The sequence below is a fragment of the Chenopodium album genome, chromosome 15 (assembly GCF_948465745.1).
Source record: "Chenopodium album chromosome 15, dcCheAlbu1.1, whole genome shotgun sequence".
In the NCBI taxonomy this organism is placed as follows: Eukaryota; Viridiplantae; Streptophyta; class Magnoliopsida; order Caryophyllales; family Amaranthaceae; genus Chenopodium; species Chenopodium album.
The window spans coordinates 46,186,934-46,259,022 of record NC_137848.1 but is presented as its reverse complement, the minus strand read 5'-3'; the positions used below and the strand labels follow the sequence as shown (position 1 = coordinate 46,259,022).

The 72,089-nt window shown below is 35.9% G+C and overlaps 4 protein-coding genes, 1 long non-coding RNA gene and 1 other non-coding gene across 9 annotated transcripts; 1 reads left to right on the top strand and 5 right to left on the bottom strand.

The window, feature by feature from the left end:
* Positions 1–7,030: 7,030 nt before the first annotated feature.
* LOC145583207 (uncharacterized) lies at positions 7,031–13,041 on the bottom strand. 4 transcript variants are annotated; one of them, XM_081640391.1, is made up of 9 exons: positions 12,311–12,552; positions 10,884–10,938; positions 9,759–10,514; positions 9,362–9,650; positions 8,996–9,205; positions 8,681–8,854; positions 8,017–8,208; positions 7,811–7,924; positions 7,031–7,586 (listed from the first exon to the last, which is right to left on the bottom strand). In XM_081640391.1, the coding sequence occupies exons 3-9, from the start codon at positions 10,472–10,474 to the stop codon at positions 7,248–7,250; spliced, it is 2,034 nt and encodes a 677-aa protein (XP_081496517.1). In that variant the 5' UTR covers positions 10,475–10,514; positions 10,884–10,938; positions 12,311–12,552; the 3' UTR covers positions 7,031–7,247. The 4 variants fall into 4 exon arrangements, with proteins under 4 accessions (XP_081496517.1, XP_081496516.1, XP_081496515.1 ...); XM_081640390.1 differs by lacking the exon at positions 12,311–12,552 and adding an exon at positions 12,616–13,041 and having other exon boundaries at positions 9,759–10,938; XM_081640389.1 differs by lacking the exon at positions 12,311–12,552 and adding an exon at positions 12,704–13,041 and having other exon boundaries at positions 9,759–10,938.
* A 26,061-nt stretch (positions 13,042–39,102) lies between these two features.
* LOC145581290 (uncharacterized) lies at positions 39,103–39,441 on the bottom strand. The gene has a single exon (XM_081638321.1). It carries the CDS (start codon positions 39,439–39,441, stop codon positions 39,103–39,105), a length of 339 nt encoding a protein of 112 aa, XP_081494447.1.
* Positions 39,442–39,838: 397 nt separating this feature from the next.
* Positions 39,839–46,856, bottom strand: LOC145583206 (putative pentatricopeptide repeat-containing protein At3g13770, mitochondrial). Its single transcript, XM_081640387.1, has 5 exons — positions 46,242–46,856; positions 44,392–44,723; positions 43,776–44,261; positions 42,550–42,984; positions 39,839–41,839 (listed from the first exon to the last, which is right to left on the bottom strand). The coding sequence occupies exons 1-5, from the start codon at positions 46,832–46,834 to the stop codon at positions 40,395–40,397; spliced, it is 3,291 nt and encodes a 1,096-aa protein (XP_081496513.1). The 5' UTR covers positions 46,835–46,856; the 3' UTR covers positions 39,839–40,394.
* An 11,186-nt stretch (positions 46,857–58,042) lies between these two features.
* On the bottom strand, positions 58,043–59,240 carry LOC145581289 (uncharacterized). Its single transcript, XM_081638320.1, has 2 exons — positions 58,295–59,240; positions 58,043–58,212 (listed from the first exon to the last, which is right to left on the bottom strand). The coding sequence occupies exons 1-2, from the start codon at positions 59,238–59,240 to the stop codon at positions 58,043–58,045; spliced, it is 1,116 nt and encodes a 371-aa protein (XP_081494446.1).
* Positions 59,241–66,456: 7,216 nt separating this feature from the next.
* Positions 66,457–66,528, top strand: TRNAD-GUC (transfer RNA aspartic acid (anticodon GUC)). Its single transcript has one exon. It is a non-coding gene; the product is annotated as a tRNA-Asp (tRNA).
* Positions 66,529–68,461: 1,933 nt separating this feature from the next.
* LOC145582353 (uncharacterized) lies at positions 68,462–69,679 on the bottom strand. The gene is made up of 2 exons (XR_014099862.1): positions 69,354–69,679; positions 68,462–68,979 (listed from the first exon to the last, which is right to left on the bottom strand). It is a non-coding gene; the product is annotated as an uncharacterized LOC145582353 (long non-coding RNA).
* Between the last annotated feature and the right edge of the window lie 2,410 nt (positions 69,680–72,089).

Below are 72,089 nucleotides of genomic sequence, written 5' to 3'. Positions count from 1 at the left end.
ATGCAATCATCAAGAATCACAAACATGTAATTGTATTTGGTCCAAGTGGGAGATTGTAAGAAATTTATGGACCTAAATACAATAATAATGTATGTGGACTATACGGTGATGATTGTTTTTATACGTTGTCATGTAGTTTAGCCCAAATTCAAGTGATCCATTTAAGTAATTATTATTATTGGGCTTGTTACGTCTTTTATAGAGTATGGGTTTAGCTTTATGTGTAGAGATTGTTTGACCTTTTCTAATGCATGATGTGCGGATTAGGGAAAGGGGGTCTATATATAAATAGACATATAGGGTTATGGTCCCTAGTAGTACATACAATAGACTCTCAGTTATATCCCATCAATAAAGAGAAACCCTGGAGTGTGTATTTACTAGAAGACGCATAATCAAGAAGGGGTTCGATCAATTGACATGAAATCAGGTACGCTTCCGCAATTATGTTTTACCGATTAATTTGATATGAAGATCAAGTATATTGTAGGAATTAATCCTAATATTCGTCTCTTCCCTCCTCAAATCATAGCAACTAATTTCTTAATCACCGCATTTCACCGGAAAATTATAGCAGCTTAATTATATCCACCTTTATCAACTACAGCAAAATCCATATTCGGCGATCACCATCACCATCACCATCACCATGGATTGTTTGAAGGAAGCACATCGGCTTGAGCTGATTTGTGATCGTAGTGGGGCTCGAAAATCAAACTGGGGAAATTATTGGCAAACTTTTATACTCCGTAATTAAACATATACTATCTTCTACATGAACATGTTTTTTTCAAATGATTGTAAATGAACATTAATTATTTTATAATTGAACATTTATTTATGGAGCATTAACATTCACCTATATGTGGTTAACATGTCATTTGCAAATTAATTAATTGGTTGATAAAACAAACAACCTTCAAAAGATATTATTGTAAAAATAAATACTCTATATCTAAAAGTTACATAAAAAATAATAAAATATGTTATAGAATATTCAATAATAGTATTATAAGTATGAATATTTATGGTTTAAGAAAAAAAAGTATGAATATTTTGTTGTCTATTTTTATATGTGTAAATTTTTATTATTACATAATAGAATAAATTTTAATAAAAAAACAATACAAAATATAATAGAAGTATCAATATGAACCTTGATGTATGTGTATTTTTTCATTTAATTATCTGGAAATGATCATTTTAAATAATGTCCAATAGTTATAACACAAAATGTACTCCCAACTTCTACATATCAATATTTATGCTTATACTCTGAAATTTTTAGGACTAATTAAAAGCATACAACCTTTCCCCACAAAAAATGTAAAATATTATTAGTTACTACATATCTTACCCTACCCATTGAATATATATTTAATTTGTAACATTGATCATAATGATGACTAAGTTTTGTAATAGAGCCAAATAGAGGTCAATCAATAATATACATATCATACACGCAAACTTAATCACCTATTAATATGATGAGAGTGGAATTTTAAATTAGAAATAAGCATAAAATTAGCTTCAAAAATGTACATTTATGTCTTTTAAAATGAACATCCTCGTACATTTAAAATGTACATATTTAGAATCGACAATTGTTCCAAGGAAAAAAGTACTTATTAATTACTAAATTTTTTTATAATGATTATTGTTCTTATATTTGATTGTTATTTCGTTTTATTGATCTTATTTTATACTTTTGGTCCTAATTTTATTATTTTATTTTATTTTGTTTTCTTGTTATTGATCTTGTCCAGTTTCTATTTTAATTTCTATTTTTAAAATTCCTGTTATGTGCATTACATGAACATTGATAGTTTCTTAATTTTTGTTATTAGATTGTTTTATCATTTTTCTGTGCTGTACATGTATTGGTACAATTATAATTATAATGTTGTACACTTTTGTAATAGTAAATGATCATTTATGTTATATATTTATGTTCTGTAATCAATTTTATGTTAACTTTGTTGTATTTTAAATGTATGTGTGTATATGTCTATTTTAATGATAATCATTAGTTTATATTTGTTCATATGCCTTTTAAATAGTGAACAAATTTTATTATATGTTAATATGTAGAGTTATAAAGTTGTTCAGTTATGTAATGATAAATGATCATTTATGTAGATATATATGTTTTTGAATATAATAATAATGTATTGTAACTTTCATCTAATTGATCAAATGTTTTTATATAATTGAACATTATTGATATTAGATTTGTTTATTTATTATATATTTAATTATTGCAGCTGGTATAAGAAATGTTCAAGCTGCTCTTATTATTTCAAGAAATGTTCAAGCAGCTTCTAGTGCTTCAACAAATGTTCAAGCTGGTACAAGTGTGTTAAGAACCATTGAAGCTACAAGTGTTCGAGGTGGTTTATGACAGACTTCTATTAAGTATAATAGGTTCTTAGCCTTTTTTGGTACAAATGTAGCTAAGAAGTTCACTAGTAATGGTAAATGAGGGAGTACATTAGGAAACCATAGCTTGAAAATTACTACTTTCAAGAGATTGAATTTTATATTTTTATCATATAATGGATCTACGGTTGTGTTTCTATTTAGCAATGTTGTTTTTCAACCTTAATATTGTTAGTCATGTAAATTATTTGCAAATGAACATTTCATAGATACAAAACATCGAGTTGTCATATGTTAAAAAAGAAATACTATTTAACGTACAATATTAAAAAAAAATTATCAAATTCTATTAAAATAAAACAGAAATACCAAATAAAGATTCATAAGCGAGTAAAATCTATAAGTTCTATTAACCATATATAAGAACATATATCTTTGTATAAATGAACATATATTAATTTATAAATGAACATGTAATACTACTCTTTTGTAAATTTTCTTGATAATCTTATGTTGATCCTACATAAAGTGTTTTCTTCAAAAGCATTAGTTGAGTTGTGTATTGCATCCTCAGCTTCCTGATTTGGTCTACATATTGATAAAAATGATTAATAATGTTAATTATTATTTAATAATATATAAATGAACGATATATTTTAAGTAAATGAAAATTTAATGGACTTACATTGTTTGGGTTTAAGTCACAAACCCATTTTTCATTTTGATCACCAGTGAATGTTTCATGTGTTTCATAATGTAAACTTCACAATTTGTGTGATCCGCATTGCTACGCCACTTTAAATGACGCATCACTACAATAAAGATTGTTCTTTTACATGAAAAAAATGAAATGTTCAGTATGTATTTCATATATGTATGTACAAATGAACATTTTTTTTTTAATATAATGACATATTTTTACAGGTAGATGCTCATTTATGAACTATAAAATATGAATAGCATATCCATCTCTAAATTCCATCAAGTGTTTCACTTAAAATGGTATAAAACTATAATCTAGCTTTGTTTATTATGCATTTATAAATGTTCATATATGTATGTAGAAATGCTCGTAATATTTTTTAAAAAATGAACATATTAATAAAAGTAAATGCACATATATATAAACTATTAAACAAACATTTAAATGTATGGTATTTCGGGCATGTTCGGCAAAATATAGCTATAAAGGTAGTTGTAACTGTACAGGTAGCTGTGAGCTGTGTATGTAGTTTTTAGTTGTCAACAAGCTGTTAGCTATGAAGATAAATAATTTAGATATGAGTGTTTGGTAAAGTAGCGGTTGACTAGCTGTTACATATAAAAATCAACATTTTATTTTTAAAACTATAGATTAAATTTTCAACAGCTACCTCCAATTTTAAAAGCTAATCTTTCTAATTTTTCATAAAAGCTACCTCCACCACTAAAAGCTACCATAACCACTACTTTGCCAAACACTCACATTTTTTGTCAAGTTGTAATTTGACTTGGTCAAACCACTAAAAGCTACTCAAAAGCTAGCGTCGAACACGCCTTTCAAGTTTTGTATGCATGCGTTCATAATGTTTTATACAAATCATTAATACATATTTTTAAAAAAAAATCAAATCTAAATATGTTAATAAACACATATTAACATGTAATTATAGGTAAACATGTAAATAATTTCATAATATGAAAATGAACACATAGTGCTTTGTAATTGTTCATTTTACCTATGCATCCGAGATATTATTTTTACATCTGCAACACTTAACGCTTGTATATCTTTGAAAGTGCTGGATCTACGCATATAATAGGAGATTATTGTTCGTCGATTTTTTGTATTTTTTTCCAATTTTTTTGTAGAGGTTTTTCACCATCATCTCAATTTTTACATTATAAATGTTTTAGTAATAAATTTTTTGAATAAATTCTTGTAAATTAAATTTAAGAAGTGTGAGTAATATACTTGCATTTTTGAAGAATCGTTGTTTTTGTTCTCTGAAATAGATTTCTCCAAACTGAAAAAATGAACATTTATACTTACTCTAGTCTTTTGATGTAGATGTTAATTGTACTATTTATTCGGAATAATCACTTAGAAATTGATGAATAATTAAAATAAATACTTACATTTATACATTTTTAGTGATTGAACTATCAATTTGTTTCCTGAAACACAATCACAAATAAATTCTCAAAACATTAGGGTGTTTATTTATTTATTTTTTGTTGTAAATATGAACATTTATACTTACTCTTTTGATTTCCGCTTATTTTTTTGGGTGAAATTCGCTTCGGTTGTTTGACTTTGTCTCTATTGTCCCATGGTTAAAGTTTTAGAGCTTTAGATGAGAGAGAAAATAAAGAGGGAAAATAAAGAGAGATTAAGATGAAAATGATGGTTTTGTTTTATTTTATTTTATTTTATTTTATTTATTTATTTATTTATTTATTTATTATTATTATTATTATTATTATTATTATTATTTTGTGTATATTTGTGGGGTAGGGGAAGTTACTGAAATTTCTTTAGAATTGTAGGGAGTAATAGTGCGATGCATTTTGTGGGGGTGCAGTACTGCAGAAACTATGAAAGTAGGTGTATGGGGGAAGGGGTGTTAAACGATGTGTTTAGGGAGGGGTGTAGGGGAAGATGCCTAGACTAGAGTCTAGCCATAAATAATTACTGGTGGCTTGTGTCGTGCCTTCATTTTGGCGGGCTGTACCGTGTCAGGCCACCATTTCGCACACCCCAGCCCACGGCACGACACGGCCCACGTGCTTAGCGTGCCGTGCCTAGCCGGTTATCGTGCCGCCCATTTTTTTTTTTTTAAAAAAAAATCAATATATTTTTTTAACAACTTTTAAAATGAATACACTATTTGAATAATTTTATTAATTTATGTGTATGTTATTTTATTATTGTATTATTATTATTGTTCTTTTTATTATTATAGTTCTTTATTATTTATGTTATTTTTATTATTAATTTATTTGAAGCAACGAATGATTAGTCATTTTGCACGGGCAGTGCCGTGCTTGGCGTGCCGTAATCCGTGCTTGGCCGTGCCATGTGTCGTGCTAGCTGGCCAAAGTACCGTGCCGCCCGCGAGTTCGTGTCGTGCCCGTGCCAAATTTTCAAAATCGTGTTCACGACATGGCCCACAGCCCACTCCTTCATCATCGTGCCGTGCCGCTGGCGTGCTCATGCCGTGCCGTGCCATTTTCGTGCCGCCCACGGGCCAACTCAGCCCATGCCCATCTCTAATTTACACTTCAATAGATAGTCACAAATCTTAAAAAGAAAATACTGTATTTTTCACAAAATAAAAATAGGGGAATATGGACTATGGAGTGATATTCAGTTTAAAGATTGTAAAAACAAATTGGAGATATTGTTACATACATCCGGGTGTACCGTACACCCATGAGCATTTTATTCTCATTTTGATGATTGTCTTTATTTAATCCTTAAATTAAGAGTAAAAACTAACAATGAATTAGTTGGGTGTACAGTACATCCAGGTGTATATAACAAATTCCAAACAAGTTGCTAGCTTGTTATAGTTTATTATCCTTTATCCTCATGCTTTATAATATTCGGAATGATAATCTATACATCTTTAATATGAATGGAGTAAATTAAATGAGATAAAAAAAATACTACAATTTTGAATCTAAAGTGAAATTTCAAGAAATGGATTATATGAAATTATCAACAATAATCAAGCCAATCTGTACTAATCTAGCGCGTAATGCGTTATATATCAGTTTGAATTTCTATATAAAAAATTCCACATAAATATTAAGTTTGAACGCATAAAATTGACAATTATTATCATAAAGACATAAACTAGTTTGTTACTCAGGCAATGCCCCGGTATTAAATTAACATTAAGTTTAAATAATATATTGAAAATATTACCTTAAGTCTAAAATAATTTTAAATAGAAATAAAAGAATATAAGAAAGAGGAATGCAATTGTATACTAATAAATATTACTATGCATAATTGCTTAATTGGTATTGAATATAGAAAAATAGCATCCAAGGAAATAACATTAGCATGTAAATGATTTCTTACAAATTAAATTGTAGTTTAATGTGCAATTATTTAAAAGTTACATTCTAACGGAAAATTAAATACGAATGTTACAAATATGACTAGTTTTGAGTAATAGATACATAGGGTGACATATAACGATGATGTGCCTACATTGAGGGAGCGGTGACACATGGGGATAGAATGTTGTCCCTTTGTGTTTTAATAATACTATAGATGAATTTTGTCACCATTCAATGATTTCGCTCCTCCTCCGGTTAAGTGTATCTAATGGCTTAGAAATTCATGCTTAGATCCACCTCCTAAAATACTGTCGCAGATTCTGGAACCTTAACTTGTCGGGCTGGGCAACTGATATTTAGGGCCTGTTCTCTTCCAGCTTATTTTCAGTTCAATTCGGTTCTTAATTTCCTTCTCTCATAAAATATTCAATTCAGCTCAGCTCAGTCAAACAGAACAAACCCTTACTCTGTCAATAGATATTGTGCCTCGTCTATTGATATTCTCTCAATAGATGAGGCACAACTGTGTTCAGAAACAAAATCTGCGTTGCGGCTTCTAATAATGATCAAAATACCAAGACGAGCTATGAAAAACTAATTGATTCCGATATAACTTCTCTTTACTGAATTTCCCAGGTAAATTTATTTTCTTTACAAGAAAGTAAAGCTAGAATGCTTCTAAACTTACATATAACATACATTATATGTTGCAGATTCAGAACTTTTTAGCTTCTACCATTTCAGATCATTACATTATGTATATAACTAAAAATGAAAAGAAAAAAGGAGGGGTGGACATAAAGCACCAACAGAATCTACAAAGACCAAACTTCGCGGAGAAGCTCATACCTTGAGTTCCCTCCGCAGCCTGTTGGTTCCATAGATTTCAGACTTGCATTCCCATTTTGCATTGTACAAGGTGATGATTGCTCGATGAAGGATGTTAGTGGGGAATCTAGATCGTCTAATTCTTCATCACTCATATAACCTTTCTTCTGTACCATAGATGCATTCCTTTCAATTTGAGGTTTCCCTCCTGCCTCGGCTACTTTCTCTGAGACTTCACTCGATGATGGAGGGAAATATGAAACAACAGGAGCTGCATATGGGAAGCTTCCAAAAGCATCTCCAGCTATTTTCCGCTCAACGAAACTCTGCACATGACAAATTGTAATAGGTGATTTAGATACTAAGTTGTTTTTCAATACAAAATCTTCAAACAGCACTCCATCCATTTTTAATGAAGAGGCTTAGCTTTCCCAGCATTTAAGAATACAATTATTATGGTAGTAAATAGTAGTCGTATTCTGACTCTATTGTATAAAATATCTCAGATCATCCAATGTGGTCTATTAGAAAGAAACGGAGGGAATTTTACCTCAGCGTTCAGTGCCTCCAAGACTTCTCCTGGAACTGGATCTGGACAAAACTCATCTGGAGTGAAGTAGCACAATATCCGTTTAATAACATCCAAATTAACTGAAGGGCATACCTGCAAATGTAAGATAAATCAGGTTTGATGAACAAATAATTATAGGTGGTATGAATGTTATGTAGTATGTCATAAGTGTACTGAAATTGTACCTCATTCCTTATTGAACGGTCCATAAGCATATCTTTCGGAAGCATCAAGAGGTCACTCAATTCATTAAGAAGGAAAAAACACTTAGTTTGTGTAGTTTGGGGATCATCATTGTAGGTTTCAGCATCATCATTTGGGACGGAGTCCGTCTCCATGCCAAGCTGATTAGAAAACCACCTAGACCAATTGCCAACCTGAAAAAATAATAAATTAGCCGAATATTTACCACAACTAGAGAATTTTCTCAAAAATAATTTTAAGTAGGTGCAAAATCTTTCTAGGATGAACAATTGACATTCTAGTAAGTTGTATTGAATTAATTTAATTGTTCAGAAAATAACAGAAACTAATGCTATCATCACTAAAGCCATAATACAATATCAAATACGAATTAATGCTCACTTTCGAAAATAAGTATACTGTTAGAATTTTAGGCCAAACTTGAGAAATATTATAAACAGACACATTAGTCTTTTTTTAAATAGATAAGTTCCATTGGAAGAAAATAAATTTTGGTGCTTAGAGATTATATTCAAGTATTAATCATTTAATCATGCACATTGTTAAAAAAAATACAAATAATAATTGTGAGCACAGAAATCAAACCCGAAACAACACTTTTTCCAACTGGCAGAAGTAAAAATAAGAGTTAAATGTGAAGCATACAGTATTCTTTAGTTGTGCACCAGCGCCAAAGCTGAAATCTCCTGCTGGAATTGGTAGAACTCTTGAGTCTACTATAGGATCTGAAACTGGATCAGTAGGAATCTGATGTGCAGATTCCCTTAATATGGCATTGAACATAGCCACATCTAATCTTCCAACACATTGTTCCATCACCTATTCAAGAATCCAAGAACAAAATCTTGCTTAGGAAACAAAAACAATTAAAGATAAGAACACAAGGATATATCTCATGAGATGCACTAAAGGAGAAGAAACAAAGCAACAAGCAAAAAAGATGCTGCATTAATCACATACCATCCTTGCCAATACTGGCAGACAACCACATTCATGCCCTGCAGCACGAACAGGACAAAGCCTCTCGAAAGCACCCTGGAATGCATTTCTCCACAGTTCAATGGAGAAAGTTCCTTGCTGCTGATCTCCCAAGGAGGGACCTAACAATTTTCCAATTTTCTTTTGGCTGATCAGGTCCTCAACAGGCGTTTGCATATTTGGCGTTAGTGCCTAAAGGAAAAAAGAAAATGAAATTCGGGTAAACATTAAATTACTGCAAACTGTCCCATAAGCTAGAAAAGAAAATATAATTCTGAAATTTATTGCACATGCGAAATATATTCGTGAATCCAGAAATTTAAAGAGCTAAGCCAATAGTTTAACTACCTGCCACCACACTGACTCGACAACCCTAGAGAAAATCCACGACTCTATTTTTCCTAAAGCAGAAGCGAAAGTACTAGTCTCTTCCCAATCTTCAAACAGCTGGGTAATCTTATTTACTTGATTCCCATTACAATGTCCTTTCAATTTCAAAGAGAAAGCATTTCCCTCGCTACCTTTTCTACTACCATTTGATGTACCAAACCTTGCTGGGCTTGTTTGGCTAGAGATGCCAAATACTTGTGAGATAATTTCCCTCAGAACAACAGTGTTTGAGAGCCAAAAGGTTAACCTTGAGCATCATAAATGAAATTTTTTATCAGAATACAAGTTAACACAATATATAAATGACAAACAAAATATTCTCAATCATGCACAGAATCCACATTTCAGCACTCACCTTGCAACATCATTTCCGCAAGTTCTGCTAACCAAAATAAGCCCTGAAACAGTATTTTTAGCAATTGTTGCTCTCTTACTTCTAGTCCAATGTTTGCATGCATGTATATAAAGCCTAGAAAGTCGTCGAGCAGGTGTATGTACTTTGTGAGCGGAGCTCCCATGCTCTGGTATCACAGAATAGAGCGATACTTCAAGAGCAGCAACCGCTCTAAGCTCATCCTCTAATTTCTCAATCCTATTTTCCATGACATCAGCTTTCTGTTTCAAGGCAGCTCTTTGCTGCTCTGAGTATGCATTACCTTCAGGCCCAACAGTATCATCATCACTTCTTAAACTTTTTATGTCACTTGAGGCCTCATCAAATATTTCTTGGTTTGTTTCCTCAATAGGCTTATCCTCAGTTCCTTCAGAACATTCAGATGATGAATCTTTTGGAGCTACTTTAGAACCACCGGATTTCATGGCCTCTTTTGATGAGGAACGAGCTTGTTTTATACCCGAGTTACTCTTTTCATGAGTAACCCGCACCTTTGATGTACCCTTGTTCGGAATTTTCTTGGAAACATTTGAAGCTCCTATTTTCACATCATCAGCAGCCTGGATATCATCCTGAGAAGATGTTGAGCCTTTTAAAGATTCATAATCAGAATCATCTCCCTTCTTACCCAACTCACTAGAACAATCCTCTAGATCGTCATCCTTGTCTCCAGTCATGGTATCCTGCCCTTTAGGACCTTGACCTGCATCCCCTGACCTGTATGCATCATCCACATAATGTATAACCACATTTTCATAAACTTCAGGGGCCTCTGCACCCACATTTGTATCACTTAAAGCACTATTAGACGCTGGCTTGGCACGTGAAGCCTTAGATTGAGATTCTTTTGCATTTGATGGTTTACGGACATTCTCTTGAACCGGTTTACTCTCTCTTCTAGGTGCTCTCACAGATGGTTTAGTTTGAACGTTTTTTTGAACCTTTTTCTTCTCTGCCTCCCTCATATTGTATCACCTTACCTCACTCGTTCAGTAGTATATACAGAAATATTGTGCAATCAAAATATGACTTATAAGATCCTTGGAAAAAGAAGGGTAATTCCAGACACAAAAGGAGGTTTTGCACCTTTAATGTAGATTATCAGGTAAGTCTTCCGGCACAAGTCAGGTTTATATTTAATCTGCAAAAGAGGAATAACTTATGATCAGCCAACAAATTCAGAAGGTTGAAAAAAGGCATGAAATGCACCAACTAAATATTCACATACTATCAATTAATAGACGTGATGATAGGACATAATATCATCAAGAAAAGGAATCACATAAGAAAAAAAAAAAAAAAAAAAAAAAAAAAAAAAAAACTACGTACATGTAAGTCAGAAATTTCAGAACACAGTGTAAGAGCTGTGAAGCTGTGCATATTCAAAATGAGCATTATACATGATCGATTTCTAAAAATGGCAAAGAGAATACACTCAAGAAAGTTCGGGACGCTACATTGTCAAAAATGAAACATGATAAAGGTGGAGGTAAACCAAATGAATCCAACCACAGAAGATGAAAAATAGAAAAGGACAAACATATGTGGTCTTATGGAACAACTTCTTCTAGTCCCCCACAAAAGGGAATGTATTCTTCAAAACAATATCAAACTTTTACCACATTCAAAACAAGTCATAAGATATACAAAGTACAAACTACATGTGATTCAAGCCCCTTGATTCACTTCCTACAAAGTGCATAGCAAGATTGCAATAAAAGTAACTATCAAGTTTCGACAACATGACTCGAAAAAGAGACTACTCGATGATCTACAATACTTTTCAAATAACGTACTTAAATGATGATATGTAAGCAAAGATTAGCAACATTGGACTAAACCTCCCTCGCGCCTCGAATTTGTGATGCATTTGCTAAGTATTGTACTCTATAATAACTTCTCAACAATTATTTTGCCCAAAAAAGATCAAAACAAAGAAAAAGCAAAAGTACCATAAAAATTCTCTTAATAATTAATCCTAATTTTTTAATTTAATTCAAAAAAGAAAAAAGATTGTAGTATGAAGAACATGATTTTGTTTTAATAAAAAAATCATAATCAAAAGTAAAAAAGGAAACTTCATCAAATCTGGAAAGCGATTGGTCTCTAGATGCAGAGTGATATTTTAATTGCCATTTGCACAACCAAAAAAAAAAAAAAAAAAAAAAAAGAAACGAAATGACGACAACAACTGACGACTATGAAACTACACTAACCAGTTTGAATTAACACTTCAACAACCAAAAATTTAATGTTTTCATACTCGAATGCTAAATTGCTTAATCTAGTAACTAAGCAGATGAACAATTCATTAAATGCATTGCAATTTGATAAGATCATGTATGATTTTTGGGTATACGATACCATTTGAACTTTGTTCTATTCGACTTATTTTGACTAAACTTATTACGAGTAATACACACGCATGAATACATGATCCAAGCATAAAAACATTGAATCAAACATATTACAATCATACAAGAAAAAAATAAATGAATGAATGAACAATTTACCAGAATTCAAAATGAGAACTGAGAAAACCAAAGAAGATCAACCCAAATTGCCAAAATAATTTTGTTTCACCTAAAAAAACACAAATTTATACCAAAAAAAACACACCCAACAACAACAAATGAAAGTGAAAGGTATCAGATTAAGACATATAATTAAGCAAAAACAAATGAAGAAAACGTAAAATTCAAGAATTATAATTCAGAACCCAGTAAAATAGAAGCAGGTTGAAGAGTAGTCAAATCAAGAACAGATAGAAAAAGCAACAATACAACAATGATAGAAATAAAAGGATGAAGAAAATTACAGTATAAATTTAATTTTAGGGGGGGGTCACTTTCTAAAAACAGGAAAGAGAAATAATTGGGATTAGCAGCATTTATGGTTTTAAGTACCTCGATTTGAGTGAAATGAGTGAGTGAGAAAGAAGAAAGAAGAAAGAAGAAAGAAAGAGAGCACGTTTTCCTTGAAACTTCTGGGTTTGAAAGAAAGTTACTAAATTTGACTGTATAATAAGAAGAAGAATGAAGTGTGGCAGTAAAAATGGAAGTTGTGGGATTATTATTAAAAGTGTAACTGAATTTTTAAGAGAGAGAATTAGTGGGGGCCGAGGAGGTTACAATTGGATATTCATGGAGGTGTGGCCGGGAAATGGGTGTCGGTGTGGGAATATATTATTGTCTACTCACCCTTTTGCTGCCCCTTCTTCTGTATCTTTTCGAGGCTGTAATTAAAGATGGTTGTGAACTGTTTTGGGGTGATGTCGTGTTGAATTTACATGTTTTGGGAATATTTAGGTCCGGTTCAAGAGTCGTGTGTCAGGCTTGGACATGCCAACAATGGCTCAAGTTAAGGGTGGAACCGTGGACATAAGCCACATTGTAAGTTAGTTACACTATGAGAGACATGTTGGTGGGGCCATGGACCATGCATACACTTCATTTTCAAAAATCGGCACGACCCTGGCACGAGCATAATGGGTTGGCCCGCATTTTTGACTTCTTATTCTTTTACCAAGGGTTTGTTCTATTCAGCTTATTTTCAGTTCAGTTCAACTCAGTTTAATAAATCAAAACATGCCCTAATTTTACCAAAATATATATATATATATAAATTGTTAAGTGACTCGCTATACATAGAATGTAGGGCAGGTCGTGCATGAGCTCCTTTTATAAAGATCGGTATTACGTGACTATTTTTTGTCTCGTTCTAAGCACAACTCTCTTAAGCAATAGGGACGATGACATGATGCATGGCCCTACACAGCATGACCCATGCCCATCCTTAGTCCAAGTCCATGTGTCACTGTTTAGTAGTTTGCAAGACGTGACTTGTCATGCATCTCCTAAAAAAGGTAGTTTAGGCTTGATCCACAACTCTGTACGCACTCTAACGTGCTCGTGTCAAGCTTATAACTTGCGCACGACATGCCTAATTAAGTCAAATTTCACTATTATTTGCATCATCCCGATCCTATATGACTATACGAATGATTTGAACCCTCTACAAAAATTATATGTAATGCCATACCAATTACTAATTTATTTTATTACTATAGATTACAACATATGAACAAAGGATCAACCATGCAAAATCTATGAACCCAAGCTCCAAGAAGTCATAATAAAGTGTCTCATCAAACACTTTAAAATGATCCGGCCGACCAACCATGCATTGATGCACAATCTATGAACCTAATTATCTAAGTTGTCACCTCACCTCATGCTTTGTTTTAAATAAACCGTCTCAAATTAAGGCCCCGTTAATACACTTGAAAATCTCATAATACTTGTACGTTGTACCTCAATTCCTCTGTATTCTATTAATTGTTACTCGTACTTCGTATATTAACATATTACTAATTATCATAATATTTGTTGCATGATTTCGAGTTCTGACTGTTCTCTTTATCCTAACTCTTGCAATGTTCCTCATATTATTTTTGTTTTGGGTGTTTTTGTCCCTCGGGAGAGTTACGTCACCAAGACTGATCCGGCGCGGTCCACACCTGCAAAACACGGAAACTCCAGTTGGTAGGAGCTCCGCCTCCGACAATCAAGTTAGAACGTGTAGGAGAATGTAAAGAGTGCGGAAAAGTAAAGTGGGATTTTCTCGGATTCCGAGATCAGGTGTTTTCTCTGATGAGATAGAATGTAGGGTAATGTAATAAATCAATGTGTCCCCAAAATGGGGGAAATCTCCCTATTTATAGGGTCATGAGAAACGTGCTCATTAGTCATGCTAAAAGATCCGGTTCAAAGGCTTCTAGCTCTGAACAAGAAGACATTGCTACTGACTATCAACAGCCGGCCAAGGGGCCATCAATGACAAACCCTACTCAGACGGGCATGTCCCCTAGAGACATCGCTGCTTTGAAGGGTAGCTTTCAGGCCTTCAAGGATAATCATCCCATAGGAGACGACTGGCATATAGAGGTGCCGCCTGTCGAGGCGACGGTTGCCCGGGAGGATGATATCGAGAACGCCGACAATTATTTCGGCTGCTATGAGGTCGTCATTAGAGTCGGCCTCCGCTTCCCCCTACACAGGGGAATAAAAAGAATTTTGAAAGGGTATGAGTTAGGCGTCCAGCAACTCACCCCCAACTAGGGGTGAGCATAACAGGGTACCCTGTAAAAATTTCAGGAACCGGAACCGAAACCTATTGCAACAGGTTCCTCAAAATGGGAACCGGAACCGGAACCTGTTGAACAGGTTCCTAGAAATTGGGAACCGGAACCGGAACCTACAGGTTCCGGTTCCGATTCAGGGTGCCCTGTATTATAAGATACTCACTAACTTTTTGTAGATTTTTTAATAAAAAACCGGTTAGTCACTAATTTATAATGTTTACAGCTCGCAAATAAGACAAACTAATAGTAGTTATCTTACAAATTTAATATATATATTTTTATAATTTCAATTTTGATATATATTATTTAAAAATTGAGTACAAATTAGTGTATAATTAAAAATTAAGTGATATTTTTATCAGGTACAGGGTACCCTACAGGTTCCGGTTCCAAAAAATTGAGAACCTGATCCGGAACCTGTTACAACAGGTTCTCCAATTTGCTACCCGGAACCGGTACCTCTTGTACAAGTTCCGGTTCCGGAACCTGCGGTTCCTAACAGGTTCCGGTTCCGATTCAGGGTACCCTGATTTTTTGCTCACCCCTACCCCCAACTCATGGATAAATATATTAAGTTATATTGACGTTTGTGAGTTCTAAGACATTGAGCCAAGTTTTGAGGCTTTTGCTCACATGCACTACATGAGCCGGGCTCTAGGCGGATGGGGAGCTTGGTATTCATTGACAACGTATCCGCAATATATGATGATGGTTGACAAGCTGTCCAAGTGGACCGGCTGGAATGAGAAGTTCTACTTGATCTCCTCGCCCACTTTGGGCCACAACCGGTTTCTACGCCGGTATAATAAGGATCCGGCTCTGCTTGGAAAGAAATGCACCCTTTCTCGCATTCCGTCTAAGGTTTGGGAGGAAATAATAGAGTTGAAATTTTTTTGAGACCACCACTGCCCCCCTGGAGGATGGGACTCAGATAATTGTACCCAAGAATTGGGTACCCCATCCAGATTTTTTGAAAGATGAGGCGTTCCTCTCCGCCTGTGGTCTTAGCACCATGTTTGAGAGAAGTATGTAATTTGTTCCGGCTATCCTTTACTTATGTTTTTAACTAACTTGTTGTAGTGTAACTAACCAGCCGGTTTCCATTTGTAGAAGAGGCACTAAAGATGGTGGATGCCAGCAAGACACCCGCAAAGCCGGCTGCTCAACTAAAGAAAGAGCAGCTGGAGAAGAGAAAGGCAGCCTTGGACGCCAAGCAGGAAGGGGTAAGGCCCGCCTGCCATACTTTCTTGCAATTTTTGACATATGTTGTTCATATGCCGACTGTGACCCTTTTGTCTGATTTTGCAGAGTGGCGGTAGGAAAATCCCGTGCTCCATCACCAAGATGATCAAGCGGTGGGGAGATGATCTGGCTAAGAGCCCGGCCAAAACTTTGAAGAAGAACCCTTCCCAATCAGTTTCTTCCTCTCAGCAAAACACGCCGCACCCTACAACCAGGGGTAAAAGCCCGGTTATGCTGAAGGCTCTGAGCAAAAGCAAAGAGCGCGCTGGGAAGTTGTCGGATGCCTCCACGACGTCAAAGAGTGGCGTGCCACTCACTGTTGTAGTCGGCAATGCAACGGCTGAGGGGGGAGAGACTTCTCAGCTTAGAGCTCAAGGTAAGACTAATCGTATTGAAATTCCCTGGCCGCTTGAGTTTATGCGAGTCAAAACTAGAGTCAGCCCGTTTGGAGATTCGCTAAGCAGCCGGCAAAAAATGGATGTTGCCTTTGCTTCTTTCTCACCGAGTAATTCTTATGGTGCAGATGCTACTTCCAACCAGCCTGATGTCCAGCAATTTGCCAAGCGGATGTTAAGGACTCTGAGCAGGCCAGAGAAAGGCATAGTGCATGATTTGCAGGTGGTAAACTTTGATCAGATACTTGCCTTTCTGGTTGAGGTAAGTTAGAATTTTGTATTAAATTCTTTTTTCCTTCCTTATTCACATTCTAATATGTTGCCTGCACCCTACAGGCGATGTTGAGGGTAGACGGGTTTAAGGTCCCATTCAGGCGGAAGCAAGAAGAGGTAAATGATGCTAAACAGAGGGCCTCTGAAACTCTCAACTCTGTTGAATACAGAAATATAATGAGTGACGTTGAAATTAAAGCTCAAGAGTTGAAATAGGAGGAGCTGATCAGCCGTCCAATACTACAAGCGGATCAGCCTTTCGCCCAGGCGGTGAAAACTTCCTGGGTTATTTGCAATCCAATTTCACTCAATCGTCCGTTTGCCTCATTGGGTGGACTTACGTAATTTCAAAAAATGATCTAAGTTAGAACTTCAGCCGGCCACCGGCTGATGTCTTTGAACATCCGATTTTTCGAAAACTTAGTCGTTCTTTATAGATTATTCTGGTCAGACGGCTATGAGTTGACCAATTAGGTCGTTCAATCTTTGCCGTCTGTAAGCGCTTATAGAGCAATGGAAAAATGCTCTCTGCGACGATTCCACCCGGATGGGCATCGCCGGACGCCATACTCATGTTGGAGCAGACGAATTTATAAAATATATTACCATCCGGCCATTGGCCTCATGTCTTTTTAAGACGGTTGTATACCCACTAAGTCTTTGACTTAGCTTATTATTCATGTATAAAGGTGAGTCGTCTGTGCATTGCACGGGCGGTATTCGAAATATTATGCATGCATATTAAGCAATAAATAACATAATTGGAAACAAAAAACAACTTTTTCATTGATAGGCTTTTTATTTACAAAAATTTACAAGTCTCAAAAGTAGTACTTTTTAAAGTTGTCTACATTCCAAGTTCTAAACAGCTGCCTGCCGTCTGGAGTTTTCAGGCGGTAGGTGTTGTCTCTTACTTCCTCATAGATCCGGTATGGGCCTTCCCAATTAGGAGTTAACTTTCCAAGTTCATTGGCCCTAGCGGTTGCCTCCATTTTTCGTAACACAAAGTCCCCAACTTTCAAAAGGCGTTTGTGTACTTTCTTGTTGTAGGCTCTTGTCATTTTCAGACGGTAAATCTCATGACGCAAGACGACATTGCCCCTGCGTTCCGGGAGTGAGTCCAATGCTAGCCGCACGGTCTCCCAATTTGCCTCTTTATTGTATAGCATGACTCGTAGAGTCGGCTCATAATGCTCGATGGGCAAGACGACTTCAGCACCGTACACCATGAGAAATGGGGTTTCACCGGTTGCCCCTTTTTCAGTTGTCCAGATGTCCCATAAGACATGAATTAATTCCTCTGCCCATAAGCCACCGGCTCTTTCAATTTTCTTTTTGATGCCATATGAGATAAGTTTGTTGAAGGCTTCAACTTGGCCGTTTGCTTGGGGTCGGCCGACTAATGCAAAACAATGTGAGATCCCTTGATCCCCCAACCAAGTCTTGAACTGAGGCGTCTTAAAATGAGGGCCATTATCAAATACCATAGACATAGGTACCCCAAATCGGGTGATGATGTTCTTCTAAATGAAAGAGATTACATTCTTTGTTTTGATGTTCTTGACCGCCTCTGCCTCCACCCACTTGGTGAAATAATCCACAGCCACCATAATATAGCGCTTTCCGCCTGGTTTAGGCGTATAAGGACCCAGAATGTCCATGACCCATTTAGCAAACGGGACAGGGTTGTGGATTGCCTTCAGATCAGTAGCCGGACGACGGATTAACTTGCCAAATTTTTGACACTTATCACATTTTTTGACCATTTTCATGGCATCTAATTCAAGAGTGGGCCAAAAGTAACCCTGCCGCCTAGCTCTAATGGCTAAAGATCTGCCGCCTATATGGGAGGCGCAGTACCCGGCATGCAATTCTTCATGAACTTCTTGCCCCTTTTCTAGGGTAACGCACTTCAGCAGGAGTTTCAGGAAACCTGTTTTGAAGAGTTCTCCATTTCTCATCTCGAAGTTTGCAGCACGTTTCTTTTATACGGCTGCCTCCTAGGGTGAATCAGGAAGCATGTCGTCTGTCAAATATGCCCGGATGCCATCCATCCAGGTAGAGCTTCGGTCAAGTACTCTAATTGGTTCTTCGTGTATACTTCGCTTTTCCATAACTTCCCAAAAGATTGATCGAGGTGTATCATAGCAGGCAGAGGATGCCAAATTGGACAAGTCATCCGCCTGGTTGTTCTCAGATCTGGGCACTTGGCTTATGTGAAATTCTTCAAGTGTCCCAGCTTCATCTTTGACCGCCTGAAGGTATTTGATCATAGCCGGATGGGTGGCCTCATAGTCACCATGGTATTGGCTAACGACCAACTGTGAATCAAAATAGGCGTCAATTTTTGTTGCCCCTGCCACCTTACACATGCGGATATCGACTAGCAGGGCTTCATATTCTGCCTCGTTATTTGAGGCTTGGAACTTGAATCGTAGTGCATATTCAAATTTGTTCCCTTCAGGAGACTCGTAGATAATGCCTGCACCACAGCCGTTCATAGTAGAACTCCCGTCTACATACACTATCCAATCCTGATCAGGATTTTCCGGTACAACCGGCCTTGTCATTTTGACAATGAAGTCGGCAAACGCCTGACCCTTTACCGCCTTCCTTGGTTCGAAAATGATTTCAAGACTTTGCATTTCAATAGCCCATTTGAGCATCCTATCGGATGACTCCAAGGTTGACATTGGCTGCTTGAGAGGTTGATTTGTATAGATCACAACCGGATGTGCCAAGAAGTAATGCTTCAACTTCTTGACAAGGAGAACAACACTGAGGGCATGATCTGAGACGGCTAAGTACATGAATAACGTCTCTTTGGACAAAGGATTAACAAGCCTTGGCAAAGAGTGCAAGTGTTCTTTCAATTTTTGAAAGGCCGCCTCAGCATTATCCCCCCATTCAAATCTAGTCTTCTTCCTGATTACTTAAAAGAAGTAAAGACATTTGTCACCTGATCGGCTGAGGAATTTCCCCAATGCCGCCAGACAATCGGTGAGTTTCTGAATTTCCTTGACAGTACGGGGTGACTTCATGTCAATTACCGCCTGTATCTTCTCGGGGTTAGCCTCTATCCCCCTTTGATCAATCAGGAATCTGAGAAACTTTCCAGACTCAACACCAAAGACGCATTTCTTGGGATTTAACATGACCTTATGCCGCCTAAGGGTGGTGAAAGTTTCTCGGAGATTAGCAAGGTGATCCGTCTATACACCTCTACATTCCTCCCAATTTGATTAATGAATACTGTACTAATCATCCGTAGGAAACTAGCAGGTGTATTCTTCAAGCCAAACGGCATCACAGTATAACAGAATAACCCATGATTAGTGACGAAAGCCGTCTTCTCTTGATCTTTCTTCCATAGGGGAATTTGATGAAAGCCTAAATAGGCATCCATAAAGCTCATCAAGGCATGCCCGGCTGTAAAGTCGACCAAGCTGTCGATGTTTAGAAGCGGGTAACTGTCCTTTGGACATGCCTTGTCTAAGTCAGTGTAATCTACACACATGCGCCAGGTACCATTCGGCTTCCTTACAAGCACAACGTTTGCAACCCAATTAGGGAAGTTACATGGCCGAATGAACCCAGCGTCTAACAGCTTTTTGACCTCGGCAGCTGCCGCCTGACTTCTTTCCTCGCCGTGATTTCTTTTCTTTTGCCGGATGGGCTTATTTTTGGGATCTACGGCGAGTTTGTGGACAGCGAGATCCGGGCTGATGCCTGGTATCTCTTCCACTTAAAAGGCAAAAATGTCTTTGAATTCCTTCAATAGAAGGTGCAAGTGTGCACCCAACCTTTCAAAGGCAACTGTCCCCACCTTAACAGTTTGCTCTGGACGGCTGTCGTCCAGAGGAATATCAATATGATCACCAGCCGACTGGGGACGGAGTTCATCTGACCGTTCCCCTGACAGTGATTGCTATTTCTTCTCTTCCTTCACCTCCACCAGTTGATTAGCTTTTCTTTTCTTTCCGGTTGCTGGTGGGGCTGGGTCAGAGTCTTTCATATCGTCAAGTTCTATTGGCTCCTTCCCCAATCTGGCTGCAGCAGCCGTTGGTTTGACGTGTGAGAGGTAACACTCCCTAGCCGTCTTTTGATACCCGTTCAGGGAGCCAATAGAGCCATCATCCTTTTTATATTTTAGAAACATGAGAGCTGGAATGATGACGGCCTTGCACTCGTTCACAGTAGGTCCGCCCAGAATAATGTTGTAGGTGATCAGCTCATCAGCCGCCAGAAATCGGACGATCATATGTCGCCCTTTTCCATTCCGCCCCAACCGGATGGGTAAGTCAATTTATCCAACTGGGTGCATGACCCCTCCCCTAAAGCCAACAAGGGGATGGGAGACGTCGCGCAGATCGTCCAGCTTGTAGTTTAACTTGAATAGACACTTGTAGCTGATGAGGTTAGAGGAGCTACCAGTGTCTATAAGGATCTGACCAACCAGCTGGTTGGCGACCTTACATTCAATGACGACCGGGTCGTCATGCGGCCGGCGAACTTTACTCCGATCCTTCTCAGTAATGAGTACGTCTTGGAAAGTACCACTAGCAGATGGCTGTCTATTATCAACAGAATGGATCATCTTTTTCAGATGATTTTTGGTGCCTCGGATGGTCGGGCCACCACTTGCAAATCCGCCTACTATGGTGTAGAGTGGCTCGTTCTCAGTGTCTGAACTACTAGTAGGGTGGACAGTCTTGGACGACTGTCCCGGATTCATCTTGACAGTCGATTTGGATTTCAAAACATAGGATTTTAGCACCTCCTTGTCAGCTAGACGGTCCAACGTATGCTTGAGACTATAGCAGTCGTTGGTGTCATGGCCGACTTCCTCATGGAAGTGACAGTATTTATTCTTGTTTCGTGACTGAACGAAACTCTTCATCTGATTCGGCTTCTCAATGGTCACCCGATCTTTTATATCCATGAGGATGGAGTAGCAGTCTTTATTAAACTCGTACCTCGGAACGTACGGTTTGAATTTTTTCTTTTTTCTTTTTCTTTTTGGATGGCTAATCAGGCTCATCAACCGCCCAAACTTCTTTTCTCTTTTTGCTTTCTTCAGCTTTCTGAGCCAGCTGAGCAGAACGACTCTCTTTTTGTTTGTCAGACTTTTTGGAGTCTGATTGATGGCTGGACGAGCAGAGGTCGGTGGCTTGAATAAAGCTCTCCGCCTCTATCAACGCCTCTTGGAGGGTGAAGAGCCTCTTCCGGACGTGATCAAACTTAAAGGTTGACCCATCCTTCAGACCCTTGAAAAAGTCTGTATAGGCTACCTCGTCAAACAGCCCTTGTATCTAGATGCTCACCAAATTTAACTGTCTGACTTAAGAGCGAAGTCCTTCTCTCTCTCCCTGCCGTATGGTGCTCAAGTCGAGACTTGTTTTCTTAACAGGGATGTTCATTGAGAAGTTAGAGACAAACAAGAAGGCAAGCCTCCTGAAACTATTAATACATCCGGCTGGCAGGTTGCCAAACCATTGTTGGGCCCTTCAAGGTAGCCGGAAAGTATCGGCACCACATATCATCCTTAAACCCTTGCATGTGCATAAGATTAGTGTAGGCCATGAGGTGATCTTCAGGGTTTGTAGTACCATCATAGGCACCAAACAACACATTCTTAACCTTGGTCGGCTGTGCCGCCTTGGTTATCTCCTTGGTGAACGCAGAAGTTTGTTCACCAAGTTTAAGCAGCTGGAGCTGCCATTCAAAGGGTTGGACATTATATGCCGCCTATATGGCTCTCATGCAAGGATTACAAATTACTTACGGATGTATTTTTGAATCTGTCTGGAAAGCTTGATGTAGAGGCTGACTCAGACAGCTGCTGGCTCCGGTTGTGCTCGATGATGTGTTGAGCATCGGAGAAAGCTTTCTTGCTGTCATCCTGTTGAACAGCTCGGATGACCTTCCTTTTGTCCGTCTGGGGCAGAAGAACCTTGGTCTAGTCAATGGCAGGCATAGTCTTCTCCTTTGAATGTGGAGTAGGCTGCCTGTCTCTGACTGACTTTCTCCTCTCAGCTTGAGGAGTCTTCTTGGCCGAATGACCCTTGCTAGGGCCAACCGTCCTTTTGTTGATCAGGTCCTTGATTTCACCCTAGAAACTTGTCATGAATTTCATGAGTTCGTCTCGCTTTATTGGAGCCTGACCCCTTGATGCCTGAGTGTTACCAAGGCGGTGGTCCATCAGTCTTGCTGGTACCAGCTTCATCGTTAGGTCGTTCCAGCTTATCTTTGGAACGGATGTGCTTTGAGAGGAGTGACCCATCAGGACCCACTCGGGTTTCGACTTCACAGTCGTTGTCTGTATCATGGTCTGAGTAGACCACCCCATCGGCTCTAGGCCGGTTGGGTTCAGGTGGTGGTACAGACTCTTGAACCATCTTATAGGTACTCTCCCCACAGACGGCGCCAAATGTTTTGGGTGTTTTTGTACCTCGAGAGAGTTACGTCACCAACACTGGTCCGGCGCAGTCCGTACCTGCAAAACACGGAGACTCCGGTTGGTAAGAGCTCCGCCTTCGACGATCAAGTTAGAACGTGTAGGAGAATGTAAAGAGTGCGGAAAAGTAAAGTGGGATCTTATCGGATTTCAAGATCAGCTGTTTTCTCTGATGAGAGAGAATGTAGGGTAATGTAATATATCAATGTGCCCCAAAATAAGGGAAATCTCCCTATTTATAGGGTCATGGGAATACGTGCTCATTAGGTCATTCTGACCTAATGGATTGCGCCGTTTTGCGGCTTTTCTCGGGAATTGAGCCTTGAAGGCTGCAATTCTAGCTGACATTTTAGGCTGACACGTGTCAACTGGTGGGTGATCCATGTTGGACCTGTCCAGGCTGGACACGTGTCCCTCTCTGATTGGCCACATGTATAGGGTATTTTTACCTTAAACAATTTTGGTGTTACGTAATTTCCTTTCTGTAATATTATTTTTTATTTCACACAAAGTCTTAGACCATGACTGGCCATTATAGGGGTTACTTCGTTAGTGTAGGGCGTGTTCGGCAAAATATAGTTGTGAAGGTAGCTGTTTGCTGTGAAGGTAGTTGTAAGCTGTGTAGGTACCTTTTAGTTGTCAACAAGCTGTAGTTGTGAAGATAGATAATTTAGGTATGAGTGTTCGGTAAAGTAGCGATTGACTAGCTGTTACATATAAAAATCAATATTTTATATTAAAAACTATAAATTAAATTTTCAACAGCTACCTCTACTTTCAAAAGCTAATAAATCTAACTTTTCATAAAAGTTACCTCTATCACTGAAAGCTGCCCTTACCACTACTTTGCCAAATAGTCACATTTTTTGTTAGGTAGTGTTTTGACTTGGTCAAACCACTAAGGGCCTGTTCTGATTGACTGAACTCAGCTGAATTGAACTGAACTGAAATGAAATGAACTGAACTAAACTGAGCTGAGCTGAACTGAACTGAACTTATTAATTAGTGATTTTTAACTACGGATTAGTGATCTTTGATTATTTATTGATTATTTATTACTATGCATATGTGTATATCCAAATGTACATATTAAAATATTTAAGAAAAATATATTATATAATTATAAAATTTATGGAAAATATATTAAAAACTTGAAACCCCAAAACATTTTAAACACATATACTATTTAATTTAAAAATAAAATAGTATTATGACAAAAGAACACAAAACACTTACATGTATCTAACCCATTATTTATTGATTATTATTATTATTATTATTATTTATTGATGATTATTATTATTATTTTTTATTACTTATTGATTATTATTATTATTATTGTTGTTGTTGTTGTTGTTGTTGTTGTTGTTGTTGTTGTTGTTGTTGTTGTTGTTGTTGTTGTTGTTGTTGTTGTTGTCATTGTAATAAGAGCTTAAAAGAATGAAATTTGGCTTTATATCATTAGCAATATCATTAGACATAAATTAAGAGCTGAACTGAACTGAACTGAGCTGAACTGAACTGAACTGAACTGAACTGAGCTGAGCTGAGCTGAACTGAACTGAATTTCAACGGAAGAGAACAGGCCCTAAAAGCTACTCAAACGCCAGGGTTTACTTCGTCAGTGTTAAAGGGGTTATTTAGGGCATGTTCACTTCAACTTAGTTTCAGTTCAGTCCAATTAAGTTCAGTTCAGTTCTAATCAGTTCAGTTCAATTCAGTTCCTAATTTCCTTATCTCATAAAATATTTAATTTAGTTCAATTCAACTCCAATCAGTTCAATTCAGTTCAATTCAGCTTAGTTCAGTAAATGTGAACAGACCCTTAGTTAGTGTAATAGGGGTTACTTGGTTAATATTATAGGGGTTACTCGGTTAGTGTTATAGGGATTACTTTGTTTTTTTATAAGTGGTCACACAGCGTGGCCAGCCACATAGAAGACGGGCCGTTTATTTCATGTTATTTACGTAAAAGCATCCAATTTTTATTGTTATCCTTTTAAAGTGAATTATTGCTTGTAATTAGTTAAAATTTATATACAACTACTTTAAACTTAGAGTTTCCACGAAACCTAATACGCATAATTTTACTATTTATGTTTTAGCTACTGAAACGTTTTGTGCATCACTTATTACTTGTACTTAAGTAAGATCGATAAGGACATGTTTAAAATATCCTTTTGTTTTATGTGTAATAATGAACAGGAGAAGATTATTATAAGGTGTACAAGATTATATAGAGGGTCCATAATGTTTGACAACAACTACAACGTCGTTTTATTTTCTTCAATCACCAACCTCTTAGTGAGCTGGTAGCAACTGTAGATTGTCATCACATATTTAATAGGCAACTGGGTGGTTAACGCCAAATTAAGTACTTTGACAACTTTAGGTTATACACTTATACTTAATAATGATTTTAGAATTTAAATATGTGCTTGTGTACAACTAGTACAAGTATATATCATAAATGATTATAGATGCATGTCTTCGATTTCCATTGTATTAATGAAAGAACCTAGTACGTTTTCAATTAATGAATAATAGGTTTGAACGTTGGAGTTGCGACTGCAAAAAAAAAATTGCCGTACAAGAAATGTTAACCATGTTACACTAGAGATGATCATGGTTGAATTTCGGCCAAAGGTTTGAATTACACAGCAAGAAATGGCCGTTTTGCCAACAGCCAAAAACTATTATGTCAAGTCTACTTTTTGGGTGAGAATATTGCCTAAGTTCATAAGGACAAAGCTTCAATCGCATGAAAGTTAAAGTTGTCTAAAATGTATTATATATTTATAACTTCGTACCAAAATCTTAATATATAATTGAAAGTTACTCAAGTCAGATACATGTTTAATGGGAGGAAATAAAATGCCCAAATCTAAAAAATGAGGTAAAATTAGTGGTACAACTATACTTAAAGTTGCCTTTGTAAGCAAGATAGCTGGATAGCTAGTTGTATTTGTAAATAAAAGGTAACATTGAATGAAAATACAAAAAATACACTAAACACCACCAATGTCAAGAGAAGTGATTTAAAAAAAAGATTGAAGTAAGGTTATTAGGGCTAGTAATCCAGAGTTCAGACCCGATCATATTGTTTGTTTATTGTAAAATATCTTTAATATTGTATTAGTAATATTAGATGTTTGCAAGATACATTTAATGTTGTTGTAGTTTCTTATAAAAAACCAAATTCAATCACATGCAATTATATTCATACTTTGTGCCATACTTGAACTAATTTTGATTAAAGCAACTTATTATATTTTGGTTAATGGAATATAGTCTAAGTTATTATTGTAGAAACAAATGAAAATTGCACATATTCTTAATCAGAAACGCATATAGACTTGTCCTATTGCTTGCTACGGCAGGGACAGAAATCACGCACCGAATCAATTCTCTCATAATTCTCCCAAATTCTTGGTCAACTCTTTTAAAGGGAAATAATCAAAATGTATGTTAAAGAAAATCCAAGATATAAAGAGAGAATTCACCGACACACTTACACACCGACGAAGTTATTAGGAAATAGTAATACAAATAATTGTTGAATTATATATTGAAATTATTATGCCTACTAAATTAATTAACTCTAAGATAACATTGTTCATGATTTGTTGTGTTGGTTGTCATGATCAATTGTCCCATTACATTACATGGTGGCAATGCAAATCCTACATTGGATACTACTAATTTCTTAATATTTACTATTTTCTAACTTAAATATTGCATTGTATTCCGTACTAATCTTTTGGATATGGAAATCATATGGAAATAACAATGCATCGAAGAACCCCTTTGTAACCGTTTGACCATGTCACACTAAAGTGTGCGGTGAGTTAGACTTGTTTTGGCCCTGTTTACTTCACTTTAAAAAAATAATATTTAATAAAAATAATTTCAGTTCACCAAAAATAAAGTAAAAATAAATTCAGGTCATTAAATATAAATTCAGTTCAGAAAAAATCAGTACCTTTAAGAAGAAAATATAACAAATAATCCGTATAATTAATTTCAGTTTAGTAAAAATAATTTAAGTTCAGTAAAATAATTTTAGTTCAGAAAAAATAATTTCAGTTCAGTAAAAATAATTTCATTTCAGCAAAAATAAGGTGAAGTGAACAGGGCCTTAGTTCATCTTAAAAAAAATATTTTCAGTTCAGTAAATATAAGTTCAATTCAATAAAAAAAATATTTCATTTCAGCAAAATTAAGTTCAGTTAAAAATATTAGTAAATTTTAAAAAGAAATATAATAGAAAATCTATAAAATTAATTTCAGTTCAATAAAAATAATTTAAGTTCAGCAAAAATAAGGTGAAGTGAACATAGCCTTATAATGAAATGCAACAATGCAAGTAATAAGGGGGAAAAAATAATGATAACGAGTCAAATGTGGACGGAATTCTTGTGGATTTAGATTCATATTCTATATATTGAATTCGAATTAGAATTTTGATTGAAGGATCCAATAATTTCAAAGCTAAATTCACGGTTTGAATCTGAATATACAAATCTTGAAAGCATAGTCCTTGAAAATACGATCTTATATGATCTTATCATCCTTAAACTTTATTTTATTCAATAGATTTATATGATCTTATCATCCATAAAATTTACTTCCTTTGTTTTCGTATACTTGCAACACATCTTTTTATCACACTATTTGAGAAAGTGATTAGACTAAGTGTAGACACCTAAAAATGTCTCCCCAAAACCAAACCAGATGATGAACAACCTTTCACCGCCATTACTGGTCGGGTTGAGTATTTAACCTTTGGAGTGGTTAAATCTATATTCAATCCCAATACATTTGATAAACCAACCCAATTCTTAGCCCATTTTCCCCAAATCATTACTTACTTTCCACTTTTCGTGTCCACATCAAAAAACCAAGAGAAACTGATTTTGTGGCCTATAACTTTGATCTAATTATTATTTGGTTTTATAGGCCTTTCAATAAGCTTTCCAACGATATATCATAAGCCCAATTCCGATTTAAAACGAAGAAGATATGAGCAAAATACTAAACTCGGCCCAAAACCGACACCCTTTCACTAAAACGGTCATATCTTAAAATCTACAAATGATTTTGACCTTATTCCAATTGGGTTGGAAAGTAGAATTGATAAGCTTTTTAACGACATATTATATGCCTTATTCTAAGTTACGGATCAAAAGTTATCATAATTTTAAAAACGCGTAAAAAACTGGAATTACTGCGCAACAGCTAAAATGCCGCCCCACGGTGCATGCCAACGTGGCACGGTGCCTTGTACCGCACGGTGCCTTGTACCGTGACACGGCACTCTTCACCGTGTCACGGTGCTTTCACGTGTCCTCTCCGTGTTTTCTCTCACGCGCTTATGAATCTGGATGCATTTTTAGACAAATTATACACCGCGATACGATGTGCTTTACGGTGGACAGTACCGTGTCACGGTGCCCAATTAGGGTTTTCCACGGCTCTTATCTCTTCTAGGGTTTTGTGTATTCCTTTGTTTATTTCCTCTATAAATACCCCCGTCTTTTCTGCTATTTAGGGCACCAAAAATCATTCTCTGTCTCTTTACACCAAAAATCATTCCCTCTTTCTCTCTCATATTCTAAGCAATTAAACCTATATTCCTAATTACATCATTTCTTCCTTAAGCTCTCAACGGAGTCCATACAACACTTGAATTTCTATACTTAAACCAAGGCGTGAAAGGTAGAATTGACTGAGGGTTTGGACCAATTCAACTCTACTTTTTATTTAATTTAATTGTTTCAATTTGATTTATTTTTATTGAAGTTACTAACAGTTTATTCATAATGTAGCAATTCAAGGAAACGCGGAAAGTGAGTAATTAATCACTTAATTACTCTTAATATTATTCTTGTTGCTAGTATCATGATTAGGTTTATTTATATTTGATTTGACTAACAATTTATTGTTGAATTGCTTCAAATATTAATGTTTATTATATTGTTATTATGATCACCATATTGCCGTTTAAAGAGAATATGTAATTGGACGACCGGTTTAGGTTCCTTTTTGATCTTGTTATTTAATCAAGTGATCACAATATTTTAGAATTACATGTTGCATTAATATTCAACCAATTTAGCATAATTATAATTTGGAGCGAATTGAATCTTTGTTTGTATGCGTTTGAGATTGCAGGAATCACTTTTTATAATAAGAATCGAGTAAAGGCCAATACGGGCGAATGTGACTCCATGACTCACTTCGTACCATCATCCCCGATCCTCCTTTCGTGGTTTTGAACCATATAGAGTTAGTAATCTCATGGATTATGAATGGGGTGTAACCTTCACAGGTCAATTGTTGTTGCCTTTCGTTATCCCTTTATCGTGGTTGCCTTTTTATGATCCGTTAACGGTTTACAAGTTCCTTAAAAACTTGTTGACAGCTCCTTACTTTCTTTATCCCTAATAGTAATGTCAATTCCCACTTTCCTAAAAGTGCCAAGCTGATTCACACATGCTTAAAGTAGGCGCGCTTTGAACGACGCCTACACTAAGTAAACAGACAAATTAAGCTATGAAATTTAAGTCATAGCAACTTATCACTTTATTCTAATCGGTGGTAAAATTTTGTGAATTAATTTATTTATTTACCTAGTCTAATTAATATCTTCCTTAAAATAAGTGTCACAGGGATGTATAGTAAATAAGAACGAAGGAAGTAGTTATTAAACTTGCTTAAGTTGGGCAACTTAAATTCATTCGCTGATGTGATTTGAACATGAATACTGAACGTTAAACTCAAATTGGAGTGTTTGAATAGCTTTTTGCCTGGCTTTTGTAGTTGATCAAACAACCAAAAAATATGTTTGTTTGTTGGCTTTTTAGCCAATAGCAAAAAGCCAATATGAATAGATTTTTCTAGTGGCTTTGACTTGTTGGCCCACTTTTTCACTAATAAACAATTAACTAATATAACTAATTTTGCTAAACACTTTTATAAAATAACTGACTTTAATTTAAAAAGTCAATCCATACGGCTAATACTCCCAAACTCTCAGCTGATCAAACAAGCTAAATAAATCAACTAACAGCCAAAAGCCACTGACGGTTGCCAACAAATCCCATTTTCTAAATCTTGTTTACCCTCAAATTAACTTTACATTTATTATGAAGTTATGACAAAATATTAGTTTAATGGGTAGAAGTCCCTTAACGTAAAAGAGTAGAGCAAAGTCAATTCCAATTTCCAAGCAAGTTCATATTCATGTTACACTATCATATTATGATTCATATATTCACATGCTCTGGACGTGCGAACAACTAGCAAATCTTTTTATGAAACAATTTGAAATGCACCCCAAACGCACACACCATCAAGTGCAACATCACGTGATTTTTTCCTGACAGCCCATACAATGTTATCCAGAAAAGGAGAGATGTTAATCCATTTTCTTTGAACTGGAAATAAACAATTTATTTTTGGACGCCTTTACTCCATCCATCCATTTCTATATACTCTATACGAAACTTAAGATTTTTTTAGTTCCGATATTTGTGGGTCAAATACTTTAAAAATAGAGAGAGAAGGATAAGAGATCCTCATCTTAAAAGTGTCTCTAGTGGAAATTAAACTCCAAACCTTAAAATTATAAGGTTCAATTCTTACTATTCTTGATTAGCTAAATGTCTATAGTGAAGATTGAACCCCAAACTAAACTTAGCTTAATATTTATTTGCTGAATTGCTGTTACTAGGAGTACAATATTTTGAAATCTGTATTTGTACTATCTACTGTTTTTAATTTAACTACTTTTATGGAGTACTGATTTTAAAATAGACAAGAAGTGTTATAGCTAAATATCCACTAAAATGAATATAGTCTCATATTTCCTGTCTCTAATTGTTTGCTCCACTTTTCTTTTTAAGGTGTTCTCAAAAGATTGCCCCATACTACTTTTGACATGTTTTCCCACTTGCACTCTCTCTATCTCTCTCCTCATTGATATTTGTGTCAACCTATGTACACCATTTTTTGCCGAAAGCCTTAATAAAGTGGATTTATGGATTGAGGCAAACAATTGGGAACAGAGGAAGTACTAAAATAGAAGTGTTTCGTGTATATATATATATATATATATATATAAAATAAACAAAAGAGCCTAGTGTTGTACTCCGTAGCTAATTAAGAACGGAGAGGATATTAAAAATTATATTCCAAATTAGGCCATGTTTAGTTCAACTTATTTTTTTACTTATTTAGAAAAAATAAGTCAGATCAGGAAAAAAATAAGTTCAAATCAGATTAAATTAGAAAAAAAAAAAAAGTTCATATTAGATCAGACCAGACCAGATTAAACGAGATAAGATCAGATCATATAAGTTCAAAGTAAACTAAACAGACACTTAATTCTTGTTTTTTATTTAAAACATTTTAGTGGATATTTTGATACATCTTCATCTTTCATAATTTTTATTTGGGTGATAACAATGTTGCTTGGAAAGATTGGGACTAAATTTTGCATCAACTTTTGGTCACGAGTTTCAATATTTCTCTGTGTTTCTGTTTGTGCATGTCATCTGAATCATCAGTATAGTTGGTTGCTTGTATCTTTCACAACCTAAAGTAATTTGTATTTGCATGTTGCATTATCTTTCATGTTACTAATCAGGTATTGTTAAATACATTACAATTACGTAATATATTGTTATCTTTGAATTAATTTATTGAATTCTAGGGTAGCAACATATCTACTTCGTATCATACATCCGAATGTATTTAAAAAGTATTCCAATGTTTCAGGTATAGCCAAAATTTTGTCATAGGATTTTTAATGTAGTTTCGATGCCAGATACAACAAAAGTCGAAACTAAGGGTTATATGGAGTATTTACACATTACAATTAGGATTTGTTGAAGCCAAGTTTCAATCTTTCCAGAAAAGCATCAATTTGGCACATTGTCTTTGTTTTCTTTTTCAATTTCATTACTACTGTTAAATAATCATTGTTTATTTGAATGGTATAGGTCTTCTTGTATATTGCACGTTACAACTTCATGTAGCATAAGCATAACCATTGAATTTGCCTTAAAATTTAGATGTTTACAAAATTACAAATGGAGAATTGTTTTGGGCAACACTATCATAGGCTTCCAGGCCATCTACATATGTTTTAATGATCAAGAATCATGAATTTATGATGATTATACAGGTTGTCAATATCCAACTTCTTTAAGTTATTGATTATCAACTCCACTTTAATCAAGTTGTTCCAGCTAGCTACCACAAAACTTCGACTTGATGATACAACACGCTCGACCTTTGTTTCCTCTTCAGTTGGGTTGATTAAGGGACGCTACACGCTAGGGTGGTTCGACATAGGGTTAGCAAAATAAACTCCTTCTGCCACTCTAAGATAGCATCGTTTTCTTTCTAATTTGTTGCATCGCTTGTGCCTTGATATATTTGGCATCATGGAAAGTTTTCCCATACCACACTTATAAGGTACCACAATTTTACTCTTACATACACTATTTTTAGTCTCGCTAATCTGTCTCTGTAATCAACTCCACCCAATCAAAACTTTAAAAAGTAATCATATTTCAATAGAGCAATTTTAGAGACGGAAAGAGCAATTCCTTTTAAAAATACATTGAAATTTGTTGGTGGCTTTATTCTCTAACAAAGTATATTGTCAATAGGTTTTGATCACATTAAGACTATTCCCCTCTCTAATAAACATATTATAACTTCTATTGGATGAACTTTTCCCATACAATCTCCCTACATTTCTACTTCCCCGATTGCCAATAGTGTAAGCAGTTAACCACCACCAAAACAAACAGCATTGGCCGCAGCCTTCTGAGGATCCATCCTCAGAAGGCTGCTAAGAGCAGCCATGTCGGGAATGTGAAAGAAAGCTTACCTGCTAAGAGATGGAGGTAAGCTCTTTATGTGAGAAACAAAGTGCTGCTACAGCATCTATGTGCAACCCTCCCTGTGGTCAGATCCAGCCATGGAAAAGGTAGTTAGCCTGATAATTTCGCGAATGCTAAAGATAGAGAGAGAGAAAATTAAGAGAAAAGTAATCCTGCGAAATTTCACTACAATGCTCCACAATTTGCTATTATTCCATGATTTCCCCCAAAATTTAAGCATCGAAGTGCAGTAATGGTCTTCTCTGGTTCTTTAAACTACAAGTCCACAACATGGCATACTGATTCAAAGAGTAAGAGTACCCCTAAAGCATAAATAACGTAATTCAAATATCAGGCAAAGGCAGCACTTAGAATTATGCTGATTAGCTAACAAAACACAAGTCCCAGCCAAGGACATTGGGATACAAACAGCTGATTGAAAGCAGGCCCAAGCTAATCAACATTATATAAAGGACAGAACACCTTTGATTTTTCTTTTGAGTATGGATTGAATGCAGCTCCTAATACCACGGTAACGTAGTCTAAAATATTACGCTCCTTTAAAAAGCTCAGTTAAGGGCTGTGCAAAAGATTCCAAAAATAACAAGCAAAAACAGGGCTGAAAAAGAATATAAACCTAGCAGAATTCTGTTTTGCAATTGCAAGTAATAAAACTGACAATTGTTCAAGTACTCCCATAAACCCGGCTTCTAAAATTGATACTCCTATAGTATCTCAGCATTAGGATCAATGACTAGTTAATAGTCCTCACCCCCCTCATTTTCAGTCAAATAGAGGAATGCATCTAGTCGCATAATCGCTATATCCATTTGTTGTATATAGGAGGGCAAAAGTGGAAAAGTGCATTCAGAATGCTACTTTTTATGATTTCAGTGGTACATTTTTTGTACTATTATACATGTATATTGTACCATTTCTGTCTTAATAGTACTATTATATCTCATAATAGTATAATATTTTGATGTACCATTTACATACTTCTTCGTACTATTAGTATAATATTTATACCACTACAACATTTAATGGTACTATTTACCTATTAAATAGTACTTTTTACTCCCACTACAACTTCAACTTTATTACTAATTTGCCATCCTATATGCAATGTTTGCATATAGGAGCTATGCGCTAGACGTTAACCCAAATAGAGTGCGCAATTCACTACAACACATTCAGATCTCATAGTATCAGTTTAAATTTTGGTAATATACATAACAACAACTCATGCTGATTAAGGGCTTGTTCTCTTAGCTTATTTTCAGTTCAGTTCAGTTCAGCTTCAATAAGTTAAGTTAAATTCAGTTCTTATCTTAATTTCTTTCTCTCATAAAATATTCAATTAAGTAAAGTTTTTATCTTAATTTCTTCTTTTATAAAATATTCAGTTCAATTCAGTTTATTTCAACTCTATAAGTTCCATTCAGTTCAATTCATTCAGAAGAGGCCCTAATTCTCAACTCTACTTGTATATATCTCTCTCTCACCCTAAGAGTAATTACAAGTGGTCGCCACTCCTCAATTACACCCAAAGTCAAAAAAAATTGAGAGTAAAACAAAATTCATGAACATTTTACAAAATAAGACTGTACATTCAAGGACAACTTCCAAAATACAGTCTCAATTTCCTCACCAGGACAAAACCTCAGTATTTGATAAAAATACTACATTTAAGCACTTCATTTCAAACTGCCTATTGGTTATTGTTTCTTTACTAACAACTGTATAAAGCAGCTAGGAACTCCTGAAGACCACTTAATATGCTGCTGCTTGCATACCCTACCAAAAGGTAAAAATGGGCTAAAATGCATAAGCTTAAAGTTCAAGTTCTTGATCACAACAGAGAATGAAAGTATCAAATAAACTTAGAATGAAAGTACCAATTAAACTTATCCCGCCTTTATGCATGATTCATGGAGAAAATTAATAAGAAACCTCTTGAAACTATTCTAATAGAAAACCATAATAACACAAAACTTCAAGACACCTTGAAAGAGAAAAAGGAGGGTAGAGAGTTGGTTAAATGAACAAGTCATATGGAATGGAGGAAGTAATCACCGATTACCTTTCATTTGAACATGATGATGAAAGAATAAACTAGACATAGGGCTGCATACATAGCAACAACCGCAAATTGAAAGTAGATCAAGAAAGTACAGGACAACAACTCCATGAACATACATGTCTACAACAAATCTTGACAGTGAAAAAGAGAGAACAAAATCAGAAGGCAGGAGTTGTCCATCTTCACATCACAGTCAATATATGAATGTAAGGTCAGTCTTTGCATTATAAGGAGGCTGACACCAGGTAATTTGTAAGATCTGAGCACCTGACCTCAAGAATCAAGACTTAAAAAGTCAATTCTATCTTAAAACACATAACTCGCACAAAATTATTATCATAGTGAGCCTCATCCATAGTAAAGTATATGAAAACGATCCCCTTATCTGAGCTGAACCCTTGTATTACAATGCCACTTGACCTGTCCAATACAAGTCTATAAAGATATGAAACATAGAAAATAATATCCCTCAAATCTTCCAATCGTCTAAAGCGCTTAACTAATCCCCAGACCTCTTCCGTTTTTCCTGTAAATCGTCCATAATGATATAATCATCCACTTCACCTATAATCAAGTAATCCCAAAGTAGGTACATTGGCAACCCACTTCATGCTTGACCCCCTCATCTTTACCCCATAATAAGTTGATATAAGCTTTAAACAGATCCAGCTAAAATCTAGTAATCACCCCTAAACAAATTAGCAAACCCATAGTATCCTACTACCCTGTACTACCACATCTGCCAAATTTAAGTCAACATAAATTATAACTGTTAATCAATTTAGCCTTCAAAAATCATACCAATATTAAGCAGATATTAGAACCGGGCGGTGCTTCTGAAAACAAATATTTAGCAGGGTACTTTGAACCAAATGCCTACTAAATGAAAAAGTTACAAACAATATTAAAAATATACCAGAAAAAAAAATTGTGAGGAAATTTGAAAATGTCATAGCATCAAAATCCTCCGATAAGTCCTACACACTTGAGACGTGTCTAGAAAGACCGCAATAGCAGAAATTAGCAAAGCACCACTTTGGAAAGTCCAAAAGCAAAAGGCCTAACCTAAACTAAAACTTCCTCCGTTTTTATTTAGTTGACACCTTTCTCTTTTCACGCTTGCCAACGCACTATTTTAACGATTAATATCTCTAATTCTCGACATTTTAAAATTATAAAAAAGTAAATATTAATAAAATATACATTAATACGATTCAAACAAAATCCCATTTGACTTTGTTTTATCGTAGCTATAAATCACAAAAATTAGTCAAAGTGTAGTTTGTGAATAGTATAAAAGTCAAATGGTGTCAATTAAAATAAAACGGAGGTAGTATGATTAATATAGTGATCAAAATCTAGACTACACTCTCAATTAAATAAGGCAATTCTATGCCAAGCTGAGTTGAAAGGTCTAAAGTAAACAAAAGGATACTTCAAAAATCTAAACAAATAATTTACTGCACATTAACATCAATGACAACTCTAAAATAATTTTGTAGCAGTTCACCAGCAACAGCATACATCATCCATAAACACTAGATTCCTTCATCTTTACCCTGTTATCAGTTACTAGTTACTACAACCCTTAAACAGATTCAACTAAAATAGTAACCATCCCAGAACAAATTGGCAAACCCTGCACTTCCTCATCTACCCAAATGTAAGTCAACGGAAACATTTAATCTATACATCCCAATAGTATGTAGACACTAAATATTGGCAGATCTTCCGAAAACCATTTATTAGCAGGGTACTTTGAAGTTTGAAGCGAAAAGCCTACAAATACAGTTGTACTAGATAGTAACTACAAAACATTGACAAGAAAAAAATGCCAGACAAAGAAAAAATATGACAAGGATTTCAAAGTATATCACATAATGCTTAATCCTTCTCTGAGCCAAACACATTTCAGAAGTGTCTGGAAAGACAACAATATCAGGCATTAGCAAAGAACCACTTAAGAAGGTCCAAAAACACACAACCTAACCTTAAATATTTGATATTAGTACTAAATGACCAGCACGATCATTCAAAATAATAAGACAGCACCCTTAACTAAACTACTAAAGCAAGCCATCCTATGCAAAGCTGAGTTGAAACTTGAAATACCCACAAGTAACCAAAAGGATGGAGAAATTCACAAATAGAACTACAAATATTTCTATAATCTAAACAAATTGTGGACTCCACATTAGCATCGATGATATTATGATAGTTCTAGTTCATCAGCAACGCATACATCTTGCATAAACAAGAAGTCCACACTGGGTAATTTGATACTTTGATAGACCTGGCCTCAAGAACCAAGAGGTCCTAGACTTAAAAAATCAAGTTCTATCTTAAAACACAACTCCCATAAAATTATTACTTCGTATTAAAGTAATTAAACCATAGTGCCTCTTCCATGGAAAAGTACATCCCTAAACCAAAACTGAGCCCTTGAAACACAATGCCACTTGACCAGCTACCTCTCCTCTACAAGCCTATAATGATATGAAACAGAAAAATAATATTCCTCAATTCTCCAATAATCTAAAGTGCTCATTAATTTTCTTGACCTTTTTGTCTTTTTCCTGTAAATTTTCCACAATGATTTAACCATCCACTTCATCTATATTCAAGTAATCCCAACATAAATTATATCAGCAACCAATTCCATGCTAGATTCCCTCATCTTTACCTTATGATAACTTCCTAAAACCTTAAAACAGATTCAGCTAAAATCTAATAACCATTCCTGAAAAAAATTAGTAAACCCATCCTACACTACACTCCCTCATCTACCCGGTTGTAAGTTAATGGAAAAGCTATAATCTATTTAGCCTTCCAAAATCATCCCAACAATAAGCAGACAATAAAGATGGGCATCATGCAAGGTACTTGACCCAAACACCTGCTAGATGAAAAAGTTTGAAACAACATAAAAAACAAAAATACCAGACAAAACAACTGTGTGGAATTTTCGGAGTATCAGAAGCAACATATATTTGAGAAGTGTCTGGAAAGACCACAATAGCATGAATTAGCAAACAACCACTTAGGAAGGTCCAAAAGCACACAGCCTAATCTTAATTGATCAATATTCAATATTAATAATATTGATCAATATTCTAAGACTAAACTCTTGATTAAAGCAGGCAATTTTATACCAAGCTGAGCTGAAACACTTAAAGTAAGCAAAAGGATGGGATGAATCAACATAATGAAGTACTTCTATAACCTAAAAATCACGAAGTAGTTTACTACTGTGCATTAGCATGGATGACAATCCTAGGAAGGTTTCGTTCTAGTTCACCAGCAAAGGCACACATCTTCCATAAACACAAACCCACATGAACCACACCCGCAACTACCGGTATCATCTTATCATAACCATGAACAATTATTGAACACTACTTAATTGATTCACATTCTTATTCTTAAATTCACTAATAATAGAGAATGATCAACTGGCAAGATTACAAATTCGCAACATTCGGACCTGACTAGCCCTAGCAAGAATCTAACATTTTGCACAATTACAACATACCCACCCTAAAAGCTCAGCAACAGTCAATCAAAAATCAAGCATTTCCTAACAAACATCCACCAAATTAAACAAAACAAAAAATAGAAGAAAGCAAATCATATAACCAAATATACTTTGGATAAAACTCCAAAATTAATAAAAGGGTCAATTGTTCGAAAACCCTTATTTTTCTTCATCAACTACATCCCCATTATATATCAACAACAACAAAATTCAAACCAAAAAAAAGAAACCCTAAACATTATCCAACAATGAAACGAAATTGAAAACAAAAGGGGCGTAAATTACTCAGAAGATTCAGAAACTTGCTGGGCCTGAAGACGTTCAAGGGCTTTCTGATGGGCCCAAGTCTCGAGGGTAAGATCGGGCTTAGCACTGAGCCCAACACCAAGGATGACGATGGTGAGGAAGCTGGTGACGTAGCAGGGCAATTCCCAATCTTCCCATTTCCGAGATTGACCAGGTGGTGGAGGAGGGCGGTTGAAGAGGTAGCCATTGGGTCGGTCTTGGTGACCTGGGCTGGTCCATCGGTCGAGCCCTCCGCCGCCGCGGGTTCGGAGGGTTTGGGTTAGCCTGGATCGGAGGGTTCCGGCGGCTGTGGCTAGGTATTTGGCGGCCACCATGGTTGTGTTGAGGAGAGAGAAAGAGAATGGTGCGTGTTGAGTGAGATCGATCTATATTCTTGTTTTAGCGAGGTGTTGGTTCATTGAAATTCCTATACGGCGTCGTTTGTTTGAAACAAAGGAAATTAATAAAAACTAGGAATAAATCATGAGAAAATACAAGCTTCTCAAAGGGTGATTCTCGTCTTTTGGGTTAAACAAACAGGGTTATTTGTGTCATTTTAGCAAGACGGAATATTGACAACGTTAACCCACCTTTCTCTATTTAACAATGGAGGTCGAGGAAATCAATGAAAAAGCAAAAGCTCACAAACAACAACCACCACCTACTATTTACTTATTTAGGGATTAACCATGCCCTTAATTTATACTCCACATATTTTTCTTAGGGTTTTTCATTAATTTACAAGAACGATCTCAAATTAAGGGTGTGTTTTAAAAGTGATCCATAATTTATAGGCAATATGCTCAACAAGTCTAATACAACAGTAGTTACGTCGTTATAGGCTAAAAATGCAGCTTGCAGCTGGGAACAAGCAGATTGAATGAAGTGTAAAATACAGAGTACATGGCTTAATGCTAAACTCATCATCTTTCCTATAAGTATCTTGTATTCTACAAAAAAGATTGAGCTAAGTTGCCTAAAATATGATTGAGGAGGTCTCCGAAAACCTCTTAGTAGTCACTCTTAAATAATATTTCCGGAAAAAGTATTTTTACGCTTCCTACATACTCGATTGATGATCTTAACTCTACTGAATAAATCACTTGCATTTTTCCTCTAGATAATCAAATTGTTTCCAGTAAATTTTTCCTGATAAAAATTGTTCTGGTTCGCATGTCACTGTCAAGAATTGTGTCAATCTATGGAGATATTGAAGCTCAGCATAATTTTGCTCTTCAACATCAAGCAAGGAGATAAACTGAGATCTACCAATAGCGATTTCAGGACATCACCAATAATCTCCACAAGAACAGATGCCACCTTTAATATGATGGAAGCGATTTTTATCCCTTAAAGAGACTGTTCTTCCATAGAGCTTTGATATGATTTTGGCAAAATTGTGGCAATCAACACAGATTCTGAGGTTCTTTATAACTCTGAGTCGGGTTCCTTCAGAAGTACTTAGAAGCCCAAAGGCTAAAGCCAGCTTTTCACTATGTCCCAGAAGTATCTTCTCCTTTTGCTCATCTTCAACATCGTGTAAAACACAGCTAAGATCAGGTTCATAACCAGCTTCCTTTAATCGAACTGCCAGTTCCTTTACTTTCGTGTGAACCTCATCTTTCCTCGGATGGGACCGATCACTAGCATGGAAAGTGTGAAGAGTTTGATCAAGCTCAATCCAGCTCCTTCCTGGCTCCTTACTCACAGCCTTTTCTTTCATCAATTCCCTCAGATTTCTTACCTCTTCCCATCTTCCTGCAGAGGCATATAAATTAGATAAAATGACATAATTTCCAGCATTTTCAGGCTCTATTTCTAGAAGTTGACGACCCACATATTCTCCAACATCTAAATTCGAGTGAACCTTGCATGCGCCTAATAGAGATCCCCAAATGGCAGCTGTTGGTTTAAAAGGCATCTCATCAATAAACTTCAAAGCCTGTTCTAATCGCCCAGAACGACCAAGTAAATCAACAACACAACCATAATGCTCTATATTTGGCTCTAGCCCATCTTTCTGTGCTATCATCTCATCAAAAATTTCTAGTCCAGTGTCTTCCATTCCACCATGGCTGCAACCAGATAAAACGGCCAAGAAAGTTACTCTGTCAGGTTTGACTTTGCCTTCTGCTCTCATCATTTTCAAAAGTTCAATCACCTTTGACCCCATCCCATGTTTACAATATCCCACAAGCATTGCATTCCACGAGATGACACTTCTTTCAGGCATGCTATCAAAAACCCTTCTTGCATAAACGAGGTTCCCACATTTAGCATACATATCAATTATCGAATTCTGCAGAACCACATAAGACGGAAGCTGATGTCGCAAAATATGATTATGGATTTGCTTGCCTTGATCTAGAGCAGCAAGTCCAGATAATGCAGTTAGGAGACTAGCATAAGTAACATAATTTGAACACATCCCTTCCTTCAGTAGCTTGCGAAACAATTCAACCGCCTCTTCATCAAAACCTAATTGGGCATACCCTGCAATTATTGCAGTACAGGAGACAACATCCCTCTGAATTAAACTATCAAATACTGTTCGAGCCTCATGGATTCTTCCTGCCTTGGCATACATATCAAGAAGTGAGCTCCCAACAAATATGTGAGAATCATAGTTATACCTTACTATAAGAGAGTGGATCTGTCTTCCATTATCCAACCCATAATCACCTGTACAAGAAGGGAGAACAGTGGCGAAAGTAAACTCATTGGGTTCTGTGCCTGCAAAAAATTTCTAATCTTATCAGCTCTCAGAAAAGCAATTAATAAAAAAAAACCATTCAAAAAATTTGAAAGCCGCCATTTCATGCATTGCAAATTTTCATATAGCTTTCATGATTGATGACAAATTGTAAATTCAAGTTTTTTTTACCAAGATGCAAAACTAAAACAAAAAACAGGAACAGAATTATCAAAGATCAAACTTGTCATGGCTGCAAAAAATATCCATTCAGGATAAGAGGAATTCTATGAATGTTTAACTACCCTAGTCACTAAGCATCCATCTAGTTGACAATAGTTGTTCAAAAGCTTCCTTGAACATCAATAAAGTACAGAGTATTAACATTAACCAAACAATTAGGCCTGAAACTGTAACTTAAAGTCAAAGCGGTACAAAAACATTAACATCAACCAAACAATTAGGCCTGAAACTGTATCTTAAAGTCAAAGCGGTACAAAAACTTCAATTCAGGTCAGGTCAGTTCAGTTCAGTCCAGCCCAAAAGAACGAGAACTTAGTGATGCAGCTACATTGTTACTCGGGAGGAAGACAGCTGGTGTCTTGCTCGACTGATTAAGTTCCAATTCTAACTCCCTAAAATACGTAATGCAACATTCAAATATGTATAAAGACACAAATTTTGATTATTTATATCTGTTGTCTTACTCAACAATCAACATGTAATGCAGACTTCAAAACAAAAAGAGTACCTGATCTCAACATCTCTACAAAAAGATTCAAAGCCTCAGAAGAAAACCCTTTTTGTGAATACCCCGAAATCATAGCAGTCCAAGAGACCACATTTCGTTCAGGCATTTCATCGAACACATAGCGTGCATCAACCAAACAATCACATTTACAGTACAAGATAACAAGCCTAGTTCTGAGGTACAATGGTGGAAGATACTGAGTTTTGATCATGTGGGTATGTACTCTTTGACCTTCTCTAAGAGATTTTCTATTGACACAATCATTTAAGATGGTATCATACCCTTCAAACTTCATTTCCAGACCTTGAACCGCCATTTCTAGCAGAGCTTCCTGTAATTGACCGTTGGAGCATAGTGCTCTTAGTCTTGATTGGAATGGCGGGAATATTGTATGATATAGTTGGTGGGTGAATGGCGTTTTGGAGGAGAGAGAAAGTATGTGTTCAGCAACAATGGCTGTTTGCCTCAATTTTATTAGCATTTGAGATTCTCAGAAAAGTCAGAACATCAATGATCCTGTTCTGTTGGAAAATATATGATATATCAGTGTATGCAATATTGCAATGTATTACCGTCCATTATTAATTTAGGGATGAGATTGGTAATGGGACATAATGACGTATTTTCTTTGCCTAGTAACCCTCAAACTCATCATTTAATTATCTTTATTTATTACTGGTTATCAAATGGACCGTTAAATCTTTCATAAATTCTCATAATATTCTTGAATTATAGTCAATTTCAAAGCAAATTACATACAAAATATATCTTCATGACTTCATGTCAAAGTCTTGGCAATTTACTTTAGAGATTGTATATTCATCCAATCCAAAGGTGTCCATTTTAGACAAAGCAACAATAATGTTTTGTAGATAAAACAGAAAAGCTATAATAGAGATTTTGGCGGTCAATCGGGTAGACAAAAATAAATGACGATAATGATAATGATAATGAGCTCGAGTGTAAGTTTACAAAGAAATTTCTCATACTTATGCTCATGATGATGTAAGTCTACCAGGAATGCTTAAAAAACATTGATGCTACTAACTAAGATACAGAGTATAACAAGATATGCATTATGAATCGGCTCACACAATCAAGATAAACCTTCCTTATCTGTAATCATCACTTCATATGTATACAGGGTTTGTGGTTTGTACAAATTTTCTTCACTTGGCTTTTTTCCTCAACTTTCAGAATTTAAAGAATAGAATCTTGTAATGAATTCTTTTTATAGAGACTAGACTGAAAATTGACAAAGGAGATGTTATTGACTGTAGATGGTCTGAAATCCAAGGGATTATCCCATCCCACTGATTTCTCTTCAGACCATCTCATGTTCATATTTCTAACTTCGAAACCATCTATATATTCCATGATGATTCCTGCCATATTATGTTTAACAAGCCCTGAACATCCAGGCCTGTAATCTACCAACCCCCCATCATAACTCGTCCATCTTCTGTAAGTGAGATCGACATTGCTGAACTTCAAGTCCCTTATTATCCCTCCTTTAGAACCTGATAAAAACACTCCATTTTCAGAAACTGATGTTATGTTGATGAACTGAATGTCAGAGATTGACCCTTCTATTGTGTTTGAGTCTCGTGGACATGTTGTTATGTAAATTGGTTCTGCTCTTCCCCACCATGATGGATCATAGTACCTCGTGCTGATGTTTATGTTGGAGAAGGTAATGTCTTTGACATTCCCTACAAAATTGCACACTCCCATCAGTCCCATGACCAATTAATTCACCCTCAAAACTTTCTAATACTGAAAATATAAATTGCTGAATTTAAGAATTTTACAGTTACCAAGGGCCAGAGTTTCATAAAATACCTCCATCGCGAATTTGAAGTCCAAGTCCTCTATGAGACTCAAAGATGGTTATGTTGTCGAACAATAAATGCACAAAATCAAATGAGCTAGCACTACCGAGCTTGATGGCTGAGGATTTCGTTCTGATCCAACAATCAGTAGCAGTTAAGTTATAAAGAGGCTTGTTGTACGTCTTTGGGCATATAGCATCGTCGCCGGTGTCTATGTGGCATCTGGTGATGAATGTGTTATTAGAATCTTGTATGTCAATCCCATCATTGTTTGGCGAGTTGAAGTTCCCATAGATGGACATGTCATGAATGGAAGTGTTATCACAATCTACTATGTGCAAGCTGCAATTCACAATCTCATTACATTTGAATGATTGGTGGATTTTAAAAAGTCAAGAAACTAGCAAAGCATGCAAAAAATATCTTCTCCCACTTCACTGTCCCAATAAATTTGTAACGCCTGATGTAATTCAAACAAGTAATGTACTGTAACAGCCAAATTTTGGACAGGGTAGTCTAGCACTGCAACAAAAGAAAAAAAAAAAAAAAAAAAAAAAAATTGAAATCAACTGTGTTCCCATATCACGCGTGGGGCTAAATGTTCGGGCCAACTCCATTGTCCTAAGTCCAGTGACCTAAAATCACGAAAATACCCCTCCATGATCCACCCCATCATTAATCATTGCAAAGTACAGATTTACCCTTAATCTATCGAACTAAGTACAACTTCTGCCTCCTGAAAGTACAACTATAAATAGCTCTCCAATCATTAATAATGGTAGCTTTTTTCCTAATTCTCTCTCCTTCTCTCTCTACTTTCCCTCTCTAAGTACTCTCTTTCCCTACTTTCTCTCTCTAGAAAGTACGTTCGCTGACTTAAGCATCGGAGGGGCTTTTCCGGGTCACACCCCAACAGCTAACCTTCTCTCTTTTACAGGCCGAGCTTTCGGACATCAAGGCAAAGCCCTCGGATATATTCTTGCTAGGCGGAGCCGAAGGATATTTGGACATTTATTGGACTTAATCTCTAGGACATCTTGATATTATTACCCTATCACCCCGAGGAGTATTTTGTTTCCAGAAACAAACTGTACTCAAACACAATACAAGGAATACTTTCACAAAAGGAAGATTTCCTAAGCATTATTCAAAAAGATTTCTTACTCTCTCATTTGTAAAAATACGAATTCAAATCTTTACTTCCTCACTACAATTGCAACAGGACATCTCTATACTCTAGAAGCAATGTTCTTAGAGTATATTCTGTCTAGGTAAACATCATACTTGAATGTTCCAACTGCAAAGAGTACAAATTTGCAATTGTACACTAGGATTCTCATATTGTCATCTTTTCCATTGCAAATATGATTTTGCTTACATTTTTTAATAAATTGCAGTAATTTAAAGATAATAGAAATGATGACTATTTAAGATTTAAAGAAAAAAGGCATACACTCTTAATTGTGAGAAATTGTACACTCTTAATTGTGAGAAATTAAGCAATTTAATTACACAATTGCCACTGGATGATAAACATTCCTTGTTTATGTAGGAGATAAATTTGTATTTTCTATTGTGACACCCCTATAGGCCTATAACTCTTACTAGTAGCATGTTCTTTTTGCTTGATATTTACTCATTTGAGCCTATTTCAACTTATGGTAATTGTAATCGTTGATTGAGCTTTGTTAGATCAAATACATGAACTCATCAGCCATATACTCTCTTAATTATACAAACGTCTACAATACAAGACCCTAATATATTCTACTAAACAAGTTGAGATAAAAATAAATAAGCTCGACATATACTTTTCTCATATAAAATAAGCTCGACAAAATAAGTTGAATGGAAACGTACCACCAATAGGCAGGCTCATTGAGCTTGACATTAGAGACAGTAACATTTGTACACCCAATAAACCCAACTAACCTCGGTCTACACTCATCCCCTAAACACGCACCCGTGTGATTCCAACTAACCATGACATTCTTCCTCTCTTCAAATCTCTTCACAAACTCCAATCCTTGACCGTTGATTTCTCCACCACCTCTGATCCCCACATTAACCACCTGTTCCGCCAACACAACATACCATCTCTCGAACTCAGTTGGATAATCTTCCAACTTCGTTCCCCCTAAAATCACCGCACCTTCTTCAACGATCAAAACGACGCCGGATTGGAGGTGGATCGTTTTTGTTAGGTAGGTTCCAGGTGATGGGAATACCACGTGGCAGAAACTTGGGGAGGGACACGCGTTGATTGCTGATTGGATTGGGGTTGTGTCGTATTGACGGCCGTTTCCGACGGCCCCGAAGTCTGTGACGGAGATGGTTGGTGGGTTGGTGGGGAGTTGGAGGGGTGATGACGTGCTGGGGTGTGATTGGGTGGGGGAGATGCTGAGTAGGAGAGAGAAAAGGAGAAGGATTAAGGTGGAAATGGAGGAGAGCATCTTGGATGTAGGATTATCTGGTGGCCTAGGTACCAATTTCCATGTTTCATTGTCAAAAAAAGCATTAAATTCATCTTAACATTGCATTTTTCCAATTTGGGTCACAAATAGTATTAACTGGATCTTTGGGTAAGAAAAATATATTAGTGGAAGTCATAGTAACAATTTTTTCTTTTTTTTTCCTACTTAAATCTATTTATCCAAAATCTAAACTCTTACTATACATCATAATCACTTCATAATTTAAAAAGAATAGTAATATTATTAGTAATTTGGTCATGATCATGTAGTATTATTGTTAATTAGTGTTGAATAATATCATAATAACTAAATTATAAAGTCTAACTTTTTATTATTAGATATCATATTGTTTACCCGATAACCGATTCGAAGTTCAAGTACCCGAACTTATCAGTTTGGTTAATGGATATCATTTTTAGTGTTATTGGTTATCGTGTACCTAAACTGATAGTGTTAACAATACAAGTACCCGAGCCATGCTCACCCCTACTTATACTACATAAATTTTACTTTGTTTTTTTGTAGTAAAACATATTTTTTACTTGCAATACTTTGACTTATGCAATACGGAGTACTTCGTAATCGTATTTCAGTTTGACTAGCTTTGATAAGTTATAGTTCAGAAAAAATATACTCCATATTTCGTATATAGTCATGTGTAATTTTGTAAGATTTGTTTTAGTTTTTATTTCATAAATTTAAGGTTTTATGATTTTCACACATTAATACTCCGTAAATAAAGATATAAGCGTGTGTTATAAAATAAAAGTTTGCAAATAAAAATTTATTGACAGAAGAAACTTGTTCTATATAAGCGTGAGTAAATTAAACAAGCATGAAATGAATTTGAACTTGTTCTATACCATTATACCAAACCCAAATGATATAGTATGCCATCCAACAAATTGATCCAAAATTACTTATTAGTTTCTTGTTTGTGTGAAAAAAAAAAAAAAAGAAAAACCTCGTTATTCACATGCCATGCCATGTATAAATATAATGCATAGATGTAACGGGTTATTTAGATGACCTGAAGCAGTGAGCATGAGAAATGCGAAGACGCAAGTTTTACGTAATCCAACATAATTGACACTTTTGAGGAAGCTTTTATTATGCTTATGCTTTATTACAAGATTTACAACGAAGAAATTTGCTTGATTGCCTCATTAGTCATTACATTATGTTCTAATCTATACTACTACTAGATCTGCATAGCTACACAAGAAAACAAATTCCTTTGATTGCAATATTTTCAATAATTGATACTTCGTATTTGGTTTGGTGTAGGGCTGCCTTAATAGTGTACATGATCTCTGATAATGTTATGTTGCAGAGCACATCGTTTTTCTCGTGGTGGTAGTGGACCTTGTGATATGTCTATTTTTCACCTTAAATCATAGATGATTCACAGTGATAAAACAAGCTAGCAGCAGAGAATCTAAAACAAATACTACTTTCGTTAACAGTCATTTGTAATTGTCAAAATATAATGAATAATTCTCTGTAATTCTCATTAATCACAATGGCCACATACAATATGTATATATTACGTATACTTGGAGGGCAAGACCAAATAACCTAAAATAGCTCACAATATACTCTAGGATATATTTTCACAATATTTACAATTATCTTGTTTCCTAAAATATATCCCAATACCCCCCCTCAAGTTGGAGCATACGGGTCACAAATGCCCAACTTGCGAAGTAGAAACTTGAACTTAGCTTTTCCCAAAGCCTTTGTAAAAATATCAGCCAACTGTATCGTCATAGGAACATACGAAGGTATAATCGTCCCATCTGTAATCGCATCCCGAACAAAATGACAATCTGACTCAATATGTTTTGTTCGTTCATGAAACACTGGATTCTGCGCAATGTATAACGCAGATTGACTATCACAATAAAGGTGCATCCCATTCTCATGTCGAACACCTAAGTCACCAAGTAGTCGCTTCAACCACTTTAATTCACAAGTCGTTGCATTTATACAACGATATTCTGCTTCCGATGAAGAAAGAGCTACAGTAGGCTGCTTCTTGGTTTTCCATGACACTGGAGACAAACCAAGTATCACAAACCAACCACTCAAGGACCGTCTGGAGAGAGGACAACCTGCCCAATCTGAATCACACCAACCTTCCAATTGTAAAGCACTACCAGATCTCAATAAAATTCCCTGTCCCGGACTCTTCTTTAAATATCTAACAACTCGAAGAGCTGCTTCCCAATGATCAATCCTGGGATTTTGCATAAACTGTGATAAAATGTGTACAGAATATGCTAAATCGGGTCTCGTAACAGACAAATAAATCAATCGACCTATGAGGCGACGATATTTCGCAATATCATGAAAATACTCTCCCTGAGATAGTGCTAACTTGTGATTTTGTTCCATAAAGGAACTCTGCAGGCTTAGCATCAAGTAAACCTGCTTCAGTAATAATATCCAGTGTATACTTCCTCTGGCAAATAAAAATTCCCTGTTTGTTCCGGGCTACCTCTAGCCCCAAAAAATATTTCAACACTCCAAGATCTTTCATCTTGAAACAATCTCCCATATATGATTTAAAACTGAGCATAGCATTTTTATCGTTGCCTGCAACAATTAAATCATCGACGTATACTAACACATTAAGCTGCATTTTACCCTTTGTTAGAGTAAACAAAGAATAATCATAATATGACTGTTTAAAGCCATAAGTTTTCAAAGCTGTAGCAAGCTTTGCAAACCAGCATCGAGGAGCTTGTTTAAGCCCGTACAACGATTTCTGCATCCTGCAAACTTTGTCAGAATTATCTTTCTCAAAACCAGGGGGAATTTTCATATATACCTCTTCTTCCAAATCACCATGAAGAAATGCATTATGAACGTCCATTTGATGAACTTCCCAATTTTTCACTGCCGCTACTGCAAGAAAGGTTCGAACAGTCACCATTTTTGCTACCGGAGCAAATGTCTCATTGTAGTATATTCCTTCAACCTGATGATTGCCAAAGATGACTAATCTCGCTTTTAATCTCTGCAAATTCCCATGCTCATCATACTTTTCTTTATAAACCCACTTGCTTCCAAGTGCCTTTTTACCCGGTGGTAGTTTCTCTGACACCCAAGTACCCTGCTCTTCTAGAGTCTGGATCTCATCCGCCATTGCTTTCCTCCAACCCTCGTGCTTCATGGCCTCCCTGAAACTTTTGGGTTCATTTCCACCTGTGATAGCAGCAATATATGTTCTATGTTTCACAGAAAACCGGTGAGAATCAATAAAATGTGTTATAGGGTAAACAGTACCTGAGGAAGGCGATGTCACAGGTGAACGTTGAGAAGATACAGATGGACTACTATTTCGGATCGTATGTGTCACAAAGTCACCGAACTTTACGGAAGGAATTTTTGTTCTCTTGCCTTTACCCAAGGCCTCATCATCGTTTTGTTGAACACCCATTGCTGCCTCTGTACTGTGCTCTCGCTGCCCAGCTTGCTCCTGTGTTTGGGTGCTGGAAGGTGACGTAACCTGCTGCCCATGCTGAACAACAGACGCATGGGAGTCAGCAGGCTGGTCTGCGTGCCTGGTAGACTCTCTCGCAACCTGGTTGTGGGGTGTGTCTTCATGCCGCAGGCTGGCTGCGTTGTGGCCTGCTGCCCCTTCACCCATATCATCAAATCCCACGCCCCTCACATCCCTCTCATCATTCTCCAAAGAACACTCATCATCACTCACTCCATCATCAACACAAGGCATAGAACATGTCACGGATTTCTTAGTCACAGTAGATGTAATAAATGGAAATTCATCCTCATGAAAAATCACATCCCTCGAAACAAATATTTCCCGGGTCTCCAAGTCATACACCTTCTACCCCTTTTTCCCGAAAGGATATCCGATGAACACACATTTTCTACTACGACTTGCAAACTTGTCACTCTTACTTCTTTGATTGTGAGCATAGCATAAACACCCAAAAACCCGAATATACTCATATGAGGGTTGTTTGTCAAATAAAATGTCACAAGGGGTTTTATAATCAAGTAAACGAGATGGGGTTCGATTAATCAAATGACAAGCGGTTTGGACACACTCCCCCCAAAATTTGAGAGGTAAATTGGCTTGAAATCTCAAAGCTCTAGCAACAGTTAAGATGTGTTGATGCTTTCGCTCAACACGGCCATTTTGTTAAGGTGTTCCGACACATGAGGTCTCAACGTATATGCCATTTTCAAAAAAATAATTCTTCAAAGAGTTAAACTCCGTACCATTGTCACTACGAACCACTTTGATATCTTGATTAAATTGACGTTTCACAATAGCAACAAAATTAAGAAACATATATTCAACTTTCGTTTTATTTCTTAATAAATAAGTCCATACCCCTCGAGAATAATCATCTACTATAGTTAAGAAATAATGAGCACCACAACTCGAAGGTGTCTTGTAAGGCCCCCATAAATCTATGTGAACAAGTTCAAAAATTCGACTAGCTTTATTTTGACTCAAAGGGAAACTACTCCGATGTTGTTTTGCTCGAGGACATACATCACATGATTTAAATTTATTGCTACTACGACTCACAAAAGGAAGTTGTTGAAGAACCTTTCCCGAAGGATGCCCCATACGTTGATGCCACAACTCTGTTGATTGATCCCCATCTATCTTCAAAGCCTTCACCATAGGAACACCCCGAAAATAGTATAGTCCATCTACTCGCTCACCCGCTCCAATCACCTTCCTCGTCGCTAGGTCCTGTATAACACAAAGTTTATTAGTAAATTGCATGACGCAATTTGATTCATCACATAATTGAGTTGTCGAAATTAAGTTGCAATTCAATTGAGGGACATAAAGAACATTGTTAATAGTCAATCCCCCTTGCAATAGGACCGATCCAATTTTGGAAGCATTGGCATAATTCCCATCCGGCAATCCCACCGGATAATGGCTCACATTCGTCACATTTCTCAAAAGAGAAAGATCACAAGTCACATGGTTTGAGGCACCAGTGTCAATAATCCAACCCAAATCGTGCTTACTGGGAAGCTTGGACTGAATAGAGTTTAAATAATCAAGTAGTTGCTTTATTTGAGCCGACGTGACCCCTACAAGGGCAGCCCCATCTGCGGTGGTGACAGCAGCTCCTTGTAGAGGCCGAGAAGCAGGCTGTCCGCCTATGTTGTTAGCTCGAGCGGGAGAAGCAACGCCCCCCTTACCCATGCCTCGACCCTTTTCACGTCCACCCCACTCGGGATATCCTGGACACTGAAAACAAGTGGCCATATCATGGCCCTGACGGTGGCAGTGAGTACAAAATAAATCCCTAACCATCACGCAACTTCTCATGATAAACACACAATTCGTCACACAAGAAATTTAATAAAAATAGAGTTTATGAACCCTCACAAACTCACAAAAAAACGTGGAACTGATCAAATTCCTACAAATTGAGTTTGTATTCCCACAAATTCAATCACAACTCCCACTAATTAAAAGTGTGAACTCTCACAATTATAAAAAATTGGCACCCAAATATGATCCCACAAACTGAAGAATGCCGCAAATAATATGCAGAATGATCCGAAACACAGTTTCGATCCAATTAAAAAAATAAATTTATGTGAACTCTCACACTCTCACGATGACACGAAATTATGTAAATTACGTGTAATCAAATCGTCGGAAAAATTTTTTGGGTCAAACCTAAGCTCTTGATACCATTTCAAAATATAATGAATAATTCTCTGTAATTCTCATTAATCACAATGGCCACATACAATATGTATATATTAGGTATACTTGGAGGGCAAGACCAAATAACCTAAAATAGCTCACAATATACTCCAGGATATATTATCACAATATTTACAATTATCTTGTTTCCTAAAATATATCCCAATAGTAATAAAGGGGATATGCGCGGACAGGGCCGTCCCAATCATTTTGGAGGCCCTGTTCTAAACTTAGAAATTGGGCCCTAAATTTTTATTTTTTTACGAAATTATCATATAACAACATTTTAAACGAAATTCAAAAGCGCAAACTACTTTATTTAAATTGTAAATAATATGATTATTATCAAATTACAAACTCAAATCTCAAATTATTAAAAATGCAAAAAGGATTGAAACAACCTGGTAAATAAAAATTTAAAAAAATCTGCAACTTTAATTGTCGATTTGCCGGCTTCCCCCAACCCACTTCGCCACTCACTAAATCAGTTCGACAACTCCATGGCATGCATCTTCTTGACTTCTTGTTAACCACTTAGCTTATGCCCAATTTATTATTATTACTAATTTATTATGAATCTTAATTTAATTTTTTTAATTCTGAAATATAATTTGAGTATGATAACAAAGGTTATTGAAGAAAATAGGAGATTGAAAAGAAATTTGTAGGGGTAAAAAATTTAAATACTTGATAAACGAAAATTAAGGGTTTAATTGTACAAAACATGAAATCAATTTTTCCTTGAAAGCAATTCAAGATTTGAGAAAATATTCTTCGTGCCCGTTGAAATTGATAGAAGACAAAGCGTTAAATATGGAAATTAAATAATTTGGGGGTTGTTAAATATCGCCCTCGATTATCTAACTAACGCCCGCAAAATATAGTAAAATTACAAACTTACCCTTTTTTATCAAAAAAAATTACCCCCTCAAACAAAAATTACCTTCACTCCTTATTCACTCTCTAAACAACAACCACCACCACCACCACCTCTTCATACTACCCACCACTACCACCACATCCACCTCCACCACCACATCCACCTCCACCACCACCACACCGGCGGAGCAGTAGGTCGCCGATCTACACAGCGGTAATGCCGAGGAAGGACAAAGGGAAGTCGGTCGCCGGCGGAGAAGAGGTTTGTTTTTTTTTCTAGAATTGCAGGAAACGCCCAGATTTTTCGCACGTCCTAGGCTGAAACGCCTAGTTCGTGTGAACAACCGTGTGGTTGTACGAAAAATCTGGGCGGTTGAGGTGAAACGCCCAGATTTTTCGTACAACCATACAGTTGTTCGCACGAACTAGGCGTTTCAGCCTAGGACGTGCGAAAAATCTAGGCGTTTTCCTGGGTTTTTTTTTAAATTCGTTTTTTTTTTTGGTATAGGGTTTTAATTGCTTGGCTTTCAATTTTCGTTGTTGTTTATTATTATTATTAAGAACTGATTGGAAATTGAAAATTAAATAATCAACTAAAGTTCAAGATTTTTGAATTAAAATGATGTTACCCAAATAATCACTAGAGTATTAAGATCCCGTAATTATGGAGATCAATTTATGTACGGAATGGTCCCGTAATCTTATTTTTTTATTTTTGAGTTGAAAATTTTATGATTTAGTATTTGGTTGAAAGTTTGGATATTTAGTTGTTATTGAGTAGAAATATTATTTGTTGGATTTTGTTATAATTAATTGGTTGATATGTGTACTAGTTTATTATTTAGAAAATTAAATTTATGATTTAGTATTTGGTTGAAAGTTTGGATATTTAGTTGTTATTAAGTAGAAATATTATTTGTTGGATTTTGTTATAATTAATTGGTTGATATGTGTACTAGTTTAGAAAATTAAATTTATGATTTAGTATTTGGTTGAAAGTTTAGATATTTAGTTGTTAATTATTAGAAATATTGTTTGTTTGGTTGATTTTTTTATAATTAATTGGTGTTGTTAGATTTGAATTTTATGAAATGTTTGTTTGGTTGATTTTGTTATAATTAATTGGTTAATTATTAATTATTGGAAATATTGTTTGGTTGATTATTAATTATTAGAAATATTGTTTTTTTGGTTGATTTTGTTATAATTAATTGGTGTTGTTAGATTTGAATTTTATGAAATGTTTATTTGGTTGATTTTGTTATAATTATTAATTATTAGAAATATTGTTTGGTTGATTATTAATTATTAGAAATATTGTTTGTTTGGTTGATTTTGTTATAATTAATTGGTTAATTATTAATTATTAGAAATATTGTTTGGTTGATTATTAATTATTAGAAATATTGTTTTTTTGGTTGGTTTTGTTATAATTAATTGGTGTTGTTAGATTTGAATTTTATGAAATGTTTGTCTGGTTGATTTTGTTATAATTATTAATTATTAGAAATATTGTTTGGTTGATTATTAATTATTAGAAATATTGTTTGTTTGGTTGATTTTGTTATAATTAATTGGTGTTGTTAGATTTGAATTTTATGAAATGTTTGTTTGGTTGATTTTTTTATAATTGTTAATTATTAGAAATATTGTTTGGTTGATTTTGTTATAATTGTTAATTATTAGAAATATTGTTTGGTTGATTTTGTTATAATTAATTGGTGTTGTTAGACTTGAATTTTATGAAATGTTGATTTAGTATTTGGTTGAAATGTTTGTTTGGTCGAGCTTGTTTGTTTTATATTAATGCCATTTTAAACTCATTAGATAAAAAGCACAAGTATTAATGCCATTTTATTCTAAATTTAGAATGTAGTCGAGGGTTCTGGTCCACGGCATGCTAGATCAAGCGGCATTAATGCGTCGATTAGGAGAGATAGGGGGCCGGGGATTAGTATACGGGAAGGTAGTTCTTTACCAGAGCGCGACAGAGAAGTGGAGAGTTGTGGGACTTATTTGGATGAGCAGGAGGGAGCCGGTCCTAATCCTTTGTTGAGGACTACTAGCTCGGTTTCGGGTTCGGGTTCGAGATACGATGATGATGGAACTGAGGACGATGATGCTAATGCTGATGCTGATGCTGAGGAGCAGCCGACTGTCGTGACGAGAGGTCTTGATGGGAGATTTACGAGTTCACGACCACCTCGATCTGTAGCACCTTGGCTTGTTCAGGGGCCGATGGAGGGTGGACCCGAGGTTGGGACTGTTATTCCTAGTTTTGGGGCCCATGTTGCTCGATATATTTGGGATGGGGAAGATCGACGGTTTTTGCGGTGTCATACTAGAGCAACTGTGTGTAGATCGTTGATTGAATGGATAGAGGAATTTACGGCAGACATTGCTACGCGGATACGCCAGACAGGGTTGTCGCACCTGCCGAGCATTATGCACGACCACCTTGATTTTCCGCTGATTTTTGCTTTTGTGGAGAGTTGGCAGCCAGACACAAACATATTCCACCTACCTTTTGGTGAGATGACCATCATGTTGCACGACGTACACCACCTACTTGGTATTCGGGTTGATGGGGATATGGTTGCCGATGACCTCTCTAATGACCAGTATAGGACATTTGCAGCTGAGTTGTTACAGTTGACTACGGAGGAGCTACAGGTCAGGACTCAGAGTGCCATCTACAGGAACGATGGCGTCCATACTGACCAGATTATTACTAGGTGTCGTAGTGCAGAGCAACTAGAGGCGACTCAGGTCATTGGTTACATGTGGAACCTATTGGGTAACATGCTCTTTACTGACAAGAGCGGTTCTCGTACCCACCCTTCTTTTCTCACTGAGTTGTTTGTGGAGCATAACCTGGAGAGGTTGACGAGATACTCCTGGGGTTCAGCCACAGTAGCGTACTTGTATCGTCAGCTCGGGCATGCCACCCGAAATGGATGTGATTCTATCGCGGGTTGTCTAACTCTTCTACAGGCTTGGATATACAAGTACTTTTCATGTTTTCGGCCTCACCAGGGTGTGTTGACGCGAGACGTTCCATATGCACGTGCAGGGTTATAGGATGTTGGTATGGCGAGGAAGCATCAACAACGTCTCGTGTCCTTTCGTACTCGACTTGACCAGCTGGGTGACCATGAGGTATAAATAGATACGTAATACTATTTGTTTTACAGTTCTTTTATTTACAGTTGATTTACACTTGTATTAATTTGTAGGTATGCTGGTTGCCGTACGGAGCTTTTCCTGCATTGCAGGTGCCTAGGACTGCGTTTACCAGATGTATTCGCTATCGAGGCATCATAGAGCCATATATGCCCGGTCGAGTTGTTCGATAGTTGGGGTTTATACAGGATATTCCCGGTGACATGATTAGGCCCGATGATGCTCAGAGACTAGTTAGTGTTAAGTCTTATAGGGTCAGTTTTTCAGCTCAGATGACTACTCGCATGTGGGATAGATTTGTTCCCGGTGCTGCGTTCAATCTTCTACTTGGTGGATATACTAGAGTTCCACCTGGAGGACATACTTGTGCACCTGACTACCTATCATGGTTTAGGAGAGTTAGCCATCCTATCGTCACTCCTAATGTTGAGGATGATCACGGTCTTCCTGAGAGGACCAACGTTGATTATGTAAGTTCTTTGTTAGTTGTTTTTTATTTATTTTTTTTTTCCTATAATTACTATTAATACAATTATAATTGTTTGTGCAGTGGGTAGGACGATTCATGGTTACAGCACAACGATCACTTAGTGAGTACCCTACGCTATCGAGAGACACCAGAGCAATGTTGGAACAAGTGATTGATGATTGGAATGCAATAAGTGGACTTGGAGATTAGTTGTCATATGTATTTTAGCTTGGACTTTGTTGTTTTATCTATGTTTTGGATGTTGTTAGTGGACATTTAAGTTTTACACATTTGTTGGAAATTATCATGTTCACATTTATGTATGAGTTTTTTATTTTCTAATTATGTAGTACTTGCTTAATATATTTTGAAAAGAATTGCTTAAAATAAATTAAAAAAATAACCATGTTTATTAATAAAATTATAAGAAAGTTTAATCAAAATCCACGAAAATACTCAACAGTACTTAAGAGTTGATTAATGTCTGCCACAGTTGAAGCCTTCTCTCGTACCTTGTCTCCCACCCATCTACACTTGCCTGACGAGCGTTAAACCACATTGGTGAAATTGGAGGTAGTGGGTGGTCACAATCCATATGCAACCGAATGAAATGCGATCCACCAACAGTTCCAATCACAAACTCACCAGAAGGCCTATCTAAGCGTCCACGATTGTTCAACGGAAAAATAGTAGTAGATGGATAGTAGCATAACGGTCTATTTCCTACTCCATAACAAATCACCACCACATTCCATATTGTGGCAATAGCAAAAAAATCCCGTTGTTCTACCATCCAGTGCTCCTCTCCACACGCATCACCGTCCCATCTGATCCGGTCTACCTCCCTTTGCAGTCCTGAACCAACCCCTTGGCCCCATATGTCGTAGTAAATCATGCTATACAGCCAAGGGTGAGAACCAACCTCATTTGCCATTTAATGTCGAACCAATCGCCACTCCTCCTGATTTCCGTACAATAAATCTGCTACGCAAAGAAATCCGCAGTTCCCATCTCCAATAACGTCCTTAACACCTACGACATAAGGCCAAATGATGTTGGGAATAGCGTAGCTATATCTGCATTGTCGCATGTCGAACCTGGTACCTACAAAATCAAAAACATAATATGACATATAGTTAAATTAAAATATATGATGTATAAAAATATTATTTAAATCGATAATCACCTGTATTAAATGGGGGTGGCCTACTTCTAGATCGATTCTCTCGCCCACTACGTTGAACATGCTCGAAAAACGAAGGATCCCGCCTATTACGATTCTTGGGTGGTCGTCCCCTTACACGGGGGTTGACTCTAGGCTCCTGAAGGTCATCGTAGTTAGGATCCATCTCACCCTCAATAACTCGTGACACGTGCCTAAGCATCACAGGATCGCTGGCACTAACCTGATTAACAAGGTTGCGGAAATGAGCCCGATCCTCATCATTTTCATCAACTATATTAGGAATGTCGACACCATCTCCAATGACAAGGGTCCTCCAATATGGATGAATGTCCTTCGAATACAACCCCTTCCCTGCAGCAATCGAGTCGTATATTTGGCACGCACAAGGTAAGCCATGGGTAGTACGTAGAGCACACCCACAGCGTCGATGGATATCCGTACTCAACCCTCGCATCTTGTTTGACTCACCGAGAAGAATAGATAGACAATAGTGGGATACCTTTCCATTCAACTGATGCAAAGGCTTATGCTTGTACTTCTGACCATGACTTGTTCTATATGCCTCCAATCCATTACAAATGGCTATGATCTTGTTCTCAATCGAGCAGTGCACCTGAGCCCAAACCGTGTCTAAAGAACCTGTTGAACTGTCAATCCAACACTTCAATGCTGAATGCTGGCTCTCAACCCTACAGTTGTTAACATTGCCGAAGTGTAGTACCTGTTTTGTCCAAAACAATACAAACTTCTCCTTGTGTATGAGCCAAGTGTCCACAACATATTCAATCACTTTCGGCCATCGACTCCACTTGGTTTTCAACACTACAAGTTCTCTGTTATATGCCTCTTCAGATGTAGCATTAATCACAAGCCTCCACCTCCCATTTTTGAACTTGGCACGAATTTCCTTTTTTTTCAAACATGGAAGTAACCTTCGCCTCAACATCTTTGTTAATATGCCACACACACAACATGTGTCTTGTCTTTGGAAACACGCTCTTCAACGCTGCACAAAGGCCAAGCTCCCTATCTGTCAGTAGTACCGACGGCTCTCTATGATGACCGATCAACAACCTCAAGCACTGAAGCACCCACCGATAACTTTCTTGGGACTCTGACCTCATGAATACGTATGCAACAAGAAATTTATGATTAGTCGGTGTAACCCCAACAATCTCAAAGAATGGCATGCCTTATCGGTTCGTCTTGTAAGTGGAATCCATATCTTTTACGTACGGGTATGAGCGTAGCAAATTTGTCATGATCGGGTGTGCCATGAAAGCATGTTGCAACACATTGTTGGAATCAGTAAAAACCCAAGTGAGGTAATTGCTCTGTCTAGCCAAATGAAGCACCTGGTGAACTACTTCTTTTCCCTCGAATTGCTCCATTCTTATTTTACTTTTGCAGTTGTAGACATGCCTGATGTTTGGACGGTCTCCGGGAAACTTTTTTACAAGAGTTCTCATGATATGTCGAGGCAGCACCTGTGCCTGAGTCATGTCACGCACTACCTGCTTAGCAGCAATACTAAGACCGCTAATTTATCGATGTCCCTCAGGATAAACAACCAAAGAATGATTGTGAGTGCCGTTCAAGCAACTAAGTTTCCAGCCATTTACTACTCTGACATACTCAACCTTGAGTTTAAAAGGACAACTGTTTGCCTTGCTTTTGGTGTCTTTGTGTATCGCATTCATCATGTCTCTTATCATGCCCTTTTTTCCACGATCACAACTCACATATCGATACGGTCGACCACTTCGATCGGTCTTGTAAGAAGCCTTCACTAACATAAATCCGAGCGGTCGACAAACATTTTGTGCCCATAGAACAGCATCCTCAAAACTCGAAAACACTTCGTCTGTAAAAAAATGTCCGCTATAGTCCACACCATCACCATCCTCGGACTCAGAATCCTATATAAATATTAATAAAAGTTAAGAACCAACAAACACGACTAATAATAATAACAATTCTAACAACACGCTAATTATAAAATACTTAATATATTCAATAATATAAATAATGATTTAAACCCAATAATCATTCTAATAACAATATTATAATATAAATTTAATAACAATAATAATTTCGACCATGTAAAATCCAATAACAATCAACGTATACGTGAAATCATAAAAAAAATCGAAACCCAAAAAACAACTTTTTTAGCAGGTAATTGTTATGAGAGACATGTTTATAATTTACAACTGCATAGTTTTTATATGGTATAGTAAAGTTGAAGATGTATATGTAGAACTAGATAAAGTTGAGTTTATATGGTTTAGATTGTTGAGCATTATGAACACTCTTATGTAATGTAAGCACTCTTGTAATGTAAAAGTTGAAATATTATATGGTTTATGGTATCTACCCAAAAAAATATGTATTAAATAGTTGTATTGTGGCAATGATAGTCTCCAAATGTTGATAGTTAGTCGCAAAAATTTAGCAACTGCAGATTTGTTTTAGAGACTGAATAGTTAGTTGCAAAATAATTAGTCTCAGTAATCTCTAATCCGTTGCAAAAAAAAAAAAAAAAAAAAAAAAAAAAAAAAAAAAAAATCTCTGTAGTCGCAAAAGTTTGGTCTTGTAGTCGCTAATCCGTTACAAAATTAATTAATCTCCGTAGTCGCTAAAGTTTGGTCTCATAGTCGCAAAAGTTTGGTTTAGTAGTCGTTATTCCGTCACAAAATATTGGTGTCCATAGTCTTAAAACATTGGTCTCCGTAGTCGCTAATCTGTCACAAATATATTGCGATGGATAATGATTTAGTTGCTAAAATTTTAAAGTTAGTCGCTAAATGGTAGTTGCAAAGTTGTTGCAAATCCGTCGCTAAATTTGCGACTATCCAAAAATTAGTCGCAAAAATAGATTTGCGACGAGGTCTTTAACGACTAAACAAAGTATCGTCGCAAATCCATTTTTGTGACGGATTTGCGACTACTTTGGCCGTCGCTAATTCGCCTTTTTCTTATAGTGAAAGACTTGGCTTGCTACCAGAACAACTAGAGGTGGAAAGGAATTTGGTTCAACAAGCTGTTGATTATCTCAACACTTTATTAATTTCAACTAGTGAAGGCAATGAAGAGGATGAAGGCATGCAGGTTGATGCAAACTGAACACATCTCAGACACATAAAGAAAGTAACAGTGAGGCTGCCACACATAACCAATAAAGAGCATTGAAGCAAATGGTAAAATAGTAGGTTGTCTTTTGTGCTTTTGGTTTTACCATTGTTTGACACTAATTGGTTATGTGTATTTTGTTAAAGTCCAGGCCATATATTGTAAGGTAGTCTTAGCTAGCTTCTTTTGAACATGTAAAACCTTTTGAACAAGTTAATGATATCAATCATGGACTCATGGTTGTTTTATGTACAAGTGATGATTACATTATGTTTGCCATTGTGATACACAAACACACACAAATATAAATCCATCAGAGGGTGTTTCTTTATCACATTAATTGCATAATTGGTTCCCTCAACAACAACTTACAACTTACAGTTGAAGTTGTTGGAGCAATTCCAACTTATCAATTTTGTTATGTCAAATGAGTCCCTTCATTATTTGGATTTTTCACACACAAACACACTACATTAAGGGACTCATAGATCAGGTAGGACCACACAGCTCATGAAGGGACTCATGAAGGGAGACACATATATAGGAAACAATATTGTTCTCTCTTAGCATAGTCATTGAGAACAAAACAAAAGGGACTCCAACAATAAGGGACTGAACTGCAGGAACATCTAATAACATTAACAAAAGGCTACAAGTTCATCATCATTCATCATATCACAAATCCTAAAGCCATTGACAATAATGAACAATCTTAAGCCACAAAGGAACAACCACAACCCACAAAAGAAGTAGAACCCAGATATGAACAACCAGAAACCCAGTAGCCACAAATATTTCAACCCAACACATGATTTTTCAGCCAAAAATTATCATCAATAACCACCATTTAACAACAATGGGTAGAATTTTCCAATAATATATAGCACTGATCGAATATAGCAACCAAATTCTCCAACAAATGCCCAGCACTCAGAATTTATCAATTTTAGACATCAATTTTAGACATAAGTTATCATAAATAGCCAACAAATTCCAAACATGAGCCAACAAATTCCCAACAGCAGCCAACAAATTATCCAAAATTAGGCAAAATATCCAACGGTTACCAATAATTACCACCAACAAACCACAATCTAGTAATCATTAGCCATAAATTACCAATAATAGGCAACAAATACTACCAATAAGCCAAACCATAACAACTAGAGGTTAATTATCACAACCAACATTCAAATCAGGGACTCAAAGTAATAAAACACAATTAATTCAACCATGTAAAGGTCAGAAAATAATCAAATTTAGCCAAGAAATTCACAACAGCAGCCCACAAATTCACAACAGTAACCCACAAATCATCAAGAAAATGTAGGACTTAATAACAACAGGAAGAATTAATCAACACTAGCCATGAATTACAAACAACAACCAACAATGACCACCAATAATCCAGATATCACAACCATCAAATAGATCTAGAACTAAACACTAATTGGAAGCAATTAATTTAAACAATGAAGGGTCAGAAATGCATTACGCTGTGGCATTAGTTAGAGCCATAGTTGGAAGGGTTGTAGTCCCCCCCAACATCAACATCGTCGTCCCCAAAGGTGCCAGATCACTTCATTTTCTTGCCGGAAACAGCACCGTCGGCCTTTTCAGGGATGAAGTTCTTACCTCCAGCCTCCTCTTAAAGGGACTCGGAATGTTCAACCGTAACAGGGGACTCAGCACCTTCGTTCTTCACAACATGAACAACAGTACCTTTTTCAGTCGAACCCTCATTGTTGTTGCCCAGATCTTCCACATTCGAGCCCTCACCTTCCTCATCAGAAGCTAAAGGAGCAAGCTTTGCACCACCACCGAACTTTCGTTTCCTATCCATGTATATTTGCGTTCGAACCAACTTCATTTTCCCAATATGACGCTGACATTTGTAGGTCAAAGTAACATCATTATTTGGTTTCTTCTCTTTTGGGGGACTCATTTTTGGTAAATTTTCAAAGGATAAAGTAAATCTGAACTCAAAGAAGGTGGAGGAACAGGTGAAATTAGGGTTTGGAGAAAGAGGAGAGAGAGAGAGTGAGGTAAACCAGATTAGAAGAGGAGAAGAGAGAAAGTGTAGAAATTTGGAACGTTCCCCAGATTTAAAGGCTTCAACAGCCATATTAATGGTTATGGTTGAAGTAGCATTGATGAGGGTAGGTGAGGAGATGAGTGCAGATCTGATGAATTGATGAAAATAGGGGTTTAGATCTTTAATTTTGGTGGGAGTCATTAGATTAGATGTGTAATTAAGAGAGATAATTAATTAGAGTAAGAAAGTAAGTTAGGTGATAATCAGTTTTTAATAAGGGTAGAATGGTCATTTTGTCAGCCAAAAAGTTACCAAAAAAGGAAAAAAAATTGTTGCAAATAATAATTAGCACCCATTTTGGGTAAATGTTGCAAATAACTGTTAATGGAGGTAGTATGATGATTCACATTATTTACGAAGTAATTATTGGTTTAGGAGATTAAGCAACTACAACATACGATGAAGACTCTTGAATACAACCATGGTCCTTATACACATTAGCCAACTAAGTTAATTGACATTTTAATTGTTAAATTAATCACAAAGTTTGTATTTCTGTATTTCTCATCTTAATATCACGGCTACATTACATCAATATATAGACATAGAATACTTAGGGGGCAAGCCCTAATATTCTCTAATGATAAACTTCCTAAGATACACCACAATCTTTCACAATAATATATTTACAATATCTTACAATATTTGATATTATCCCAATATCCCCACTCAAGTTGGAGCATACGGATCTCAAATGCCGAACTTGTGAAGTAAGTAATCAAATTTAACCTTTCCTAAGGCCTTGGTGAAAATGGCAGCCAGCTGAACTGTTGTAGACACATAGGAAGGTTTAATGGTGCCATCGGTAATTGCATCTCTCACAAAGTGACAATCAGCCTCTATATGTTTTGTTCGTTCATGAAAAATTGGATTATGCGCAATATACAACGCCGATTGACTATCACAGTATAGGTACATGCCATTCTCATGTCGCACACCTAAGTCTCTCAAAAGTTGTTTTAGCCACTTCAACTCACAAGTCATAGCAGACATTGATCTATATTCTGCTTCAGACGAACTTTTAGTCACCGTAGGTTGCTTTTTAGTCTTCCATGACACATGAGATAGACCAAGCAACACAAACTAACTTGTTAGGGATCACCGAGTTAATGGACAACTCGCCCAATCTGAATCACACCAACCCTCCAATTGTAGAGCACTATCAGATCTCAACAAGATGCCTTGACCCGGACTCTTCTTTAAATATCTCACAACCCGCAAAGTAGCATTCCAATGCTCAATTCTCGAACTCTGCAAGAATTGGGATAAAATATGCACAGAGTAGACCAAATCCGGCCTAGTAACAGTCAAGTAAATTAGTCGTCCGATAAGACGTCTATACGTCTCCACATCTTGTAAAATATCACCATTCGCCAGAGTTAGCCTGGGGTGTTGCTCCATGGAAAATCTGTGGGTTTTGCATCAAGTAGCCCTATTTCTGTAATAATATCCAAGGCATATTTCCATTGACACATGAAAATCCTTGCTTGTTTCGGGCTACCTCTAGCCCTAAAAAATATTTTAGTACTCCCAAATCTTTCATTTTAAAGCATTTGCCTAGATATGCTTTAAACTGAATCATAGCCAACTTATCATTCCCTACAATAATCAAATCATCAACATACACAAGGACATTCAACTGTAGCGCTCCCTTTGTTAAAGTAAACAACGAATAATCAGAGTACGACTGTTTAAAGCCATAGCAGATGTTAGTTTTGCAAACCAACAACAGGGAGCCTGTTTCAAACCATACAACAATTTCTTCATCCTGCAAACTTTATCAGAGTTGTTTTTATCAAAACCAGGGGGAATTTTCTTGTATACCTCTTGCTATTTGCGGTTGCCCATTTAGTTTTTTCTACTAGTGCACCTTGGTTGTCTTGCCGCCATCACCTCCTGTCATTGTGTTTCTCACAAAATCTCACACACCTTTCACTCGTAAATTATGAAAACAACGGGTGAAAAAAAAAATTGGATCAAACCTAAACTCTTGATACCATGTTAAATTAATCACAAAGTTTGTATTTCTGTATTTCTCATCTCATTATCACAGCCACATTACATCAATATATAGACATAAAATACTTGAGGGGCAAGCCCTAATATTCTCTAAAGATAAACTTCCTACGATACACCACAATCTTTCATAATAATATCTTTACAATATCTCACAATATTTGATAGTATCCCAATATTAATAATCATATTTTGTGCAAAAGTTATTGGCTAGCCAAAGTAAAATAGACCATTATGTGGGAGCGAGAATCAAACATAAAATTCTAGCTAGTTTAACATTATAAAGCAGTTACCCTATTTAAGTTACGGATATAGTTTAGGGTTAAGGTAAGGGCGTCTAGATGAATGGAAGGGTTCATCTAATCTAGCTTCGTAGGTCATTTTTTTTATTAGGACTCATTATATTCACTTTAATTATCTCTCAAATGATAGATTTTCATAAATTTGCACTTCCACATTTTCACTTTTTTTTTTCTTTTCTTTTTATGATCAACCAAACAAAAAAATCCCCTATTTCCAAAAACACATAATTTGTCAATGGTCCCCTATTATTTTTTTTCTTTTTTTTTTGTGCCTTTTTTTTAACCAAACAATACTTAAAACAACAATCCCATTGATTGATTGCTACTTTTCTAAATTATTGTTCACCAGTCTTGCTATGAAATATTAAAAAAATTTAATGAGTTTCAATGATTATTAGTCTATTATTGATTTAATGACTATTTATAGAAATATAAAAATAATGTTAGAGCCCACTGGCCCCACACAATACTTAAAGATGCCTGTTGGCGAGGCCAAGGCCAAGGCCAAACAAAATCAAAAATTTGATCACCTGATTAAGAAAAAAAAAAAAGAGAAAAAAGGGAGTTTTCGGCAAAGATAAGAAATAAATACCTGTAAATGACAATTTACCAACACAGTCGTTGTAGTATAGTGGTAAGTATTCCCGCCTGTCACGCGGGTGACCCGGGTTCGATCCCCGGCAACGGCGTTTTTTTTTTTTTTTTTAAAATATATTATATTATTATTTTCGAATGAGTCTCTCTGGTTTTGCCAACTTGCAACAAATTACTCATAAACTTACAAGTTTTAAACTGGAGATTTCGGGTTATCAGGTTATGTTTATGGAGTATAATCCTACTCATAAACTTACAAGTTTTAAACTGGAGATTTGGGGTTATCAGGTTATGTTTATGGAGTATAATCCTGAATTTATTTGTATCATATCCAGGGGCGTAGCCAGGATTTTAAATTTACGGGGGCCAACTGATCAAAAAAATTTGAAACCAAAAATATACTTCAAAAACCAATATTCTAATTCCACTTAATACTAACTAACATTAAAAATAATTCTATTTTAATTGTACCCTACGAAGTTTCAAACTAGTGAAATCATCAATGAAAGAGTCTAACTAGTATTTTTTTGCAAGCACCTTTTCAATGTACACTACCAATTGCCATTATCATTTTTTTTTTATTTTTTTATTTTATTTTTAGGTAAGGAGAAAGACCCTGACCGAACCTCAACCCTCACGATTTTTTGGTCCGGTATTTGCGGGTCATACACTTTGAGAGTGAGGGGGAAGGGTTGCCATTATGAATTGATTTGCTCAATTTCACATACAACATTATTATCAATTAATTTATCATTTATCATTATTGTTGTTAAACCTTATAAGATTATAATCAATTATTCAATTATGTATAGAATTACTCAAAAATAAATTAGTAGTATAAGCAATTGAGCATTATTAAAGACCCAAAAAAAGAGTCAAAGTTATTAATCAAACAAATTCCTCACAAAATTTACAGAAAAAAGTCACATACATCATACCAAAACAACAATTATGAATGAAACTAGTTAAAATAAAGGAAGAATAAAAAAAACATACCTATTCAATTAAGGTGAATTTCTAGGGTTGAAATTAGAATCCTCTTGAGAATTGGTTTGAATATAGAAAATTGAATTTTGATATTGAAGAGAAATAATTGAAGAAAGGTTAACTAATTAGTGGGAGAACAAATTAAAAGAGAAATTGACAAAAGTTTAAGTAATTAGTGGTGGGAAAAATTTTAAAAAAAAGTAGAAGATGAAGTATCAAGTATTCGAACAATGAAGAGTCTCTGAGTCACATGGTTAAAAAATAAAAACACGTTTTTGCTCTTTCAAGGCTCAAACCTACATCCCTAGTGCAAAATTCCAAAGACTTACCACTAAACCAAGAGCAAACTCATGTAATATAGAGGAGTTGAATAGTATATAACACAAAAGTTTACAGGGGCCCAATTAAAAAAATAAGGGCCGCGGGATTGGGCTGGCAGGGGCCCGGCCCCTGCCAGCCCCCCTCGTAGCTCCGCCCCTGATATTATTATTCATATCGTTGTTATTGTTTTTGTCGTTGTTACTCCGTATTATTATTGTAATTTGTGCGAATATATAGATTAAGTACTTATTGTGATCCCCTTTTTTTAAACAGTTGCATATCGATATGGTTTATTTTATTTTTAGTAATAGCATATATGATTGTAAATTTGTAAATTGTAACTAATTAAAAGGTGTTAAAAGTATATACAGTATTTTTTTTCACACACATTGTGATAGTCAACTTGTTTCACATGAATCATCAATTTCGCTTTTCGTGAATGTACTAGTTGCAACTTTCTATATGACATAAAAATAAAGAGTCATACGATGATTGAGGATAAAGATTAATAGCAAGAGAGAAACCATATGCAAATACTAAAATATTGCTGTGAAACTTCTTAAAATAAAAAGTGTTACAATTAGATCAACAAAATACTTTGTACATCACGAATTCACGAGTTACACGGGTCACAACTTTCTTTAACTCTTGATCGATGAGATAATGATATGTGTTTAAAAACAGTTCTTATATCATACTAGAAAAGAACTATAACAAAGGTAAAGAAGGATGTCTCCATTCATTAAAGATAATAATACATGATAGGATCTCGAAGTAAGAGAAATTAGAAGCCAAGCTTTAATTCCATCTAAATCCAAGAGTTGCTACCGCACAAATTAAATTAGACATACATGAATTCTAAATTCTTCATCCCACCTTTGTCAAATTTATTTTAGCTAGTAGAGTGTCGTAGACTACGATCATGACAAAGGTGTAAGAGACGATAAATCCCTTAAAAACCTTTTATTCACAATAAAATATCCTCTTTATAGGATGAGGAACACAAGCACCCGAGCAACATTGCTCCGGAGGTCCGCCACCGGAGCATATACTTCCTGATGGGTAACAACCAAGCCCGTTTTCGTGTAACTTTTGCTTCAAGTTTAAAGCAATAGCTTGTTCAGCTTCTCTAAGTGATGCCAATGCTTTCACTTCGGCCTCCAAGAGCTTTTGAGTCATAATTTTTGGGGTGGTAGTAGTTGATCGAATAATTGGTTGAAACTTTGCATCTATCACAGCTGACAAAGAAAATAAAATGGACATTGTTAATATTACCTCTGTTAAATATTACGTGCAACTTCAGAATATTTTATATCTCACAAATAATACCCTAATATTATACATAACAATTAACGGAGGTAGTAATTATCTTGCAGCTTCAAAAATCTTGAAATAGCAAAATGCGATAATTAATTTTAGACAAATAAAATATATTCCTTATTAATAAGTGACTAATATTGGTCTAGTGTGTTTATATTAATGGGACAATTTTAATCAACTCTACTCCTCTACCCGCTACTCAATGTACGAATAGTTTAGAAATAAAAATAATTGACTACAAATTAATTCATTTTCATCGTCATTTATTTACAAAATAATTTAGAAAGAATACCTGATGCAGTAAGCATGAGAAATGCAAAGACAGCAAATTTGGAGTAACCCAACATATTGAATATTTTTTGAAAGAAAATGCGATTATGCTTTGATTTAGAAGTGGGATTTGCTTGCTCATACGCTTCTTGGCATTCTAATTTATACTCCGTAGTACTCCGTACTAATTTCTTTCCAGTTACCACACACACAAAAAATATTAAATAATAAAAAATAAAAAATAAAAAACAAGTGGAGTGAAGAGTAACAATTATTTGGCATATCGTGCTACGACAAATTACATCACATCACAGTACATAGTAACAAGGCATTTTTCACGTTGAACAATACCCTGTCTTTTTAAAAACTAGTTGAGGGTAAAATATTGTATGTGGATACTAGAGCATCCTTGTTTATGAAAAAACAAAAAAAAAAAAATTGTTCATGTTACTATTTACCAAAAAAAAAAAAAAAATCTCTTATATACATAAACCAAACAAATAATTTTCAACTTCCTCCTCTTACTCTTAACTAGGGGTGCTAATTGAGTTGAGCAGCTCGCGAGCAACTCGTACTCGACTCGGTCAACGCTCGGTCAAAACTTGACTCGAGTTAGCTCGACTCGAGTTAGCTCGACTCGAATTCGACTCGACTCGAGATGTTAACGAGCACGAGTTGAGCAAGTTCTAACTCGACTCGTTAAGCTCGTGAGCAACTCGATAATATAATATTAATATAGAATTTACAAACAAAGTTACTGTCTTTAAACAAATTTGACACTTATTAAGCCTTAATTTATATCATAAAAAAAGAAAGAGTAAATTTTTAATAAAATCTATATATGATAAGGAAAACAATATAAATTGAACGAAAAATAAATAAAGGCATATAATAATAGAAGGACCAAAATTTTAACGAGCAGATTGTGAGCTACTCGACTTGACTCGAAACTTTAACGAGCACGAGTCGAGCAGATTTTATTTGCTTGAAACTTTAGCGAGCACGAGTTGAGCACATGTAAAAAGTTTTCGAGTTGAGTCGAGCACCCCTCAGCTCGTGATCGACTCGCTCGATAAGCACCCCTACTCTTAACAATGAACCAAAAAATAATACTATTCATGTTACTATTCACGTATCACATTTGTTCATGCCACTATTCATCATTCCATCATTTTTTTTACATTATTTTATTCCAATAATAACACAAATAATTTTATTTGTTCATTGTTAAATATGCTCTTACGTGTAATTATTGTTATTTTTATTTTAAAAAAATTAAATGGAAATACAATGTAAAATTTGAAGCTTTAAATCGAATATTGAAATTCCGGAGAAAAAAAAATCTTAATTTATGTACAAATGGAATGAACTATTTGGTTTGTTTGTGAAGATAATAATTCTATTGTGAAAATAAAATTCAATGTTAGTAATGCTTTTATAGTTAAGGTTTAATTTTTTCAAAAGAAATGATATGCATGCAAAGTAGTTTCTGGAGGAAATGTATGCATGTATGTGAATTGTTTCCCATAAAATTAGACACATAGCCCAATACGATAAAATTGGGTTTGGATATTATGTGAGGTTGTCCTAGTGAAGTTTCGTTATGCATAGAGAAATGAAGATAAGGGGTAAGAGTGTAATTATACGTATATGTATATTCTGAATTAAGAGTAGGACCATTGGGTGATTAATACTACCATTGGATGATCAAATACTACCATTGAACATTCAATTGTACAACATATGTATGTATTGGTACTATATATGCATTCAGTGGTATTAACTACGTGTAGAAATAATATCACTAAATAGACAATGGTATTATATAAGCTTTCAGTGGTATACTTAAAAGTTGTCCCACTTACCTATCTCTCTCCTCCTTTCTCTCTCTTTCATGTACTTTTTAATATTTTTATATTTGTTATGCATTTGCAAATGCATAACAAAACTGCATTATTACTTCCTCGATATTATGTAGCGTAAGTGTATGCATGTATGGTATTAATTGGTGTAGTTTTTATTTATTTATTTATTTTCAATATTACCCCAATTTAGGAAATTTTGATTTTTAACACTACAAAAAAAATACAAAAATGGTTTTTAACACTACCAAAAACAAATAAGATAAAATAAATTATCACCACCAAAAACCTCCAAATTTTGTTTTTACCACTACTCAACGGATTTAAGGATGAAATCCGTTAAGTGGGACCACAATACCACATGTCTTAATATAGTTGGCTAAAAAAAGAAAAATAAAAAAATAGGATAAATAATAATTAAAAAAAAAAAAAACAAAAGCCCAGCCACCCCACCACCACCACAGGCAGCCTTTCCCCCAACCAACCAATGCAGCCCCCGGCCCAACCTCCGGTGAACCCCCTCCTTAGGCCGACAACCGAAAACCTTCCTCCAACATTTTCCTGCAACCCTAGCCTGACCGACATCCCTATAACCCACCCAAATGATCGGCCTTCAATTCCCTAAAAGGATGCCACGAAATCAACCACTAAAGGCCGAAATCGGCCAGTTTAGGGTCAAAATCAACCACTCGGCCCCAAAACCGGCCGATTTCGACCATTAGTGGCCGATTTCATAGCCGTTTTGGGGTAGTGCGGCCGTTTTGGGATACTTTATGGGACCTACCTAACAGATTTCATCCAAAATCTGTTAATTGATGGTAATATCTAATTTGTGATTTTTTTGTGGTATTAAAATAATATTATTTTTTTTAATTGTAGTGTAAAAACCATTTTCG

What these genes read in the sequence shown, in the direction of transcription:
- LOC145581289 (XM_081638320.1), bottom strand. Translation starts at nt 59,240, where the DNA reads ATGTTGAGGCGAAGGTTACTTCCATGTTTGAAAAAAAAGGAAATTCGT. An exon ending in GCCACCCCCATTTAATACAG is followed by an intron (nt 58,213 to 58,294) that starts GTGATTATCGAT and finishes TTGATTTTGTAG; the next exon opens with GTACCAGGTTCGACATGCGA.
- LOC145583206 (XM_081640387.1), bottom strand. Translation starts at nt 46,834, where the DNA reads ATGCTCTCCTCCATTTCCACCTTAATCCTTCTCCTTTTCTCTCTCCTA. An exon ending in GTCTAGTCTCTATAAAAAGA is followed by an intron (nt 42,985 to 43,775) that starts ATTCATTACAAG and finishes CTGAACACATAC; the next exon opens with TTTCTCTCTCCTCCAAAACG. An exon ending in TGTAGAGATGTTGAGATCAG is followed by an intron (nt 41,840 to 42,549) that starts GTACTCTTTTTG and finishes AATTTTTTGCAG; the next exon opens with GCACAGAACCCAATGAGTTT.
- LOC145583207 (XM_081640390.1), bottom strand. Translation starts at nt 10,762, where the DNA reads ATGAGGGAGGCAGAGAAGAAAAAGGTTCAAAAAAACGTTCAAACTAAA. An exon ending in TGCCAGTATTGGCAAGGATG is followed by an intron (nt 8,855 to 8,995) that starts GTATGTGATTAA and finishes ATTCTTGAATAG; the next exon opens with GTGATGGAACAATGTGTTGG. An exon ending in TGGAGGCACTGAACGCTGAG is followed by an intron (nt 7,587 to 7,810) that starts GTAAAATTCCCT and finishes TGTCATGTGCAG; the next exon opens with AGTTTCGTTGAGCGGAAAAT.
- LOC145581290 (XM_081638321.1), bottom strand. Translation starts at nt 39,441, where the DNA reads ATGGTGGCCGCCAAATACCTAGCCACAGCCGCCGGAACCCTCCGATCC.